Source organism: Paramacrobiotus metropolitanus, unplaced genomic scaffold, assembly GCF_019649055.1.
Source record: "Paramacrobiotus metropolitanus isolate TYO unplaced genomic scaffold, Prichtersi_v1.0 Parri_scaffold0000136, whole genome shotgun sequence".
Lineage (NCBI taxonomy): Eukaryota > Metazoa > Tardigrada > Eutardigrada > Parachela > Macrobiotidae > Paramacrobiotus > Paramacrobiotus metropolitanus.
In genome coordinates this window covers 159,270-231,358 of record NW_026570356.1, presented here as the reverse complement: position 1 = coordinate 231,358, position 72,089 = coordinate 159,270, and the positions used below count along the sequence as shown (strand labels likewise).

Below are 72,089 nucleotides of genomic sequence, written 5' to 3'. Positions count from 1 at the left end.
AAAAAAAATAATTCGTTTGAATAGTAAAAATAGTAAAAACATCGCGATGACAAACATCTAAGCCAGAACTACACAGGAAATCAATACATTATCGTAAAAAATTGAAAATTGATGGGAAACAAATCACGCTAACTGTGCACCGGTTCGTGTGACCGGCTTCAAAGATGCCTATAGCCTTATACTCGCCTCTAAACTGACTGAAATATGGTAGAATTCGAAGAATCCTAGGAAATTAATAAACAATAGCCAAATTTCAACGATTACTATACTCGTACCTTTGTCCCATGCGTCCATCTGGTCTCATCGCTTTTGCCACACACCTCGAAGATAGTGGCACGCCAACAGTATACAGTGCAAACTAATAGGGGTACCAGCATCTCCGGCTTAGCGCGTGCATGCGTATCTTTGCCATACATGTCATCCTGGTCTCGCGGCATACCCCGGCGACTCTGGCTCACCAGTTAGAAAGCAGTACAAACTGGGTAACCTGAGTCTCCGAGGTAGGTCAGCAGTGCATTATGCGAGCGGGAGTTCAACAGTAGAAATGGAGTTAATTATTATACTTATTGGAAATATTCTGGATAATTTATTACTGCTGACAAAAACTCTCGGTAACACAGACAACCGGCTAGCAGCTGAATGCACGGTGCAGAAAATCACAAGACGAGGTACAACTGATCTTTCTGTCCGATAGCTCTGTTAAAGAGACCCGTTTAATTGATTGAGTGCGGTTTGGCAGGAGTGTGGGCCGTAAGAGCCGGTACTGAAAATCGCTTTCATAATCCACAAAGTTTTATTGATGGCCTGTCTATTTGGATTTTCGGTATAAAATTTCCAGTATCCTGCGCGGTCACGTGGAACCCTGTACAATGCCACGCGAACGACACTCGACTGGAAAATTTGCGCTTACCAATAATACCACCGGCAGACGCTGGTGACCTTTGACCCTACGACGCTTGTGACTAACCGGGGCTGCAGTAATAATTTTGCACGTGTGCTGCAAATTGTTAGCGATCGTTTGTCATGCACCAGCCGCCATCCGCACTGTTGCTGTTTGAAAACTGAATAAATATTGTATTTTTAGAAAAATATGAAATAGTTTGGTGACCGCGAAGTTTTGGTCGAATTTACTAATAACAAAATAATATTTGCTATGCAAATCATATTTGCTGTTAAATACTAATAGACAAAAAAGGCTCGCACAATACGTACTCAACGCGGTGTTTCGCCACGACGACCAGAAAACGAGTTCATGGCCACGCACTTTGTACTCCAGACTCACAAGTGCAAAGGCCTGATTATGTGACCATCGGCGCTACATTGTAACGAAGCGCGCAATCTGCGAAGGCCGCAAATAACAACTGCGATCGTCGGCAGATTATTAGAATTCCGTTGAACCAGTAATTAACAGAGCCTTAAAACCAGTAAACAAATAACTACTTTTGATAAGTGCTTGTTTTTGATTTTAAATTTGTTGTTTTGTTTTAATTTGTGCTGTGATTGGCACACCAAGAGTCGGCCCGCCAACCAACCAGCGTGGTTCAAATTTAAAAACTTTTTTTAGGAAGGCTTTGCACTACTGTATATGCCAAACACCGACTTTATCGCATCAAGCGGGCATACTAATAAATTCTCAAAAATCTTTGACTGGCTGATAAGTCAGCACATTGGTATATGGAAATGTTGCATGCGAATGAAAACAATGAAATAAATTCGAAATTGGTAGATACTAATTCGAAATTTTTAATTAGTATCTACCAGCGCAGGCTTGTTGTTCTGTTAACTGGCTATTGCCCGAATAAAGATATGAAGTAGATATTTAGAAAATCAAGAGCCAATATTGTAAAGAGACGGAGTCCCTTTTCTTGTGAAACTGATCGGCCATGGTTACAGGGCGACCTTCAGTGAATGGAGCCGCTTGGACTTGACAACTCATCTACGTTTTCATCGATTTTAAGTCCTCGTCGAGGCTAAAGATCAATGGAGACGGCAGTCTCGTTATCAAGACCAAGCACTTCTTGCATATTCGGACAAAGCGACAGCAGCCTGCTGCTTATAAACACAGAAAATAATGTACATACGGTGCATGTTAAATTTTACAACGGCGCTTCTGTACCGGAATGAAGCGATAACGGTGGGGTTGAAATGTGGTTGCAATTAATAGGTTTGGCCATAGACCAGCGGACATTCGATTGGTCGAGTAAATGAATTTTTATATGAAGTTATTTAGGGCGGCGTATGGACAATTAACGTACGATAGGATATAGCACAGAGTACAGACCGGCTTTCAAGACTACAGTTATACAGGCTTGTTTCAAGACTACAGACTTGTTTTCAAAATGTCTGAAAGACACCGCTGAATCAGATTCAAATCTGACCAGGCACCACTGGCATTTGCTAAATTAAAATTTGCTGTTGTCCATTCAGATGCTTTAATACCAGCCGCTGCGCCTGTACTGGTACAAACTACAAAGTATAAAGTAACTGTCGGTGATTTACCTATACCGTGTTCTTCAAATTCGTCGTGGCCATGAACAGCGGGCAAAGCAGGAAGTACACATATGTCTGTGGGAATTAGGTACTTTTTGCTCAACGTATGCATGTTCCGTCTTCATCTGATAAGTGTTCGCTGACTAATCTTTCTCCAAGTTATCAGCTAATTAGAAGTCATAGTTCTGATAATTCCAAGTTTGCCATAAGCCAGACTTCCGGCTTTTGCCGATGTTCCATTCCGCCCTGTTTTTTTGTCGATAACTTCAACATTAGATGATCGACACGGAAACGTGGAGACTGATGTGGGCGGGAATACAAAATGAAATTAATTGAAATATGGATTTTCGGATTCGATTTCGAAAATAAATATTGGTAACCGTTTGAGGCGACAGTAATGGAATAACAAAACAGAGCCAATATACGCTACCGATGCTGTTAAGAAATTTAAATAAACCATAATAAAAGTTCAGGCGCGCGTGCACACCAGCTGGAAAAACACAGTACGAAAAGGTGTCAATCCGATACTAGCGTCGTTATCCTCTTCTCCAATTATTTTTAATGTTTTAAATGTATTCTAATTTCTAAAGCTGCAATATGAGTAACCGAATTATCTCAGTTTAATTAACGCATCGAGCAGGATATTTTAATAGTCATGGTCAACTGAAAAACAAGAGATCATGCTTACGTGTATGAAATCAGGCAGAGACAAAGCGAATACCGCTTTTTTAAATGATATTGTCCGCGACATATATGTAACTGAGAATTTCGGCACGAATATTAACAGCATAATTACATTATCCGCAGGAACCCCACCTTAGGCGTTGACACGTCGCTGTACGTAGGTTAGGTATAAGCTCCGCATTTCCAAGAGCTAGGGGTGATATCCCACGTAAATAGGACTGCTATGTTCCGCTATGCCTTTCGAGTGCTTACATGTACATTTTCATGCTGTGCATGAAACCCCTCCAAAGGCATACTGGAAACAAAAGCGAAGGGTACGTATTCACCAGGCGAAGCTCATTTAGGGGCCCTTCGCGCGATGCGTACAGTGTAGCGATTCGCGAAAAATATAACATATTAAAAAAATCTGCCAACGATTGCAGTTCCATGGACGTAACTGTGAGGACTGCGCGGTGGAATACCCTGCAGCTGTATAGTGCAGCAGAAGTGGATACAAATTAGTGAAAATCATCAGTTGACTTTGGTATGCAAGGTTCGTGGCCGGGTACGCGTTTCCTGATACCGGCGGGTACGGCGAGCGCGCGTTAGCTGCTACTGGCATTATCAGAGAGCACATATTTCGCCGCCAAAAAATTGCAGCAGCAAGAGCAAGGAGGGCGTGCGAAATTAGAAAACCGTCTGCGTTCCGTTGTACGGTTGTGCAGCAGTACAGTACATGCAGTCTGATGCAGATACAGTTTTGTACAAGCCCGTTCAAAGTGTACAACTAGGACATGACCTTTCAGATAAGTAATTAAAACAGCTTCTAGACAGGAGATGTCACAGCAAACCAGCGAAATTCTGGCGAAATATTAAATTCGCCAGCGGATCTGCAGCGAAATGCAACAAGACAGTGCGGCATCTGTGCACCACATAAACAGCGGCTACATTACGCATACACGCTATGGCATTACTAATTCGTATTAACACATCTGCATTCTGCCGTATGCTAAATGAGCACTAAGAAAACAATGCACTGCAGATGTCCCGATACGGGCACTTAACCTAATGCCAGAGAACCAGGAACTTGGTAATTTTAGCGGGGATCCGGAGTCTCTGAAGTATATGATTGGCTTACGTGATGAATAAACGTTCTCCTACTTTAAACACAACGGAGTATACTACCGAATCTCATCAGTGATCTTTATTGTACACGCTTAAGATAGATATTGAATCGCTCAATCACAACTTCAGCCTAGCGCTGATCTATTTGTTTTGTTTATTTAACCAGCTTAGCGTCTATACCATGTTGTAAACAAACGTTCAAGATTAGCTGTCCCAAAAGGGCAGCCCTTTTCACGAATTCTTCGAGGTTTCATAATTATAAGCAGCCTTATGAATGTTCATTCAGCATGTAACATAAAAGCAAGAAACTTTACAGATAGACAAAAAGACAAATCAATACACCGATTCTCGCACAAAGACGGTGGAGGGCCAAATAAATAAGCAAAGAAAGCAGACGCTTTTAACCAAAAATAATTACGTTAAGATAGTCCACAACGATTGCCTAAACATTTGTTTCGCCGGTCAGCGCTACTATACATACAGAGTAGTATAGATACTTGAGTGACCGCATTTTACATAACATATGTATGCAGTTATAAACAATTTTATAATTCGCCCAAAACTACCTCTTCGTATTCAGAATGTTGGTTAAAGACGCCACTGAATTTGATTATTTTATGATGCACCGTTGCGATTTGATAAATTATAGCAACGTTGATAAAATTATTGCAATGTGCATTATCCTGTGTGGATTCCGACGGGTACACACGTATTCATATATGAATTATGAACGTACTTTTTGTAGCTGGTAGATGTGTAGCGATTGTGTTTATATCGTCGTTGGCATGAAGAGCGACCAAAGCAGCAAGTACTGTATGTGAGTGCGTGTGTGGAAGAAAACACTTTTCTGCACGGGGAGCATCTTGTAGTTTTGCTGATTGATCTCCTCCATATCCTTCAATAAAAAATTCGTACTTCTGAAAATTCTGTGTTTGAGAAAAAATGAGACATACGCCGCACCAGACATACCCAGTTTCTCTTCGAATATTCAGATTTTGGTATAAATAAAAAATTAAATAAATGGCATGAGTATATGGTAAAACGGGTGGGAAGACGATTGCCAGCACATGATTCTTTGGCTAGGTAATTACCTAATGTTCATATTCGTCCTCATACTCATAATGTGCTTGGCGTGGGACGGTATGTGCTTGGCGGTATGTGCTTGGCGTGGGACGTCACCTGTGTCGATACCGTCGCCCTGTCTCACTCAAAATCTACGTCAGCTTCTGCTGGATCCGCCGCAACGCAGGCCGAAGATAAAAAAGTGCGACTGTACTTGTATCTGTTGGGAAGATACATCTTCGCACCATTAGCCTTCGAAACTGTCGGACCGTGGGGAAAGTCGGCCATCGCTCTAATTAAAGAATTGGTAAGCGACTCCAGGTCCAAACAGGTGAATCTCGTTCCCATGAGTTCCTGCGTCAGCGAATATCGTTGGAAATATCCGCGAGGCAACGCCACTTGTGTACTTGGAACAATGGAAGGAGCGGCAGCATTAAATGAGATTGCGTTGCTGTGAACTTGTGACTAACTGTTTTCGATATGTAATGTACTCGTATTTACTCATAATCCTACATTCCTACTCATATTCAGCAAGTCATCATAATGCATATCATAATCATAATCATACTTCGTTCCTACCGGTCATCATATTTCTGCTCATAAGCATAACTCATACCCGTACCACTACTCATACCAGTGCTCAGTGTTTTCATCGCGACTTTTCGCTGATATTATTCATGCCGAAATGCATGTTACAGGCTGAGCGCGGATAAATATAGGGCAGACACAGTCTGGATGGGAAGAAGCCGCTCTGGAATCGCGACACAGTACCGGTTCCAGTGCGGCCAGTGCCAGTCAACCGGTGTTTAATAATCTACTACTCCTTTACGAACTGAAAACCAAATTCCAGTCTCCTTTTGTGATAAAAAACGTTTTGGCCGTTGTTCCGGAAGTGCATGATATATTAAGCTAACCGTCATCGCCGGGATGGATGCCGCGGTCGCTTCACCGTCATCTATGATGCCCAGTAGTCCAGCGCGGATGCTCAATAGACATTCTCCGCGACCAAATGGGAGGTGGGCTTATTTCGGAGGAGGGCATTGTAGTGGGGGTAGGTGCAAATTCGATAATCACGGTATACTGAACACACAGTCATACCGGTAAGCCTTTTCCGATAATAACAGTTTAGCAGTAGTGGCTCATATTAAATCGTACGAAGCATTGCATTGACTGCAGCATAGGACATCGTTAATTTTTTAGTTTTGTTTGGACCCTCACTGTTGACTATGGCAGATGAAACATTTTTTTAAGAATGCTAAATTGTTAGTCCGTCATTCTGCAAAAAATTTTTTCTGAGTGCGTGGGGGGGTGGGGGGCGGCTGGTGATACGTCATTCACCCAATGCACCCAATATACCGGGTGACGTAACAATGCACCCAATATACCGGGTGACGTAACAAAATGGCGCTCTCGTTTATCGGAGTGCACTAGCCCCGCCCGACGTCCGATTGATTTCACATTAAATAAATCTTCTCGAAAGAGAAATGTTTAAGACATAGAATTACTGAATTATACTAGGCGTAAACAAAGATTTAACTTTTTCGTAATTTATTTTAATAAAATAGGTGGATTTTGACGGTGTTTCAGAACCGAAAATTTGGATTCCCCCATTAGTGAACTGAAAAATTGCCATTATTCAGCTTAGTAGGTCAATATTTGTCGCTTTGGTATTTCAGATAGAGGAATTGTTCCTTGTTTATTAACTTAAAGAGAAGCGGTATTTTGGTCATCGCGTTCGGTCCAAAAATTGGAGAGCTGGAGCGCCGCACGTTTAATTTTCGTGAAGTCCCCCACCAGCATTTTCAAATACAATTTCTCACCGACGCTGCAATAGTGGACCTAAATCAAACTTGCAATATCTTAGCTACGCAAGACATCAAAATTAGCCTACTTTGTTGCAGCCTGTTGTGCAGCCTGTCAGGCACCAAAAAAATGTTAGTGAAAATGCTAAAAAATAAAAAAATATAAAAAAATAATAAAAAATCGGCATTTTTTTAAAAAGTGAGTCCAGTGCATCGCTACTCCATTGCGAGCACAAAATTCTAGAGTTCAAACGCTGGGTCACAGTAGGCTTCTGCACGATTTCAGTTGGCACAGCTTTTCGCGAGCGTGTCACAACTTTTCAAAAAAACTTTTTTTGTACCTTCAGTAGCTAACAAAACTTGTCATATAATGCATCTAAAACCTTTGCTGTACGACAACTGGTTCACAAACAAAAAAATGAGACCGCCATTTTGTTGGGCCACCCGGTAGTGTTACTGCAATTACATATATGAATTGCGGCGTACCGATACTGCCGGACCGTGCAGAGTTATGGCTCGCACAAAGTTCTGTTATTTTGTTGTCTTCTGTTACCGATTGTTGCGGCTGAGGTCTGCTGGCTAATACGAACAGCAACGCAGACATTGGGCTACTAATTAAATCCACGGCACAATTTATAAGAAGACAATCCACTGATCTTTGTGTCCGTTACTGAAAGAAGACTCTTTGGATTCACTGCTAGTAGTTTATAATTTTATTGTATACTGAATATGGTTCGAATTCTACGTAATGTGAGGAGAGAAGCGGCTCATATACAGCGACAAAGTCTTTCAAGGATTTTCAACACTTTGCGCCGTGGTGCAGTGGTACTGCCTACGCGGATCTAACGACGTAGCCGGGGTTCGATTCCCCTCTAATGCTAGATCCAGAATGGATCCAGGGACAGAGACAGAAACAGAATCTATCCTGCGGAAGTGAGCAATACGATCTGGATTGCGAACTATGCGAAATCACAAAACGTCGCACCGTAAATTGCTGACGTTTTAATATTGAAAAGTCTGGAGAACAGAAAATCAATACTGATCGGCGCAGCTCGATCGTAAAGCGTAGAGCCAATTCAACAGTGTGCATCACTGTGCAGCACGTGCTATGCCGCGCCCACTAACAAAACGTAAGCCAATCAGAGGCGAGACACAACACAGACACGTAATCCAGTGGCGTAGCGTTGCGGACGTGAACGCTAGTGAACCCCCGCTCACATGCCTCTGGGGGGATGCCGAGCTCCTGTGAGGCTGGACACACTCCCAAATCCACGAAAACGACGGTCGCCAGTGTCTGTGCGTGCTCAAAAACATCAAATTCTCTTATTCCATTTTATCACATCAATTCCATAAAGGCACAATTCCATTTAATACGATGTGAATAAAGAGATCCAATTATAAAAATACTATCATAAAACAGATCAACAGTTAAACAGATCAACAAAAGTATTAATCAAATGTAGACTAGGATCCTCCATTTCTGACTCGTAAAGGTCACAGGTCCTGTCCACCGTTTTCCGCACATTGGCCCATTCCGCTCTGTTGAGCAATTCCGCGCATCCGTAGTGCGACTTCATCACAATCCGCTTGAGAATCAGGTGCGTATCAAGTACGACTTAGGAATACTGCTTCGTCTTTGGAATAAGGTGCGTATCAATTGTACGACTTCAAAATGGGATCCATAAAGGTCATGGAGGGACGTCAATGAAGACAAGCGTCGTTCGCTTCCTCCCTGGTAAAGGTCATCCCGTATGAAGATGATCCGTTGAGATGTGCGACTCGTTTTGGGTTAATGGTCCCAAAGGTCATGCGACTTGAATTCCGATACGATGACTCTCCTGGGCGGTAATGATCCCAAAGGTCATCCAACTTTTCTTCAAACTTTCATCAACGGTCATGGAGGAACTTAGCCAATTTTCTGCGGCTTTCAAGCACTTCTTTGCTTGCCTCCCTGGTAAAGACTTGATTTGACCTTTCCGTCGCACATCCAACTTCAACATGCCTCGAGCGGCCAGAGTGCCGGCAAAGTTTACCGTAGCATCTCTGATGGGGCCGGCTAGTTACCGCATTAAGTTTACCCCATGAAAATCCACATAACATCTTTCAATCTTGTTCGCCGCTTGTGGCCCACGTCGGTACGAGAAATCCGGCTTGGTTACCGTGGTTTTTCTCGTTGAATTTTAACACTGAATCGCTTGAAAAGAGTGCCGGCATAGTTTACCGTAACAACCCTAATGAGGCCGGCTGGTTGCCGCATTAAGTTAACCTCATCAATATTCCACCTGTTGTCTTTCTCTTTTTCGCCGCTTGTGGCCCACTTTCGTCTTCAAGAGATCCGGCTTGGTTACTGTAGTTTCTCTTGTGCATTTATAACACTGAGTCGCTTAGAGAGGAGAGCCGGCTAACTGCCGTAGCAACTCCCTTGGGGCCGGCTTTATAGACCGAATCAATTTCAACCCCAATAATAATCCACATGGTTTCTTTATCCTTTCTAATTCTGTGCTATAAACGCTGAAAACAACAAAATACACGCGTACAGTTTCAATGATATGTTACGTGACCTTTATACTTAACCCTCGTAGTCACTTCTAGTGACCTTTTCAGTACTTTAACGTGATGACCTTTCACGTTTCATTATTAAGCTCATTCTCACATGGTGACCTTTCACGCTTTTGACGTTTCCACCAATTCAAGTGCTCCGTCGATATTCAAACATTCAACAGCTTTTCTGGACCATTCCCCGTCTTTTCTGATATTCAATTTTTACGTTTCGAAATCGACAGCCATGCAGTCCAAAAGGTCAGTCAATGTCACTGCGTTTGTTCCGCTGATATTGTCAATTGCTGCATCCGTTATGGCGACTCTCCACGCTTTACATCTCCCGTTCGAAGGCACTACTGATTTCTCGCCATGTCCTGTTGTTATCATCCAGTGGTGCTTCGGACATGTAGGTCGGTATGTATTTCGCTTGTGTACCACTGGTTTCCGGTTTCTGGGGGGGATAATGCCGAGTCCGTTGGGTCCGTTTCCTCTGTCTCGACAATCTTCAGCTTCGCCAACGAACCGGACGATGACTGAGCCGATTTCGGTTCACCGGTCTTCTTTTCTTGTGGCAAAGTCTCGTGACCTTCCGATATCTCGGTCGCCAGTGGAATCTCTTGAGCTTTCGGTTTCTACGTCGCTGAAGGCTCTTTCAACAGTGTAAACAACGATCTTTTGAACCACCTGTCGCGCGGAGTCCGCTTCTGAATCCACTGCCGCTTTTCCCATGGGGAGCACGGCCTTTTCTTTCCTCCCTTCTTTCAAGGTCTCGTGACCTTTCGGTTGTTCTGTAGACAAGGAATTCTCTTGACTTTTAGGTTGCGCTTCCTTTTCCACGGTTCCAGACGTCTTTTGACCTTTAGGCTGTTCGAATTTTTCTGTGAAAGTCCCGTGACCTTCAGGCGGTCTGCCACTTGACCTTTCACTTGACACTTGGTTCATTTGATATTTGACCTTTAAGTTCATTTGCGCTTAACCTTTGGATCATTGGTCACTTTACCTTTTTAGTCTTCAGTTATTTGACCTTTCGGCTTCTTCAAATGTCTGACCTTTGCCATAACAACCTCGTCTGGAGTCTCATGACCTTTGTTCCCGCGTTTTTCCGAATCCTCTTGACCTTTTCTTTTTAGTTTGAATTCCAGTTGGAGTCTAGTGACCTTTCGAATGATCGTTCACTTCTTCCGTTTGTTCTTCCGTCGATTTCACAACCTTTCGACTGGGCGACAATTTCTGATGACCTTTCGTCCCGAATAACCTTTATGAAGACCGTCCTGACGAATTTGAGGACCTTTCGACTTTTCTGATGATTCCGAATTATGTGACCTTTTCGTTGTTCACTTCTACCGCATGATTCAGTCTAAGTCTGATGACCTTTCAAATTGATGATCTTTCTGGCTAGCAACGAAAACAATAACGATTGGCCGCTTTGCGTCGTGTGACCTTTATGCCTTCCCAACTCCTATTTTTAATGAAGTGGACCCCATTATTCATATTCATGAGGGTTATTTGTTTTCGCGTCCTTTAGTTATCCGATCCAGGAGTTCTTTCTCGGCTGCGTCCTCAGGTTCGCCTTTCTGGGTTAGCAGTTCCGTAGGAGTTGGTTTCTTCTTCTTCTGCTTGACCTTTCGCTCATTGATTGCTTTCGCTATATCGCGGCCCAATTGTTCTGCCTTTGTTTTGACCGCCTCTATTGCCTCTTTTCGCTTTTTTATGAGGTCATTTTCATTGTCGGTAGCAGTGCGTGGTTCGAAAAAGGATTGTTGCAAGTCCTTTTTGGAAGTACGCTCTGGTACTTTGGAACTCGGTTCGGTATCTTTTTCCAGTGACCTTTCTGCCAAGTTTCCAGCTTCTGCGTTCAGCTTAACTGTAACTGCAGTTTCAAAATCTTTGTCCTCTTTCCTTTTTCTTCCTCTCTTCTGTTTCGGTTTATCTCCGCTTGTATCCGGTAGCAGAGGGCGTGGTTCGAAAAATGGTTTCTGTTGTGTGACTGAGTCATTTTTCGGACTTCGTTCTAGTTCACTTTCCTTCCCGTTAACATTCTCCATTTCAGGTAGCAGAGGTGGCTCGAAAAAAGGCTCTGTCCGGGAGGTGCGCTCTGCTACCTCGGGGCGTGGTTCAACGAGTTGCTCCACATCGTTTCGGGTACACTTTGGTACATTTGCATCGGGTAGCGGCGGATGCCACGGCTTTAACCGATCAATCGAAACCACTTTTTGATCCGCTTCCTTCTTCGGATTCTGCTCAATAACCTCTGCCTCGTTTGTTCGCGGGAAACTAAGAATCTTCCACACTTTATCGTATTTCGATTTAAAGTCCGATTGGTTTTCCTTCTTCCCTGTTTCGTATCCTTTGGTAATCGTATCAGTACAAAATCTCCCACTTTGAAGTTCGGTTCTGACTTCTTATTGTAAATTTCCGCATTCTTCTCATAAGCATCTTTATTATTGCATTTCGCCACTTCTTCGGCAAAGGTCAAGTTCTTTTTCATGGTCTCCACCCATTCGTCTGGAGTCCCGTAATCATCGAGTATATTCGTTTTTGTGACCACATCTTCCGGCATTGTCATTTCTCTGCCGTGTAGCATATAGTATGCTGAATATCCCGTTGTGGTGTGCACGACTCTATTCATCGCCGAAATAACGTATGGGAGATACTTGTTAAACTTTCGTTCATTTCCCGCTTTCAGGTACTGTGCCAAGCCATCCGCAATCGTTTGCATCTGTCTTTCAACTTGGCCTTGACCTTCCGGATGATATGCCGTTCCGAATGTGTGTTTTATCTTAAACACATTGGTGACCTTTGCCAATACTTCAGCTGTGAAGTGTCGTCCGCGATCCGAATGCAGGATGTGCGGTGCTCCGTGTACCAATATCACGTGCTTCACGAACACTTTTGCGAACTCTTTAGCCGTTGCCGTCTTCATTGGTACCGCAATCACATATTTCGTCAGCTGGTCAATAAACACCGCTATGTACTTATATCCGCGTTTCTTCGTTGGTAACAATGGTCCCTTCAGGTCGGCGTAGACTCGGAAAAACGGGTGTCCCACTTTAATCTCCTGCAGTTTTCCGGGCGGGCATTTCCTCGGTGTTTTACGAAACTGACATCCTTGGCAGGCGAGTATGTAATTCTTCACATCTGTACTCATCCTCTTCCAGTAATATCGAAGTCGAATCGCTGTCAATGTCTTCTCAAATCCCAAATGTCCTGCTGCTTTCTCGTCGTGCAATGCGTGGATTATCGCTCTTTGATTGACAACGGTACCACATATGACCTTTCAAGTCTCCCATTTTTGTCCTTTACTCGGTATAATATACCGTTCCATAACTGGTAGTGCACTTCAAATTTCGATCTTGTTTCCGCATCTGGTAGATGTTCCAACTCGTCTATTATCATTGCCAGATGGGGATCTTTCAGCTGTTTATTTCGCAGTTGCAAGCTTGAGTCATCTACCTCTTCCTCGTCACCTTGCAGGTTGACGATGCGGACTGTCGCTGTGCTGAGTTCGTTCCAATCTTTGATGACCTTGCAGCGTGGTAACGGTTTGTACCTCTTTTTCATCTGTTTGGGGAATCTCAGCAACTTAATCGGGCACTCATTTAACGCTTGTGCCACCTTATCCGTTTCCCAAAGGTCATCTTTATTCTCTGGTCCAACACCTAGTCCCGTGACCTTTTGGTTCTGTATTGCGGATTCCGCATCAAGTCCGGTGACCTTTAAGTCACTAACGGTGGGCAACCAGCTTTTAACTCGGTTCACTTTTGCTTCGTTTTCAGCCGACTCGTTCGCCGTAGCTGAAGTGACCTTTAATCGCTTCTCTCTCTGTTCCACTATCTGCAGGAACAGCTGTCCAATTTCAATTGCTGGTTCTTTTGTGTCAAATTCCTTCTTGTAGTCCTCGAAATTTGGAATCTCATCAAATTCCTCCTCTTGGCACGTCGGACCTTCAATTGGTGCTCTTGATAACGCGTCTGCGTTGTCGCAGTATTTTCCGGGTTTATATTCAATTTTAAACTGGTGGCCTTGTAATGCCATTGCCCATCTTGTCAGGCGTGGATTCATTCCCACTTTATTCGTCTGTGACCTCAACAAGTTGGTCAGCGCCTGATGATCCGTCCTTACGGTAAATTCTGCATAATCAATATACGGCTTGAATTTCCTGACAGCGAACACTACTGCCAGACATTCCCATTCCGTTACGCCGTAATTTTTCTCGGCTCCATGCAGGACGCGGCTCGCATATGCGATCGGATGTCCATCTTGTGACAGTACTGCTCCAATTCCTTCCTTGCTCGCGTCGCATTCAATGACGGTCGGTTTTGCTGGGTCAAACTTTGCCAGTACTGGACCTTCACACAAAAGCTTTTTCAGACTGTTAAACTCTACGTGCACTGCTGTCCAGTCCTTTTTCACGTGTTTATCTTGTCTCAGCAACTCATACAAGTGGCATGTCTTCTGTGCGTATCCCATTATGAACTTGCGATAATAATTTGCTAGTCCAAGGAATGACATTAACTGCCTTTCTGTTTGAGGTCGTTTGAATTCTGAGACCACGGTGACCTTTTCCGGATCCATTCGAATTCCATCTTCGCTGAGTATGTGACCCAGAAATCCCATTTGTCTCATCCCGAATTCACACTTAGTTGGTTTGATGGTGAATCCCGCTTCAACCAGGCTCATTAAGACATTTCTCAAATTCTGCATGAAAATTTCCCAAGTTTTTCCAGCAAAGATAACGTCATCAATGTACCCGAAAACGCATCCTTTTCTTTTCGCTTTCGAGAGTACTTTATCCATACACAATTGAAATGTTGCTGGTCCGTTGCATACGCCAAATGGCATTCTTTTAAATCGGTACATTCCATCTTGCGTAACAAAGGTCGTCTTGTTGATTGACGCTGGATCCATTGGGATCTGCCAGAATCCACTTTGTAGATCCATTTTCCCGTAATATTTGTTGCCTGCGGACGCGTCGAGCAACTCATCCGGATTCGGTAGTGGGTAGTTATTCTTTCTCGTCAGCTTGTTAAGCATGATGTAATTGACACAAAATCTGGTTCCCATTGTTCCGTCGTCATTTTTCTTTATTGCCAATACGACTGGGAAGCTCCATTCAGCATCTGACGGTTCAATTACGTCTTGTGCCAACATCTCTTCGATATGCTTTGTTATGAACTCACGACCTGTCCAACTCGTTCTGGCCGGGTTGCATTTAACTGGTTTCGCGTCTCCCGTATCGATTACATGGGTGACCCCTTTCACATCTCCATAGGGTTTCTTTGATGTGGGTAAGACCTTCCAGAATTCCCAGAACGCGTTATACACGTCGTTTTTCTGCTCTTGGGTAAGGTCAGGTCCCAATTTCAAGTTTTCGATTATCTTTTTCATTTCAGCTTTCGTTGTATCGTTTACCTCAGGGTCTTCGAGTACGTTCTTTACTGTCCCTGCGTTGACCTTTACATTCTCCATATGTTCATACGGCTCAACATAGCCGAGAAGCTGATTTTTCTTCACGATTCGGTATTTGCTACTATGATTCGCAATGACGATTTCAAAGTATTTTCCTCTGTGGTCCGTAACTCCTGCCAACGGTTGCACTTCGGTTTCCACTTGTGGGACCGGTGTAAACATCAACTTGTTTTGAGCCGGTGCATATTTTCCCATCTTGACCTTTACCCTTGTGCAGTTTGACGGTTTCAATTTAATTCTTTGATCACTGTAGACTTTAATCACGTCTTTCGACATTCTGGTTTTTTCCACTTTCAATCTTCTGACTTTAATATCCTTTTATTTTTCTTCATCCACTTCGTCGTCTTCATCCAAATCCAGTAAGTCCTCTTGTTCTGAAAGGTCACTTACACCTGAATCTTCCGAAGTCGTCGAGTTATCACTTGAACTCGTCCACTCGGAGTCCGAGTTACTGCTCTCATATTCCTGTGCAGTAGCTTGACCTTTGTCAGCCTTTTCGAGTGGTCGCCCATCAACTCCTTCATCTTCTGATGAAAGGTCACTTTCGTTTTCGCGCGAATCGCTAAGTTTTTTCGCTTTGGAATTTTTGGGCAGGGGTTTGTCCCCTTCCTTTGTTTTTCGACCATTTCGTGCGGCGACTCTCGGGTGACTCTTTGCTACTCGAATTCTCGTTGGTGACCTTTCTGATTGATCGGAGTTTGACCTTTCTTCTTCTGACTTTGACTTTTCCAATTCGTCGATTTCTTCGAGGCTCAATAGTGGTTCCTTAATCTCTTCGATTGGTTCACTTTCGCCGTTCTCGGGTGACCTTTCGTCAGCTTTTGCCTCAGGTACTGGGTTTTGCTGCTCATTTGATATTCGTTCAACTTCTTCTTTAAACCTCTTCCACATTTCGGTTCTGTCCGTTAACATCTGTGCAATGTCGAAGGCCGACTTTGAACTTTCTCCCGTTTCGTTTGATCCTCCTTCAACTATCTCTTCAACTGTTACTTTTTTCTCTGTTTCTTTTACCGTCTCTTTATCAGTTTCGTCCTGTTGGACCTTCTCATAACCTTTAGGTCGTTTGGGACCGACGAAAATGCAGTTTGCCATCAGTTCTTCGGTGACCCACTCATCATCGTGAATCGTTTCATACATGCACCACGTATCACCACCTCGTTCTGGGTAGTCCACTCCATCTGGATCTGGTGCAAAGGTCACCTTTTTCTTTTGCGTTATTCCCGGTAACCTTCTTTTCCGGGTTGCTTGTAATTCTCGCATCTCTTTTAAGTCAAATCTGGGGATCTCTTCTTCAAATTTATTCCAATATTTTTGGAATACTTCTTCGTTCCCCTCTTTTAACGCGTTGTAATATACTTCGAGTGATTCGTAGACAGGGGTACCAAGTCCTGCCGGAAAGATGATCGTTCTCCCTTCACCTTTGTACATGTGGTTCACACGGAAGTCCCAGAAGAGGTCAACTCTCGCTTCTTCCCACATCTCTCCTTCCTCGTTCATCTCTTCTATCTCTCTTTCGAATCTCCTTTCGGTTGCTACCGGATCAAGAGGATCCTGGATTCCTTTCTCGACACGTTGTAACCAGTGATTTGGCCATCTTTCTCTCCCGATAATGAAGCTCTTCACGCATGACAACCAAGTCCGGTATCTGTTACAGTGATACCGCTCAATGTGTGGCTTCCACATTTCGTTTGTCCGCATGATCCTTTTTACTTCCTTTTGGGCATGACCTTTAAGGTCTGCTATTGCGGCATTACATTTCGGCCATTGTAAAAGGTCATCTTGGGAGGCGTTTTCGCAACATTCTGCACATTCCCATTGTGGTTGTATTCTGCACGGGTCCTCAAAGTAGCCGTGATGACAACTCCTGGCTCGTTCGTCTGAAGTTAATGTCCGTTGACTCGCTTGCGGTTTAACCTTTTCCTGTGCTGTGGTATCTTCCTCACATTCGATTGGAGTCACGCTTTTGTCCTCAGAGGATATTTCGATGACCTCTGGTTCTTTTTGTGTTCGGTGACTATTCAACTGTTCGAGCGCCTTGTTACGAATTTCACTTGTTAACATCTGTTCCTCTTCGGCTATTCGTTTCAATACCCGTAACCTTTGACTCTTTTTATCCTTCCATACTTTAGCCGTCTTTATTCCCAGTGCCTCTGGTACTGAGATAGGCCTTGCCCACTCCATGCCACGCACGAGCGATTGTTTCGCTGCGGCTGCCGCTTCTTTCTGTGTGGCAATTATCTCTTCAAGCGTTGGTGACCTTTCGTCATTGATAGCAGAGTGTGGTTCGAAAAAGGGTTCCTTTTGAGGGTCACGTTCTGTTACTTTTTCTTTGGCTTTATCTGGTGAACTTTCATTTTGGGTAGCAGATCTTGGTTCGAAGAACTTCGGAGTACGCTCTGGTACTCTTATCGCAGGTGACCTTTCAAATTTCTTTCCCAGTGCCTCTGGTACTGAGATAACTTTTTCAACACATTCTTTTTCTGTGGCTCCTTGTTCACAGTCATCTGCGATCATACTTCTCCCGTCCGGGAGAAATATGATCGCCTCATCCATGTCTGGCACAAGCGGTTCCTTTTTCCTTTCGTTGACTTTTTTGACATTTACGCTTTCGCTTTTCTTCTCCGGTGCCTCTGGTACCGGGATTGTCCGTTGGCTGATCTCGTTCTGCTGCACTCTCGGCATTCCCGGTGCCTCTGGTACTGGGATGACCTTTTCTCTTCCCTTTTGTGTCAGCATTTTCAGGTTTAATGTATTTTCAATCTCCTGCTGGATCACTTTCAACTGTTCAAATGTTGACAATTCTTTTTGCGCCAGCTTTTTCTTTTCGTTTCCCGGTGCCTCTGGTACTGGGATTAGCGTTTTATTAACCGTTTGAGCATTTACCGTCTGTTTTACGAATTCGGTGACCTTTCCGACTTGAACTTTGGCGACTGGTTTGGGGTCATCTTCTTTTTCTTCTTCCCCTTCGTTATCCATTAGTACGAACTTCTTCTCTAAGAAGTCGAATCCCAATAACACTTGTACGTCGTCACACTTCGGTCGGACGTAGAAGGAATGTTCGCTAGTCTTTTTCCTTAAGGTCACTGGTGCTACACAGTAGTGCGTCACCATGAATCCTGACGTTCCACTAATTCCATTTATTCTCACCAGTCTATCTGGTGGTAGTGGGAGCATGTGAAGGCCATTCTTCTCGCAAAACGGTTTGCTGATCAGCGACGTCTCAGCGCCGGTGTCCAACATTGCGTTGACCTTTATGTCTCCCACTTTCACTTCGTGTGTGTAAGCTTCGATTCTTTTAGGCAATTTTCCGTTTTGAATCTTCAGTGTGTGAATCTTACATTTCACGGGGATGAGCGATACTGGTCCCGGATCCATATCGGGAAGCACTTGTCCTTTTGCTGGAGTGCTATGACCTTTCAGTATTTCGCTCAACTTATCAATCCTGTGTGGAACGTCAGTTCGAACATCGTAATATTTTCGCGGCTTTTCTTTATTTGTTTGCTTCTCTGTAGCCATTTTACCACTGATGACCTTTTCCACATTCTGCACTTGCTCATTTGCTTTTGTGCTATCCACATGACCTTTAGTCACTTCATTTATCGTCTGATGGATCAGTTCCTCTTTACGGTTTTCATTTCGTTTATCTCGCGGCTTCTCAATGACTTCGCTTGTTATTTGGTCGGCTCGCTTCAATTCATCTTCTTCACTATCTCTCATCTCATCTGGTGACCTTTCATATGTAACCATATCATATCCCTTTTCAGTCATCCATTCGATCACCTTTGCAGACACTTCATTGTTCGTTTTCGTCAGGTCGATTTGTGAAGACATTCCGTCTGTTCGGGCTGGTGACTTGTCATTGGCATCCTTTTGCAGTGCTTGTGATAAGTCCCGTGACCTTTCGACTGCGCTACTCTGTTGCGTTTGCGCCATCTCGTTTGACCTACCTCTTTGTTCGTTTTGCGCTAAGTCCTGTGACCTTTCGTTGCGCTTCATGACAAATCCGCCGTTTGTCAGCTTTTGTATGGGGACTTTTTCACCATAATTCGGCGGTTTATCCTGTGGCGGAGCATTACGTGAATAATTCCAGTCAGCGAATGTCTTCTTATATTCCTCTGCATTGAATGCTGGGACTGGGTTCGGTGACCCTTGGGCTGGTTTCCCGGTAACCAACTCTTCTAATCTTTTCCTCTCATGTTGCGTTCGCAATTCTTGCCTGTCCCAGTAATCTTCTTGTGACATTCCTGCTTTCTGCTTCGCTTTTGGCGTTACTGATATCCACATCCCGTGATTCCCGTTCGGTCTGTAGGCCACTTTTCGCCAGATTTCCTTCCGCTTCAACGTTACTGCATCCACAAGTGAGTCGTCGGAGTTTTGTTGTGCCGGTTCCCTATTCTTTTGCTGCGCTGTTCGCAGTGTCAAGTCTGTTTCTTGACCTTTTAACACGGTGCTTTCACCGTGACTTTTAGCGTACGCACTTGCTCCTTGACCTTTCACTTGAACTTTTCCAACAGAAGATGACCTTTCATCTTTACTGTTAGTGATATTCTGCTCTATCCATTTTTGCCTTATCAGCTTCTCTTCCTCGTCCTCGGAACAATTCCAGAACTTAGGCTTTATCTCGCCGTGACAGTCGCAACATGGCTCATTCGTTTTGTCGTTTTCTGCCAAATACTTTCGGAATTTCGCATGTTGCTCATTTTCCTCTTGCGCCGTAACGTTTTGCGGTTTCTTCTGATTCAGCAGAGCTTGTTGAATTTTCGCATTTCGTTGTGCGCGTCGTTGCGCTAGCACTTCTTCGCTGCAGTACGGTGACCTTTCATTTTGCTGCACTTTTTGCTGTGTCGCGCTACCGTCACGACAATTTCCACTCGCAGTACCATTCTGCGGTGACCTTTGGTCCCGTTGCGCGTTTCCACTCGTAGTACCGTTCTGCGGTGACCTTTTATCCACTTGAACGTTTCCACTCGCAGTGCCATTCTGCGGTGACCTTTGATTTTGTGACAGTATCCTTATAACCGTTCCATTTCCTTTTTGCGATGACGGCATCCATATAGCCGTTTCTCTTTGCTGTGGCGGCATCCATCTAGCCGTTTCCTCTTGCGCTGACGGCATCCGTATAGCCGTTGCAGTGGTCACATTCACTGCAGTACCATTCTGCAGTGGTGACCTTTCCGTTCCCTTTTTATCCGGTGGTTTAGGGTCGGGTCGATCAGTAGGCTCACCGGTGCCTACTGATCTTGCCCGTTTCCCTGAACCGGAACTCCACCTTGTTGCGCGCCCTGCACGTTCCCTTGTACATTTCCTTGCACGTTCCCTTGCGCTTGCTCGTTTACCGGGCCACCTCCGTTATTCTGGCCACCACCCTGTTGGTAGTTGCCTTGGCCGCCGCCATTGCCGCCACCTCTAAAGTTTCCGCGGCCAAAGCCTCTGCCTCTTCCTCTGAAGCCGCCGCGGCCGAAGCCACCACGGCCGTAGCCGCCATTCTGGCCAACGCCATTTCCATTTCCATAGTTGCCGTTTCCGTTCCCTTGTTGATTTTGGAAGTTTCCCTTAACCTGGTACCATTGCGCGATCAGATCATATCCATTTGCCACCGCTTGACGCCAGCCGCCCGTAGCGCGAAGGCGTTGCCACTCTCGGAAGGCAAACAGATTCGGATTCTGTTCCGGTGGTGTGTTTTAACGAACTTGCACCCCTGTGTCTGATGATTGCCATACATACAGTATTGGCACATCTGTACGCCGTTTGCAACCCATCCGTCAATCTTTTGGAACTTGAACTCAGTTCGTGACCCTTGGTTCTGCAGGTAGTTCTGGTTTCCTCTATTTGGCTGAATGTAGCCTTGACCTTGACCCTGATTCTGGAAGTTCCCTTGACCTCCATTCCAATTTCCATTTCCGTATCCGTTTCCACTGAAATTTCCGTTACCCACTCCTTGTTGTGGTAGCCCGACATTCGGAGGGGCCACGTTCTGTGGTACCGGTGGAGCCACATTCTGAGGTACCGGTCTCACCTGAGCCGCCGCTTGTATCGCCGCTACCATTGCGTATGTTATCGGTTGCCCCGTCTGACTGTCGATAAAGGTCACCTTTTCCGTGACCTCTCTGACCGGGGTTTCCACGCGGTATTCCACTGGCTGTTGGACTGGTGCAGCTGCCATCCTTTGTTGTGGTACATTTTCAACTTGGCCTTGGCGGATGGTCACGTATTCCTGGTTACGTTGAATTTCAGGCGCCTTATATTTTTCTTCGCCAGTAGCCCAATGTCTGAAGAAGTCCTTTACATCAGTTGGCGTTCTGCACTTTTGTGTACGCAATGCTTTGTAGAGTTCGTTATCCACTCTGCATCCTTCAATTAGGAAGCCGACTGCTTGATTCTGCATGATTCTTTTTGCCTTGAAGCGCATCATCGCCTGGTAATACTGGTCAAGCGATTCCTTTCCGAGTTCAAATTTCCTTGCGTAGGCCTCACGTAAGCCTAGGACTTCTTCATCTCGATCACCGTATTCGTCTTTGAATTTGTCCATCCACTCCGTTACTGAGTATTCAATTCCGTCTTCTGATGCAATATCCTTTTCTCCTTCAAACCAGGTTTTAGCGGGACCTTTCACCGCGCTGGCTATCTCGATCATGATTTGATCGTCGGTAAGCTGGTAGGTTTTCTGCGTTTCTTTTACCAATCTTGTCCAACCATTTACGGTGTCGCGGCTGCCATCAAAGGTCACGAGTGTGTTTTTCCGAGCCATCGAGTTGAGCGCTTTTGTCAGTTGTGCTGCTGTCGTTTCTGCTCTCGGATCATCCTCTTCTTCGCTACCGTCATCGTCATTTTGGTTTCGTTTCACCTTCTCATAACGGGATTTCCTTTGACGCTCCTGTCGGCTGGAGGGTCTGTCCCGTCGTCCATCGTCAACGAACACATTTGTTTCGATGTGCGGAGGAAATTGTGAGGGGTCACCTCGGCTCATATGCGGGTAACTTTCCGAAGGTGGCTCTTTGTCGTCTTTGACCTTTTCGCCATCTCTTTCATTTTTGACACTTCTTTTACCGGTGCCAGTTCGTAGCGGCATCTCGAAGTGAAAGCTTTTGCCCGTGCCCGTTTCATGCGCCTTGCTGTAACTGGGCGGCGGTGATTCCACTGTCGCTGCTCTGACTCCGTGTTGTAGGAGCTGTTCATCTTTATGCTTGTTGGACATTTGAAGGGCTTTATTCTCATCTTCGAGACGCTTAATCCTTAAATCGGATTGTTCTTTTTCGTTCTTCAAGTTCTGGTTCTCTTGGTTGAACCAGAACTTGAAGTGTGCTGACATGTGCTGATGTGTGCTGATGTAATTGAAGCGTTTTGTCTTGGATGACTTTTTCGGTATCATTTTCCACTTTCCTGATGTGTTCCGCTGACTGGGTCACATCTCTTTCCAATTTCATATATTCCTCAGCTGCTGCTTTCAACTGGTCTTTTGTTTGGGTGACATCATCTTCCTTCGTCATTACCGTTTGGGTCATATCGATCAGCTCCGTGTTGAGTCTGATGATCTCCTGTGTCTTCTGATGTACCGTCTGTTGCCATTCTTTATCTTTCAGTTCAAGTGCGGTGACCTTTATGTCAAGGAGATATGCCTCGTGTTCCCATCTCAGCCCTTGTTCCGAAATCGTCTTGGCAGCCTCCTTTAGTTCCTTAATCTCATCGGTGACCTTTTTGTTATCCTCTTTCAACACCTTATTCTCCTCCATCACCTGCTTGATTTCGGTACTCAACCGTACACCTTCAGTGGCTGTGAGCTCCCTCAGGTCCTTAGCCACTTTGACAGCGTCATCGGCTCTCCTCTGATGATCCTGTGATTCTTTTTGAAGGGTTCCGATGTTCTCGTCTCGTAACTTCAATTCGTTTCTCAACTTAAACACCTCGTTGGTGTTTGTCAACAATCGTTGAGTAGCGTCGACGAGTTTAGCCGCATATTCGTCTCTCTTATCTTCCGCTTCAGTGACGTTAAGTTTCAATGAGTCACATTCATCCTTCAATTCTGCCAAGTGCCGTGACCTTTCCGCTGTTTCCTCGGACATACTCTCGTTAAGGTCACTGACTGCAAGATGACCTTCCATTTCTCTGTCATCTACCATTTTCAAGTACTCCTCGGCGAGTTATTTTTGACGCTCGTATTCAATCTTCCATTCATCTGCTGCGCTTTCCAAGTCAGCCTTTTGTTGCTCCAGCTCATAGATACGAGCATCCAGAGATCCTATCCGATTTTGATATTCCTGTTTCCTCTTCGTCACCAGGCCTTCCTTGGCTTCGAGTTCTTCTTCCAACTCCTTCACGCGTCTCTTCAGCGTTGACGTGGGACTGTTAGGTGACGGTGGTCGTACGTTGATGACCTTTCCTGTTTGTGTCCGTTCGATGAGGTGCTCCGGTATCTCTTTGAAAGGTGTCATCCCTTCAGCACGGTCAGCTTGTCTCATTGCGGATTGAAAGGACATATTCATCGTTGTTTCATCGTCCGTGAAATACGATTTATTTGATTCGTCTGAGACCATTGGAGTTGCCCAAAGGTCATCGCCTGCGGTCTTATCGTTCAATGAAAGGTCATCCAGTCCCATTTCAACCAGTTCCATTTTGGTGACCTTTGTCTCTTCAACTTCCATTTGAGTCAGGTTCACATTTTAATCCCGCTCGTGCATTCCGCTAACGGTAGCATCCAGCTGTGATGCTCCCACTACTTCCGCTCCTCTTTCTGTGGATTTTTCCTCCCCAGTGACCTTTGTCTGGTTCATCGGGTGACTTCCCGCCGCAGACGCGGGAGTATGCTTCTGGTCGTCACTCGAACTTTCTTAGTTGGCGACCGCCTCGAGCGCCTTCTGATAAGTGCTATCAAAGCCTCGCGAATCTTTCTTCTCGAATGCCTTAGGCGCTCGAGTGTTCCGCTCATGTCCGACTGGACGTGAGTACGTGTGAAAATCCCTTTCGTATGGGTTTGGTGCACCTTGCTGTGAGCTGCGGGAGCTTTTGCTTCCCTGACTGCTGTTAGATGTCGGTTCTTCTTTGTCTTTATCCATGTTGATCGGATAACTTGCACGCTCCTGTCAATTGTTCTCACAAACACGTTATTGTATGGTTCATTCAATTGTCCTAAAGGTCACTTTCGTTCTGTGAAATTTTCTAAGTCGCCTGTTAAAGGTCACTTTTCGGTTGAAAAGTTCCGACTAAGTCCCGTCTAAAGGTCACTTTTTCAACAAAAAGTTCGAGAGATTTGCCCTAAAGGTCACTCTTCAGACAAAACTTCGAAACATTCAATTCAATTTCACTTCGATAAAGGTCACCGTTCGTCGATTTCAGACCTTAAAGGTCATTAAAATAGGTCAATTAAGTCGATTTCAACTTTTTAGTAAAGGTCACTTTCCAAACTCAAAGGTCAACTTCTGATCTTAAAGGTCACTTTCCGCCTCAACTTAACTCAAAAGGTCACTTCCCAACTCATTTCAAGTTAAAAGGTCACTTTCCAGCTCAATTCGAGTTAAAGGTCAATTTCCGGCTCCATTCTTTCAAAGGTCACTTTCTAGCTCAATTTTGATCAAAGGTCACTTTTCCTTTGTCTCAACTCAAAAGGTCACTTTCCGTCTCAATTACCTCATTTCAGATCAAATTTCCCATTACAGCTAAAGTTCAACGGAAAATCCCCATTCAGGTTGTTTACGTCGTTCTGATTGGTCGGCTAGCTCAAAATGTTCAGTTCAACTTTCGACCAATCACAGCTCAGGTAACTGACCAATCACGTTAGACCATTTAAATTTTATATTAGCCTGACGTCACGGTCAACGGCCAGACATGCGTGCCGCGTGCAGAACTCCGCCTACTTTTATGCTCAGCTCAGTACGGACCAATAGAAATTGCCAAATTTACCAACTGGCCAATCCCGTAATTAATAACGGTTTTTCTACCTGTTAACCGTCCGTCCGTTCCACGGGGAGAATGATCCAGATGCTCCAATTCTTCTTCCAACTCCGCTCCCGCGTCGCCGCTGTTCCGTAGCGTGCCTCGCGCTATTAGTCGGTTACTGTGCCGGCTGTGCCGTAGCAACAGTAATGGTGCTCTACTGCCAGTTTGGAGGAGTCTGATCTGGCAAAATCCGTGCGCCCCTTTCGGCGCTTCGTCGCTTGTGACCCACGGCTTAGGATTCGCTGAATCCTTGCCGAGTACCAGTGACACCAGTGTAGGCCTTCGCTGAAGACTCTACACCGAGGAACACTGGCGACTGAACTCTTGTACTCTTGCACAGCTGAGGAAACAGCACGGTTCTTCGCTGAAGATACCGTACCGAAAACCAAAGCTGGAAATCCACGTCCGATGAGGCAGTTTCACCGCTTGTGGTGTGCGCTTTGCTGTCACACAGACCTGTGCCTTACTGGTCACGGATAACACGTCAATAACAGGCCAGATATGCCTGACACCAATCAAATCAAATCAGAGAACCGCTGTCGGCTCTGCTACCATCTAATGCTAGATCCAGAATGGATCCAGGGACAGAGACAGAAACAGAATCTATCCTGCGGAAGTGAGCAATACGATCTGGATTGCGAACTATGCGAAATCACAAAACGTCGCACCGTAAATTGCTGACTTTTTAATATTGAAAAGTCTGGAGAACAGAAAATCAATACTGATCGGCGCAGCTCGATCGTAAAGCGTAGAGCCAATTCAACAGTGTGCATCACTGTGCAGCACGTGCTATGCCGCGCCCACTAACAAAACGTAAGCCAATCAAAGGCGAGACACAACACAGACACGTAATCCAGTGGCGTAACGTTGCGGACGTGAACGCTAGTGAACCCCCGCTCACACCCCCATCGGCGCCTTTTTCAGCCGTTTCTCGGTTTCCCTCGGATTGCGCCCTGATTAGAGTAAGAAGAAAACGGATGTCACCATAAAACAGATTTAAAAGGCCTGTCGCGGATGCCCATTATTCTGGCTAGGGCAGATACGGAAATGTACTCGGCATCCGGTCGTGTGACGCGCTCAGTTAAGTGGAAACTGACTGTAAAATTGTGCGAAGGGCCTGATTCACCATGATCAGGTGTACCTGTATTAATGTGTGGCAACTTGTAACAGGTTTTAACGAGGTTTTATACACCGCAGTTTTGATTATACCGGTAACACTGCGCTGCTGTGCACCATGTAGTTAGTGTACAGAGATATGACACACTACAGATATGACACACTACACGGTGTACACCAAAACTAATCAAAGTCTAATTTAAACGTTTGACAGCAACTTTAAATCTGGTATCCTAATACCGGATGCTTGATACTGCGCCCGAAGGCAAATGTGCAACGATTTTTTATACTTAAGTCGTCAGCATTTCTTTGTTAACCAACGCAGTCAGAGACTGAAAAAGTGTTAGTGCTATAAAATACGCCGTAGCTTGCAGGAAAGTTGGTCGGAACTGTTAAATCTTCGTTACTAATTAAACGGTTGCCGGCATTGTGCTTTAATCCGACACCTGAAGGTCTATATTATGCATAATGTCCTTGCCTCTCCCAAGATTTACTGTTATCAACATGGGTTATTACGGCGGTTTCGACCGTTACCACTGGGAGTGTCTGCAAAACAGCAAGTACATGGAAGACCCCGGTTACGTTATTGCCATATCTGAAATTAAAATGACAAAACCGCAACTTGAAAATGCTGTGAAAACCATGGTAGAAAAGTGCCATACGTTTTATCAACCATCTTATCTTGGAAAAGGACGTCAGCCCCAATATGGACTGCTGCTTTTGGTGGATAAGTGTTTCGAAGTGAGAGATGATTTTCACGCCGGTCAGGAAACATTAAACAGCAAAGAGGAAGAGCAAGAAAATACCGAAGAGCTTGCTGCCGAAGCCGAAAAGGAAGTAAAGGAAAAGGGAGAGGAGGAGCCAGCCGAAGAGGAAGTGGAGGATAAGGTAAAAAGCAGGTTACTTTTCCAGTACATAACGCTCGTTGTGGAAGCAGAAAAGCCTTGGGCGTGCTTATTTTCCTACCGGAAATCGGACTACACCACTTACCGAGTTACCAGATTCGCCGACTTTTTAAAGAAATTTTGTAATGATTACAACAAGGACAATTGCAATTTAGCGATTTTTGGGGATTTCAACATCCTCCGCAAAATAACATCAGACGTAAAAAACTGGGGCTGCTTTGAGTATAACAACAAGCAGTACGGCGGAAAGGTGGCCAGATTAATACACAAGGCTGTTAAAGGGGCGGGTGTGGAGGACACCATTTTTACACCCACTAAAGTCGGCGCAAGAGACGCACCAGACTACTTTGGTATGAGGCATCATGACAAATATTTTGATGCACGATTGGAGGAGTTGAAATTTGAAGGGTACCATGGTCCCGTATCAGACCACCTAGTGATTTGCCAGTTCCCGCTGGAGCAGACCGAACAGCTCAAACCTTGTGAACATGAACAGTGCGATAAAGAACTATACGAAGGAATTTTATTTTGGAAAAGCGAGTTAAGGAGCCATATACAAAGTCACCGTCACATTGGAACACATACAGCTATTTGCGATGTATGTTTGTGCTATTACAATCCTTCTTCTCAAACCGGTGGCATCCATCGAAGGTTCCACCAGCCGTCTTGGCGAATAAATGTTGAAAGAAGGAACAATTTACGATTGCGCAAAAACTCGGATTTTCATTTAAGCTGTCAATTTCTTGACCACACCAGCGGGAATCGTTGTTGTACCACCGCGAAAACTAAGTTAGAGATTCAACTGCATCAACAAGACGTCCATGGAAAAACAACATGGAATGAGTATGAATGCACCGCAACGTCCGTGGAAGACTATGAATCAGGGGATGATATAGATTCGCAGCCTGATGATCTGTGTCTTGTCCATGATCCTTCGAAAAAAATATTCAAGAGTGCAGATGAGCGGGACACACACTTAGAACACCACAAACCCATTGATACGCGCCGGCAGGAAGGGAAACGGACACAGTGCCTTCGCTGTCTGCTGTTTTACAAGGTGGTAAAAGGTATCCATGCAAAAAGTTGCCATACAAAATATAAAAATGAAGCAGATGAAGACTTCCGTGCAACTGAAGCAGAATTAGAAAGATGTCAAAATGGTATGAAAAACGCTGGCCACATATTTATGGAAAGTAGTTATAGTGGCGACGGATACAACGTGCAGTAGTCCGCACCGCCTCTGTGAAAACAGCCACTTGGATGTTGCTGTGTACCTTGCCTGTGGCTGCGACGTCGATGTGCTGATAATACAAAGTTTGTAAAAGGAACGATTGAGTTGTACGGATTGTACAACTCAATTGTTCATTATATCAGCGCATTCCTTATTGTTTTGTAGTTTCACACATTTTCTGATTTCGGGGTTACATTCTAATGTTTTCTTATGACTTTTTGTGTTTTCTTCTGGTTTCTTATGCTTTTTTATGTTTTCTTACGCTTTCTTTGGTTCGATTTCGGTTATTTTCAAAGTACGGTATTTTCCAGGGCAGTAGTTTATATGATTACCGTTTCAGTTTCATGGAGGATCATCGATTCTGACAATTCGTCTTTTTTCGGTTAACGCCTTACTCGTGGTTAGTTATATGAGAACAATTTGTCATGCGCAAACATTAATAAAACGCATTGCCAAGTAAAACTTGGCAAATAAATAAATGTTTCGCAAACATGTTTCGAAACTGTACAGTACAAAAAAATTCTACTTTCTTCAACTCTCGGGGAATAATTCATGCCGGTTCATGATGCTGTGGGAGGTCACCGCCACAATATGCACTTATGCAGAGTAGTCAATGGCAGAGTTATCTGCTGAATAGTGAATACGGTATGAAGTGTTGGATTTGATAACGCTGGTGACGGTTTATAAAAGGCCAAAGATTGACCTAAAAAGCAGCATTCCCGTATAGGTCCATCATTTAAAAAAAACTGGTATTACCAACCTAGCCGGAGTGTTACCATTTTCACGAAATTACGCCTAGCAATGCTAACCGAATGGCTGTAAATGCCCGGTCTAAATTCAGAAAAGACCTAATTTTATTTTGTAGAAAAGAAAATTAAATGTTTGAAAAATAATTATATCTGCAAAGGTCAACAGGGCTAGGTCATACAGTAATTACGTCAATGCAATACATACAATTCTGTACAGCACTCAGTGCTGTACAGAATTGTACAGCACTGAGCTGTCATTTTCCCCAATAATACTTTAATTTTGCTGGAGGTTCACGACTGCTGTGCAAAATTCCCAGATGTCAAATACCGACGTAAATGGAGCACGCAGGCGGTGGCACATACAACCTTCAAAAGTTTCTAAATTTTCAAAAATTTGTTGTCGGCTGAAATTGATACGTAAGCGTATGCGTTCATCGAAATTTTGTAGAGGAATTAGGATAAAATTTATTAATACTTAACGAATCACGGAGTGAAAATTGCAAACAAGAAATGCCGAGTCTGTGTGGTAACATGGTCGGCTATACCTTCCCAAGGTCACCAGCAGTAAACGGGAGTGGCTCGTACTCGACAACCGACCATCATTGCAATAGACCTTCGTTCCTGGCCGAGGATTCGAAAATCCATTGCAAAGACGGTCCTCGTTGTCTTTACCACACACATGCTGCATATTGAGTCAGAATCCAAAGCGGGTTGCGGTGTAAGTACGGAAAATATTGTCCTAACGGTGCATTTTTAATTTACGCAGCAGCTGTTGTACTGTATTCCGGAGAAAAAGCAAATTGGCTAGCGATGAAGCTGCTGTAACTGATAATTTTTGGATAAAGACTGGCAGACATGTGATCTGTATTGGCAGATATATATTAGATAAGTATTGGCAGATTGGCAGATATAAATGAGCCTCTGCTTAGTTGAATGTATAGGCGCCGCTCAATCTTATTCCGATCTCAAGATGCACCCATGGGAGCTGAATAAACAACGAAATTTTCTCATGTTCTTTCCGCTGTGGTGATATCAGTGGTTGCGCATGCACACGTACATCAGTACATGTACATACTTCTAGATATTTAGTGTGTAACGTGTGAGCAAGCCTGTGATTTATTTCTTGCGTAAATTAAGGTACACCGAGAAAATAAAATTTATTGATTACGCCAAGCTCCGCACCACACTCTTTACACGTTATGTGCATTTAGCTCGGCTCGTCAAATATTGACATAACAGCTGTCACTGCATAAATATTTATCGTAAAATCGAAGAATTTACCAAACGGATCCACTCCAAGTTATTATAATAGTTCACTGTAGAAATTAAAATCTATCGTTGCGTTAATTGTTAGTGTAGTGGCTGCTCTCCATGCTCCAGTTAGCGTGTAATATACATTTCCTGGACTATGCTATTACGCAAGAAATTAACCACCCATCTCGTACATCATCGCAGACATCAACAGCGGCCATGTTATCAATATTTAACCAAGCCGAACAAACTTAAGTTTATTAGGCTTCGCGAAATATTGATACCAAGACCATTTTGGAAAGAGCCGAAAAGCACATAATGGCAAGCAGTGATGACAAAGTAGAATAAAGCAAGCAAAACTAGAGGAATTATGCATCATCGAAGGAATCTGCGGAAGTGCAGAGGATGACAAAGTCCAGTTGTGGTTAACTAGATTAGTCATTTACAGGAAATGGTATAACGTAACAGGATACAGGAAATTTTTTTCGTAAACGTGCATTTTCGAAGATAAGGAAATGTGCATACCCAGCGCTTAACCGAAGTGACAAATTAAGCACAATCAAAAAGAATAACTAACGTAATAAGTACGGAGTGAATGAAAACTAAGACTATACAGCATTCAGCTAATGTTTAAATTCACGGAAAGATGTAGCTAATACCGTTTTTTATCAATATTTCTCGTGTTCGCAGCGTCCTTGAGCGTGGCGGTCTTTCCCTGCCCACATCCGGGAGCGGAGGGGCTAGTACAGCCGGTTGATCCACTGCACACTGTTGCGACAGAAGCCATTGCGCTGGCCGGGGGGATTCCTGTGCAACCGTGGCTCGGAATGAATGGTATCCAAATTGTCCTTCTTCCCAGAGAAGGCGTCCCGGAGAAAATGCATTGTCGAGTCGAAAACCATTGCGACCTCTTTAATGCAATATCCATGGGACGAAGGTAAGCGCAGAACGGTAAAAATATGTCTATACCGAGTTCAAGTGCCGTGTCGGTTTCCTCAGACTTGCACGTTGTCCGCAGCGTAAACTCACATTAAAGACGGGAAGTCGATATGCGTGGCTCAGGTGTACACTCTGCAGTTAGGAAATCTGGTGGGCAGAACCAACGGAAATAGGACCGCTATGTTCCAATATGCATTCGGGCATTTCTGTGGGCTATGCATAAAAATGACCCAAAGCATATTGGAAGCAAAAACGGACATCAGGGTACTTATTCTTCAGGCGCAATTCGAATACGATGAATAGTTCGTTGTGCTAATACTTTGCAGCGATCGAGGGAAAACTGCCAGCGTGGCGACTCGACCGGTTTGAAAAATGTAGCATACTAGGTGGAACAACCAGCTACTGAAGCAGTGAAAACACGATGTCAGTACGCTATTTAGAAGGTTAAGTGTCGACCAAAGATGATAAAGGTTATCACTTAACGGCGCCACTGGAAACACCAACACCGCAAAAGTAAACAGTCGCACTAACGGACTGTACTTGCACCTAACCATCGGGGGACGATATCCATCTTACACTGCATAAAAAGGTGCCGGAAAATAGGTTCACGGCCACGAACTTTGCGCACCAAACTTAAAGTGCAAGTAGCTGATTCTGTAGCCATCAGCGCTACAATGTAACGAAGCGCGCAATCCTCTCAGCTGCGTGCCTGCCGTCGTTGTCAGGTTATTTTGCGGCAGGTTCAGCGAACCGTGACAGGTTCTTATATGCGGTGTATGACGGGTATCCGTCGTAGCATATATGAAACTGTAGTTTCGTTTTTGGTCTTCAAAGTCCGTGTGTAAACAAAAAAAAATTTCTGGCGCCCGTAGAGTGCGGAATGTCCCGGCAAGTTGTAAGGAGCGGTCAGACCTAACAGCGATGTGTGACGTGTGTTGTGTTCTGGTCGAGTAACAATGCGTGACGAGCAAGCCAATGCACCCATATCCCCCGTCTAAATCTGTAGCCGACGCTGCTAAGTGTTGATTGATTGATTGATTGATTGTTTATATGAGTAGCCAAGCCGGGTACATTTCGGCATTATCACATATCCTTATTCACGAAGAACATCAAATATGCTATGGCTAGTCAAGTCACCACACTCGGTTAAAGAACAGTAATACGTACACTACAGATGTAACACGTCACAGAATTGCCGTAGCTTAAACGGGCATAAAGCGCGCCATGCACAAGGCACAGAGCCACGGAACAACAAGATCAGTATCTTTCTAAATCGCATCCGTATCAAAGTTCAGTCAGAGAGGGCCCTTCGTACGTCCACCGGGTCCAACACACCGTTGGCGTACAATTCCGATTCGAAGTGGTGAGTTGATCCAAGTAGAATCCGTATTAACCACAGGCATCGATGAAACGTACACGCCACTCCGTACGGTCAGCGCTGGTGCTGACTAACCACTTCGCACACAGGCCTGACGGGCCGTGCACTCGCATCCTGAACTCAGTGGTCACCCATCTAAGTCCAAACCGCGCTCGATGTAGGCTATCTTTCAAAACCCGAAGGCTTATCCATTTAGCTACACGGAGTGTGGCTAAATGGATAAGCCTTCGGGTTTTGCTAACTCGACATTTCCTTTCCAGCTCCATAATATTTACTTTTCCTATTGATATTTATTATTTATACGATACTCCTAAATTATTTAAATTTATGCTTGTTTTTCCGAAACCTGCCGCTATCCAATCACGAGATTGGGTCACGCAGTGTGTCATTAAACCAGCAATCAACTTCATAGACTTTTAGATTTTGAAGTTGCATGATGGAAACTGCGGTCTTGGTTTTTAGAATCAAATAATTTGGCACAAATAATCCAAACACAAATTGCCGACATGAATACAGAAAATTAATACAGGAGAAATATATTTTCTACATTTTCTGTATTTATGTTGGCAGTCTGCTTTCGCATTATCTGTGCCAGTTTGCATGATCCTGAGAAAGAACTTTTAGGCAAATAGTAAACAGGAAATAAACATTAAACATTTTTAATGCAGTTCACATGAATGTAACGAACGTATTCCTCTCCGCTGCCTAACTGCTACCGTTTTGTAATTATGACGTTAAACCAGCAGTTAACCGCCTGATATGTCATAAATTAAATAAAATTTCATCTCTTGACGAAGGCTTATTGTAGCAACTCGCTGCGCTCGGCGCAAAATATTTTTATAATAATTAGTTGCCTTTAATTGCTCGATATCTATATTACAGAGCTGCCCCATTGTCGCCACACCCGGCGTCCTAACCAGGTGTAAAACGCGCGCATGTTTACATTAAGAAAAACCTCAATTTCTTGGAGAAAGGAAAAGTATTTGAAAAATAATTTTATCTGCAAAGGTCAACAGGGCTGGGTGAAACCATAATTACATGAATATACTTACTAATTTGTACAGTACTGTCATTTTCCGCATTAATCTTTTGATTTTACTGGAGGTGCACGAATGATGTGCACGAATGATGTGCATTGTGCACCTCCAAGATGCCAAGTACCGACGTAACTGAGAGGCACGCAGCTAGGCCGGGGCACATACCACGGCTGACAGTTTTAAAATTTTCAAAAATTTGTTATCGGCTTTAATTAATACGTAAGGGTGTGCGTTCATCAACATTTTGTAGAGTTCTACAAAATGTTGATGAACGCACACTTAACTAACGCACTTAACAAAAACGAGTTGCTTCCATTGCTCATGTCACAGCTTCTGAAAGAACGGACAAGGAAGACAATGCAGGGAGAATTGATATTACATATTATAGTAGACAAATTTAAGCACTACAAAAACTCTGTTTTGACGCACCGCACAATTCGTCACTTCGCCTACGCGCTAAAATATGTACATTTCATTCTCTTCGAAAATGCATGTTCAACGGATTTTCCTTTACATGACTAATTTGATTAATCACATGGACTTTGTCATCCCCTATCCCTGCACTTCCGCTATTTTCCTGAATTGTTCATAATTATGTATCCGATTTTGCATGCTTTATATTACTTGGGCATCGTTACTTGCCATTCTGCTATTCCTGGCTTCTCCTATAATGGACTTGCTATCAACACTTCGCCAAAGTTTATTGGGTTTTGTGAAATGCCGTTATTGACTGTCATGCTCAGCTGCACTTTCAGACGCTTCGTATGGTGTGCATATAAAATGAACAAAAGCATGTTTGAAACAAAAACTTATACCACGCTATTTTTGGCCAGCCGCAATTCGTACTGAAGCCGCCAGGGTGTGTATAACATTTAGCTGGTTTGGTGTAAACAAGAACTTCGTACTTAAATGCATTTATGTACAAAATTTAAAGAAGAACGGTCAATAATGAGACTCTTGGTACACCAGGATGCACTACAAATTCTTAGAATTTTTTTATTGCCATAACTACCGAACCAGATGTTGCGCGCACAAACGGTTTTCACGCCAATATATACAAATTATCAGGTTACGAATGTCATACAAAAAACAAAATGTGTTTGCGAGTGCGCGGAAGTGGAAAATACGGACACCACGGCCTGTTCTACGGATCCTCTGCCGGTAGACACCCATGACATGGCAGAATGAACAGCATCATGCATCGTGCCTATCTTGCGTTTCAGCTGGGATACCGTCCGGACTTTGGCCTCCATTACACTTACTCCCTACTCCAATGGGTAATGGCTTGTAAACATGACTAAACGAGTATACGGCGACAATGCTTCATGCAAGCTCAAGCCAAGGAAGCGACCGCGACGGTTTCGTGGCAGGGCCTAAAATAGTCAAAAGTCAATGATGGACACCCCTGGAGGGGGGATGATCTCCCTCCCCCCGGGGTGAGGGTGTGAAGTCCATTGTTTGACCTTTAGGCAAATTTAAATATACTTTGCTGATTAGAATTATCGCGTATTTCTTATTTTGGCAGCTAATTCGGCCGGGTAATAGATTTATTGATTCACACAGCGGAAGTATACGAAATAATGCTGATGTCGAAGTAATAAAATCTCTAAAAAATTGCTAAGGTCGAAAAGCGGGTGAATTTGGGTGCAGAGGACATCGTAGGGCGTGCCCAGCGTCCCAAAGATAATGCATGATGGAGTCGAAATGGATTTCGATCTATCTTGCATTATCCACGGAACGCCTTCTCCCGCAAGAAGGACAAATCGGACACCAATCGGTCCCAAGCGCAGTTCAGCGGTAAAAAGAGCGGCCAGCGTAACGGTGTCAGTCCCGTCGATATAAAGAAAACAAATCAACGTTTGTGTTCTGCTTAGCCTTTTGATTTTCCGTACATCGAAGGGATTCGGGTGTATAACTGGGTGGCTTGTCCGCTTCCGGAGACGGCAAGTCGAGGACCACCGTGCCATGCTCTGCGCATTGGGGGGACACGAGGATTGAGACTATCGGCAAATTCGGCGATCTTGACTACATTTGACAGTTTATCGGTGCAAATATTTTGTAATGCTCAAAAATTGTATCACACCTTGAAAGTAATGATCGCACCGGTAAAACATGGAAACCGAACGAATCTACTTACCGCTTCGCGCAATAAACGGCACCATTGTGTACAGAAGTGAATAGTAAATAAAAACTGATGCAGATACCATCTTTCGAAACCTGCTGTTTTACGGGAGACCACAAGATGTGCTGATTTGCTGAACCGTACCAGTTTATTATTGGCAGTACAGTACTCGTATTCTGCAGTAGTACATAAGAACTGCAGTATAAATATCGCCATTTGCAGTTCACTACAGGCCTACGGCAGTTTATTATTACTTACTACTGACAAGTGAGAGTGGTTTTACGAGTATGATTAACATCGCCCGATGTTTTGCTGCACACGCTGTAAAATGGTAGCAGCAGTGGCGCCGTTAAATGCACTATACCTTTATCATCACTGTACATCTAAAATATCCTCCTAATCAGCGCGCAAGCATTGGGTCCTTCCGCCTTTAGCGGCTGGTTGGCCGAACCCACAATGCTACATTTTCGAAGCTTCGAGCTGTAAGCCACGGCTATCATTTTCTTCCGAACGGCGCACAATTTACACATTATGGCGAGGGCTTCAATATGAACTGCGTCTGGAGGAAAGTTGGTCTGGAATTTTGTTTTTGTTCAGATACGCTTTTATGGATTTTTGTGCACAGCATAACGATTCCCGAAGGAGTATCTGTACATACCCGCCAATGACGCTGATTGTTGCAACTTGCCACTAATAATAATGAAAAATCAGGCTGATGCTTGTTTTCTGCAGGTCTTTAGACTTTTACTGTATAATATTTTTTGAAATCCACCTGATCAAAGCGTATCCTGTTTCGAAGCGTTACCCTAACTCAGCTGCTTGCATTTGCGCTATTTACCGTTCATTCAACGCTTATAAATATAAGTTTTAAATGAAAGGTAAACAGCGAAAGGATAACGGGTCGGCCTACTTTACCTTTGCCGCCCCTTTGCCTTTGCCGTTTCACTTTGCCTTTCACAACTTTACCTTTGCCTTTGCCGCCGTCAAAACCTTTGCCGTTTCAGTTACCGTCAAAAAATGCCGTTCAGAAAGCCTTTGCCGTTAATTAACCGTTAAAAACAAATTACCGTCGGCACTTTACCGTTCTTCTGTTTAGTTGTATTATATATATATATATATATATATATTGTATATGACGGCAAATGGTTTGCGGCGGCTGCAGAAAACGTAAAACGTACGCCAAAATATTTCAAAATGGCCTTTTGTTCTGAGCAGTGCAGCTAACTGCTGAGACCAGGTATTTTAACAAGCAAGGTGTTCGCAAGAGCGCTGCGATGTACCGTAACTCCGCCGTGTTTACGGTAACCGTTAATTTATTTCTGCTTTACCCATCACAATTGTTACGTCATAATCCTACTGTAACCCGAGAAGGCATATTCCAGCCAACTAACTAACTTACAATGGAATAAGTTCTGTACCGGTAGAATGCCTCCTAAACAAATATTATTAGTTTTGCTGCATGATGTATTATTGTAATACTAATGTACAGATTCTGCAAATTGTTGCGCAAATTTATAATGTTCGCAGTTTTCACGCAGATACACGAATTTGCTACCATGTACCGGGCCACTTCCCGTAAGCTGGCAGTAGGTACATCTTTATGTTGTCACTGTTTCGATGTTTTTGCATTAGAACACTTCGCAATAAGATTGTGTACACCAGCACAGTGAGTCACCAGGCGCGCGGTAGGTTGATAAACAACGTTTGGCGGAAATCACCTTTAGCATTATAAAACCTTCATATTCAAACAAAGTCAATGCCAGCCCCTCCAATCTCCACTGCAGCTTCACGATGACTTCCGAAATCAATGGAGACCGTCAGGTTGGGACCCCACAGGACTTCCGGTTGGTTGCCCTCGTCCATGACCACCCAGATGTCGTCATAATCGCGACTTTGACGGTCGAGATTGGAGTTGGCCACACACCGTCCGCATTCGCTGACCAGGAAACCGGTGATTTTCGCTCCCATGCGTGTTTTATATCGTAGTATCACGGCTTTGTAGCGCAGCCGTCGGTCATCAATGACGATGGGCGCCGGCACCGGAATTTCGACGGCACCGGTACGACTGCCTTGGCCCCGATGTATCACCGCCCCGTTTCCCGAAACTCTATGGACCAACTGTTCTCAAAGGATTGCCTGAGAGCGTTCCCGTGCACCCACGATGCGTATTTTAGAACCATTGCTGAAGAAATCAAGAGTGAAGCTGTGTACGAAGATAAGTGATTTCTTCAATGCGTGCACGCAAATTAAGCTATTTCGTGGGTGTATCTGCACAAACAATCAAGGAAGAGCTTCTATCCATGAGCCGCATGAGGGTATCTCACCGCCAGCCACTTGCATTCATTGAGATAATGAGATACTGTAGGATATCATCCTGTGCCATTTTATAGCCAAGACGTTTTTACTCCAGGAAAAATTACGACAGGAGCATATTAAAGTGAATGCAACTATCTGTACACCGCTTGTGCAGTTGAGCAGTTTAGTAGAAACATATTTAAGTAATGGGTACTCTGTAGTTATTGCAGAGCTGCAAACTGAATTTGTCCTACCTTGTTTTAAAAATCGCAGAGGCGATGAAGAAGACCAATGGATGATCCTTTTGTTCTGAACAATCAGACTTACAATTTCCGCTTGATTACTGTACTGTGTTCACTGTTCACTCTGCTCACATTCGTACCGCTCATAAGGCATACCCCCTATATACTTTTGCTTAACCCAACTGCCCAAGTTGGAAAGACGCGAAGTGCTTGCGCTGATTAGAAGGATGATTAAAGATGTTTAAAGATGATAAAAGTTAAGTTACTTTAAAATAAACGGCGCCACTGGAAACCCTAACGCTGTTTGAGTTTACAGCTGCACTAACAGACCGTACAGCTTTAAACACCGGGCAATAGCCTCTATATTATGCCTGCTAAATAAAGCAAATGCCGGAAAACAAGTTCACGGCCACAAACCTTGCACATCGTACTGAACAGTTGAACCCAAAGTGCGGTTGGCGAATCCTGCGACCATCGGCGCTACATTGTAATGAATGTTATCCTCGAAGTTATTACCGATCTGCCACCGGTGCTATTTATTGCATCAAACTAGCAATTAAGCGAATAATAATGCCATAAACTGAATTGTTGTCTGTAATTAAATGTATTTAATTGCTCGATATCTGCACTATTGCTGCAGACCGCCCCAGCAGCGCCACACCCGGCATCTCACCAGGGCGAATACGCCGCGTCCAAATTCAGAAAAACTTTATTTTTTGCAGACAGCTGGGCAGCAAAAAAAATACTTTAACTGCCAAAATCAACAGGACGTGGTCTAAGTATGAATGAATGAGTATGCTCCAGGTACCTATTACATACTTGGTGCATACTCCTTTACGGTACCTTGAGTACGGTCCTATTTATCCGCAATATGTTTCTGATTTTCTGGCACAACACGAGCTGTGCAAAGCCAATATCAAATAGTAAATACTGACGTAACCGAAACACGAGGGCGGTGGCGCACCACCGCATGCCATCATGGTCGATTTTCAATTATTCATTGAGATCAAAACTTGCTAATAGAGCATATTCATACATGCCAATTTCGCAAAACGTTTTAGGAAGTATTTGGAATTAGCAAAATTTAGAAATATGAAGATATAGTTAGTTAAGTCACAGAGTCGAAATCGTAAGGCGTGCCACGGGGTTCGAGTCCGCCTGGGAACATGGTCGGCCATACCTTCCGTAGGCCGTCGGTAGCGAACAGAAGTCGCTCATACACGACAACCGTCCATGGTAGCAATGGACTTCCGGTCCTCGCCGAGGATTTAAAACCCATTGAAACCACACACATGCTTCATATTCGGTCAGAACTCTAAGCGTGTTGCCGGTATAAATACGGAAATATTGCCCTAACGGGGCATTTTCAATTTTCGCAACGGCCGGTCTATTCCCAAAAGAAAAGCAAATTCGCTGGCGATGCAACTGCAACTGATAATTTTTAGACGAAGGCTGGCAGACATCTATATATAGACATCTATATATCTGTATATAGGCAGGTGTAAATTAATCAACGAGCCTCTGCTTATTTCAATGTAAAGGCGCCGCTAAATCTGATTCTGAACTGACGATGCACCCATTCGAGCTGATTAAACAACGAAATTTTGTCATGTTCTTTCCGCTGTGGTAATACCAGCGGGTGTGCATGCACAGTACATCAGTACATGTACTTTTATAAATTTAGTGTGTAACGTGTGAGCAAGCTTGTGATTTATTTCTTGCGGAAATTAAAGTACACCGAGAAAAAATGATTTACTGATTACGCCAAACTCCACCACACGCTCTTTACACAACATGTGCACTTAGCGTGACTGGTGCTCGTCAAATATTGATATCGCAGACGTCAGAGTATACATATGTATTTATCATAGAATCAAAGAATTCACCAAACGAATCTACTCGTATTTATCATAATAATTCACTGCAGAAATAAAATTTATTTGCGTTATTCGTACTAGATTCGTACAACAGTGGTTGCTTTCCACGCGCCATCATAGCTATACTTCAGCCTACTTGTACTGTAGCCGCTAGATGAAATGGCACCACAGAGTCTGGTGTACGAAAAACAGCGCACGCGCTGCTCGACGTTCTACGTAACGTGTGCGCTGTCCGGCAGGGGGCGAGCGGTGCCATTTCATCTAGCGGCTACAGTACTACCTGTACAGAGTACTGTACCTTTACGCGAGTAATTAATCACCCAGCTTGTACATCATCACAGATATCAGCCGCGGTCATGTTATCAATACCTGACCAAGCCGACTAAACTTAGTTTATTTGGTTTGGCGAAGTATTGATACCAAGACCATTATTAAAGGAAGAGCCGGAAAGTACAGAATGGCAAGCAATCATGGCGAAGTGGAATAAAACAAGCAAACTAAAGGAATTATAAATATCGAAGGAAATTTGCGGAAGTGCAGAGAATGCCGAAGTCCAGTTGGGTTTCACTAGATTAGTCATTGGCAGGAAATTCCATTACGTAACATTTTTCGTAAATATGCATTTTTGAGGACATGAAATCTACATACCTAGCGCTTAACCGAAGTGACTAATTAAGCAAAAACAATAATATGATAATTAAAAAAACGAATGAAAATTAAGATTATACAGCAAACGTCTAAATTCACGCAGAGTTGCAAATACCGTTTCTTATCAATATTTCTGGTTTCCGACAACGTTATCGGTTGTGGTGGGCTTTGCCTGACCACCTCCGGGAGCAGACTAGCCCTTGCTGAAGCCGTTGCTGGCCGAGCGATTTTCGGCGCAACCGCGTGTCGGGCCGAATGGTATCCAATCTGTTCTTCTTCCGGGAGAATGGTGTCTCGCGGAGAACGCATTACCGAGTCGACAACGATTGCGGCTCAATAATGCATTACCCACGATGGGTACCCAAATAGTATCTTTTGGCGTGTATCGAGCATGATGCTCAGTCCGCGCCAAACGATATTATTTATGGTTCGTCTGCTTCTCGAGCTGGTCGATTATTTCCTAGATACCATAGTAGAGCTATGCATAAAAGATGCATAAAGAGCGCAGAACGGAAAGAATATAACGCGCCCAAGTGCCTTCCTAATACTTGAACGTGGTTCGCAACGTTAACGCATGTTTGACACTGAGGAAAAGTGCCGGTGTACGTGGCGACTCGGCTTGAAAAAATGTTGCATACCGGGTTGACCAACCAATGACTGAAACTGGAAAAGCACGATGTTCATGCGCTGATTACAAGGAAAATTGTAGATAATTACTGGCGATAAAGGTTAGCATTTAACGGCGCCACTGCAAGCATTACCACTGCAAAAGAAACAGTGGTAATAACGGACTATACTTACAGCTAACCATCGGACGGCGACATCCTGCTTACAACTAAAACTACACAAAGTGATGCGGGAAAACAGGACCACGGCCACCAACCAGTTACATTTTTGACTTTGATGTGCAACTGCGCATCGAGGTCAAAACCGTTACTGGCGGATTCTGTGATCATCAGCGCTACAGTGTAACGAAGCGCGCAATCCTGTCAGCTCCGTAGCTGCCATCGTTGGCAGATTAGTACATTAAACCAGCAAGTTTCAATAAAGACCTATCGCGCGTAGCACCCAACCGTACAAAACTAATACCAATAAGTACTTGATCGAATGCCAGTGGCGAACACCCGCTGCACTTCGCACTCGATAATGACAGCCTCAGGTTTTCACGCCGCCGGCAACGACTGTTCGTACGATCTGCGTGGCGTCCACATATTCTTAAGGCCTCCTCGTTAATAATGTGGTTGGCGGTGCGGCGATCCGATATGTCAGATACGCCTTCAAGCACTCTGCATGCAAGGTGGCCGTTGGCATGTTTGATACAAAAACCGGATCCCAGACCAGCCGTTCGCCCGGCGCAGTTTGTACAGAAGGCGCCATGATGTGCATACTTAGCCGATCGGGAAAAATGCCACGCATGACGACTTGGCCTTAACAATGTATTTGTAGCATACTGGGTGGGCCAACCAGCTACGTATGTGGGAAAAACTTGATGTTCGTGCACTAATAAGAAGAACAATTTAGATGTACAATGACGATAAAGGCCAATATTTAACGGTGCCAGTAAAACACCGACGCACCAGTCATGATTTTACTTTACAGAATGTACGGCCGAACACCGGGCGATGCTCATTAGGGGCCATCCATAAATTACGTAATGCCAAAATTCACGGTTTGGAATACTCTTCTCCCCCTGGTAACTAGCTATATAGATTCGCTTCGAATTTGTGACCCACCCTAAGTACAGGTAAAGATAGGGCGATAGCTTCCATCTTATACTACACAAAAAGGCGCAGGAAAACACAAGCAAACGGCCATGAACCTTGCGCATCACGCACAAAGGGGAAATGGTTGATTCCGTTACCAATCGGCTCCACAATGTAGCGAAGCGCGCACTCCTCTCAGTTACCACCTTTGGCAGATTATTACAGAGAACCAGCAATTAACTACATAAAAAACAAGAAACTACATAATAATTATGCGCAATCGACCGAAGCGAAGTGAAAGTCCTCTATGGTCAAGATAACAGGAATTTTTGTCGGTCATGTCGGTCACGCACTAATCTGTCCGTCGGTCACGCTGCTCACGCACTAAGTTATACAGTGAAACCCCTCGCAACGTACACCCTTTTATAACGTTCACCACTTTATTAGGTGCGTACAGCTGGGAATCGGACTATCCGGCATGTTATAACACAGGGGCAGTTCTCTTTATAACGTTCACCCCTCTACAAGTACAACGTACACCTATCATGGAACGGCAGACCATATTTACGGTGCATTCACTTACCTCCATTATATAATTTCTGGATGGTCCCTTATAAACCACTGCCGTACGTAGGTCGGTATGTAGGTCGGTATGTGTGTACGTAGGTCGGTATGTGTGTACGTAGGTCGGTATGTGTGATCACCGTTCTGTAACACTATAATTATATGAGTATGTAATACGGTAATAGTCTTACGCGGTCGGATTACTCATATACCCAGTGGTATAAAAACCGTTAACATAAATTGTATATATTATTCTAGGGATCCTCAAATCCTGGATCTCCTAGATCAAGAGCCTGTATCGCGATCGAGGGACATTAGCAGTGCATCATTTCTCATGTCAGCGCTCATTCAGCGGTTTTTAGACGGCATATCCATGCGTCTTAATAATAGTACTTAATATCATTGCACAATTTGCACTTAATACACAGTGATCATTACTGTCACTGCGTATACTGTATTATATATTAAAAAATAAAATCCGTGTTTTTACAAATAATCCGATTTTTTGCGCTATTGCGATGTACCGTTAATATTTCGACAAAATATGTTAAACTCGTAAATATTCATTGAAAATCAAAATAACTTACCATGGACCACAAGATATGCGGAGGCGAAGCCGAGGCTGTTTCTTGTAATATATAATTACCGTAATTATCGAATTTGAAGCCCCCCCCCAAAATACAAGCCCCCCCGTAATTAGAGCCCACCCCTAAGGTCGTTTGAAAGTTATAAGCCCCCCCCCCCCCGAAATAGAGGCCCATGGGCTTAATAAATACCGTAAAGCCCATATTAAAAAATGCCAAAAAGCTGGTTTGAAAAATTGAAGCCCCCACCTAAATACAAGCCCATGCCCGTAATTGGAGCCCACCCCGTGGGTCATTTGATTTATTTGTAACCCTGGGCTTCTAATTCGATAATTACGGTATACGTAATGTGGCCACTGTTTGTGTATCGCTTGTTTTGTTGGGTTTTGTGTCAGTACGGTTCTGGCTCAATAGGCATTCTAATAACCGAGACTGTGAACTGCAATAACAATCAACGGCACTGCTAGTCTGCTTTTATCGGCCAGCGACAAATGAATATTATGCCAAATACCAAACACAGTTGTTTATTGAAAGTTGCAACTAATGATGTTAGTATTATTACTCGCATGAGTCGCATCATCTACATTAAATTTTGTATAATGTACAGCACACTTTATATACATTGTTTTTGGCACGATAGCTGCTGATACTTGATAATTTTTTAGGCGACTTTGATTGTACCGGCTGTACGTGCAGATTTAAAACGGGATTGTCCATACGTGTATATAGGGGGAAATCAGTCATATTTTACACTTCCCTGTACTTGTACTGCTGTAGTCATTCGTATAGATTTTCACGTCATGGCTGTCACGCACCGGAAGCCTCTAAAGTTTATTTTTCTAAAACGTTTAACTTTGAGGTCTTCGTGAGACAAGCCGGAAAAAGATTTTTGCTCGGACACAGGGCAATTTGAAAAAATAACTCATACGCATTTCGAGATACGCGTGATAAAGTGACTCTATGCGGCTCGCAGGCAGTGGAAATTATGCAAATATTAACACCTAGTTGTTAGTAAGTTAACACAATTTGGATTTGATTGATACCGGATCTCCAAATATCGGCTTGCTTTCAAAACTTGGACACATGCACAATTTGCAGTATCAAAAGCTGTTAAATTCATAACAATTTTAGAAATGGACAACTCCGTACGCGGCAAATTTTGGATTGTAATATTTTTTCACTTGTATCCGTAGTATCCCCCTGACTTTCCAGAAAATTGGTTTGGCAAACATCCAACCATAAGCATAAATTGCCCAGAACGTCAACACGTTTTAAAAAAATCCCGCAGAATGAGCACCAGTTTCGGGGCCGGTTTTGAAAGTTCCGTACTCCCACTTAAAATATTCCTACTTGAAATGCACAGAATATGACTAAGTAGCTTCTAGCGATCATTTTGAAATTAGAGTAAACTACCACAACGGCAAAATTTAAGCGATTCCTCCATCTTTGATCAATTTTTTCGCGTGTTCAGGTGCATTCTTGGTAGATAGAGAGACAGATAATAGTTGGAGCAAACCCAAATAATACGACACTGTATAATTACATCTGGCGTACTGATGTTGTCAAACCGTGCCGCGCACGGAGTTTTGTTAAGTGATTATTAATTTATAACTGCAGATTTATACTAGCGGCATCGCAGACAATGGGCTATAAAGAAAAAAGAAGGCTTTGTGTAGGTCAATTCTACACTCGAGAACGGAATCATTGATTATCTGATATCAGTCGAAACATTTGAAAAATTTCGGGTTTACGCGATACAGTGCTAATATTTGTTCTAATTTTTCGCATCACAAAATCAGACCCGCGCGATAAGAAGCTGTAACAATACAATGGCGAAAGTGCCAGTCCGACGCCATCATCGAAACTCCAACGTACTCCGTTTTCAGCTTCCCGCGTTCGCGGCCAATCTTTCGTTGCTAAATCCGTCATGCATACACCCCGTAAAATCGTAAACAGTATGGCGTGGCGCGTCTTAATATGAATTGTGGCATAACCGCTGAATTTGCGATTTTCGTGTTGTATTGATTTGTGGTAAATATCCGAACAGGCTTGCGCTTACCGTCACCAAACCAGAACCAGAGAAACCTGGAATATGCCTGTCCTGATTGTGAGGGCCCTGCTGCTCACGCATCCCGGCCGTTTTTATTGTCGACGATTATGAAGAAACCTAGTCATACTGTACGTCATTCAGTCATTAGCCTATTTCAGATTGCACGGTTTGTGTTAGTTTCGGCTCCGGTTCCATGTGGAACCTTCGGTTCCGGGTTGTTTTACGTCCGCTCGCGACGTTAGCAGCTGTAACCTAGCGTCGTGCGGTAACGCGTAAAAACTATCTGCCTTACGCGGATGCTTGCAACGGCTCAGACACATGAGTGAATGGCAGGCCAGCGTATGCTGCCCGTGGATCTTTTTTGAGCACTCAGACCGCCGACCGTTAGCAGGGTGGTCACGTCCTCGCGCGCACTCGACTCGATTAATTTTTTCGTTGCTGTACGTGACCAAAGTGCAGCCGCACAAAGATCTGAAGCAGTTCTCATCCTGCCAACGTACTGATTATCTGACGCCGTTCGAGTCTATGAACGGAGCCTCTACCGTATGCAATCTGAAATAGGCTATTGACAAAAGCGCAATGCTTTACGGCATTGATTCGAGTGTTACCGGCATGACCGCATGTAATATTAAAGTGCGTGCAGCATCTACAGATACAAAGTGCCAGGTTCAATTAAGTATCAGAAATTACAGATACGATGAAACATATTTTTATGCAGTAATTTTGTAGCCTAATTCTCGGCAGCATTTGTCCGCGTAAATAACTAATCATTTTATTGGCATCAGCCTGCATGCATAACAATGCGCCTGCGCCGATTTACACTAACTAAAAATGATCAAATTTAAATATTGGAAAAACAACCAAAATCGTTACTTACTGTCTTTGGTAATTTTAGGACGCATGTTAAGTGTACGCAAAACAGCCGCTGCATTTCCCCTTACTACCGCGGCACCGCCAGACTTAAACGTTATCTTAGAAAGGCTGTAGATCGAGATTACTTAATTGAACATCCGCGTAAATTACTTACTTGAACATTTGGGGTAATTTCATAATTTTATTAATTACTTTTATTGTGTAACACTGATAAACGGCAACCAATTGGACCACCGATAAATGTCACACAGGATTTTCAATTATTCTCATTATTTAGAAACCTGTAGTCTGCTAGCAACCTTAGGAAAATGAAATGCTCTGTTCTTAACCGATCGATTGTCCACGAATCCTACTGGATAAGTTTGTAAGTCTTTCCTTGAGAATCAATAACTGTTTCGATCAGTTGCGGCTTTCTCTTGCGCCATGGAATGTAGGGACCATTGGGAATGGAGTCAGCTGGCTCGCCGGTGCATGGATCCGCTAAAGCACATTATTATTCCGCTCAGCAAAAATAAAATTTCAAAACACTATTCCGCGTTTGCGGCTATTAAAACAGAAATTGTTAGAATACTATTATTGTTATTGTCAATTTGTCAGTGTAGGTCGCTATTGGCGCTGTTTCCTTTCTGACGCATACATGACTAATACACCAGACCAGCAATCTAAAATTTCCGTGTTCATGGGACAAAATCGGTCCCGGCTGACAAAATCGCTTTTTTCAGTCTACACTCGAAATACCCGATTAACTCGTAGGTGCAACATTCGTCGCTTTGACTCTGGGTTGCCCAATTAATATAAACGGATCTTAACTTGGAAACTTTTTAAAAATATTGTACGTATTACAACTTTATGTTATTTGGAAAGTTGCTGAAGTTTGAAACCTTTAATAAATACACATTAACACTTCGGAAACGTCTAGCAAAGTATCCACTATCCCGATCCTTTTGTCCGGAGCTCGCTGGTTGCAGGGTATCGGTTATTAAACTACAGAATGAACATTAATGGTTACAAATTCACAACCAAATTGTGTACTCACAATGCCAGCGATCAGGTTCTGTCAGGTGTATGTCTCGCTGAAGCTCCGCACCGGTGTTGGTCACCGGATCCAGATATAAATTATACGGGTAAACGTCGCGGAGGGATTGATTATTCACCCAAGCCCAGTTGTGCGCAAAGCAACACTGCGTCATCACTAGGCTGTCACGAGCGGTTCCGGGTTTGCAGTTGGCGCAGCTGGGAAATCCGTCCTGGGGACACAGCGGCAGCGAACTGGCCATCAGCTCGCTGTAGTTACCGAGTACTTGCAGGGCATGGCGATATGAAAGACCAACATTTGTACTTAACGTTTCCAGAGCAATCGCCAGTTCTTCGTTGCTGATGTCGAGCTCCCACGGCAAAGGAATCTTAGCATACCATAGATCCGAAGACTGGTTTGGCAACGCTACGGACACATTGCTGTAGGGTATATCGTCGCCACTGATAGTCCACAGCAACCAAAAACCGGTTACACAGAGCAACAGCCTACCGTACATGCTTTGTATTTAGTACAACCATCAAAATGAACTTATATAAAGTGAAAGGTACAGGCTTGATACCGGCTTGCTGCGCACTTTTATACCGTCATGTTCTAGAATTCGAGTGAAGTCGAAGCTGTGGTCAGCATATGCTTTAAACCCGCCGCACCGTTTTCAGACAGCACTTCACCCTATGCAGTTTTGTCGCACATAATCCCCGGGATTTTCTGATAATACGACCAACGTCTAGGGTTTTCTCTGGTGATGTGTTCGTAAACATCAAGTTTTTGCAGCTGATGGCAAGTTTAGGTTGATTCGAGATACTAATTTGAAGTGGACAATTCGCGATACGCCCAACTTTCCTGAAGCCGGAAAATATGCTGAAAGTGCGAAAATAATAGTGCATCATGACAAACAGCGTTCAACTAACAGATAGGTTTTCGCGCAATTAAAAAATTGCTGTGCTTGAGCAATCCTTAGAACACTTATCATATGCCCGTTTTGCCACTCAAGTGGGTGGCGGAATGTGAGGTTTGCCAGGAACTGGCACCGTAAATCCAGGTATAACAAATTTCCGGTATTCAGTAAAAATCAATATTGGATTTTAAAATGTTTCTTTTACTCAGAAAATCAGATTTTGCCTAACTTTTCAATAGCTTGTCAATACCGCCGCCTTCGCAAATGCCTAACAGTTTTCACTGGAGTAACCAGTTTTCTACGTGTAAGGTGTGTGTGCGTGTGTTGATATATAAACCTAATCTGTGAAATTGGTTTTATACAATTCTGATAAATACGACGACGAACGGTACCCAGAAAATCCGTTCATTCTGATGGACCCAGTTTTGATCTCAGGAATTAAAGATGCCGACAGAGGCCAATGAATGGTGTCATGTCGCCTTCGTAAATTTTCATTGGAGATTATTGTTTTTTAACAGAATGAGCTGCAATTACAGATGCACATATTTCATTAACAAAATGGGGAGAAAAAATTGGTTAGAAACATACGTAGATCGATGCATTTTCTGAACCGCAAAACATTTTGTAATATTAGCGTTCATGCCGCATGTTCTCTAATTTTAGTGAACGCTGGAAAATCGGTAATGCCGTTTCTTCACCAAACACTTTTGCTGCATTTCGAAGTTAAAGCCGTAAATTTGAATTATGCAAACATCCGAAAGGCTGTTACTACACTGCACAAGAAATTACAGCTACAGCCGCATTGTTTAATGAGAAAAAGAAATTTCTTTCAGCTACAAGATAGGTTGTAAGTGTAACACGACGTATTATAGGAGAAATGCCAACCAGCGTTAGTATTGTTGTAGGATAACTTCCGCCCGCAGTCCACACTGAGCACCTCTGGGTTCAAATCATTTACCGGGTTTAAAACAGCAGGTGAATAGTAGTTGCCTACAACAAATACTTCGCCCTCCGCTTTTCGAGATGCGAGATGTGGCGTCTGTTTGAGAAAATTCCGGAGCCAAACAAACGAACAGTCGCAGTGCAGACGTCGCACCTTCTGGATATCCTCGATGCTCATTGGCCGATTGACGGTCCCGGTGGGGTCATATTTTTCGTACAATTCCGTTTTGTACAACATATATCTGATCCTTTCCTCCAAAACTAAGCTCTCCAGTTTAGGCAAGTCCATAAACGTGTAACGCTCCAGCGAATCGAACATGGACGACTCAAAGCAAATCATTCGTACTTCCGGCATGCGGGAAAAATCTCTCTTTTTAACCTTCAAAGTTTTTCCATGCTGCACTTTGAAACGCAGCAACCTGGGCAACGTACCGGCTTCGTACACCTTGAAGGTTGTGGCTGACGTATTAGAGACGACGGTGAGCTCCACGATTTGTTGTCGAATAGGATGGATAACGTCGGAATCTATCGGGTGACTCGCGTCGCTTGTTTCTGTTAGCAGGATTGTCACAGCCCGGTTCGACTGATGCGAGGGATGCTTCGCGTCAACTGCCGCATGTCTGAGCGATTTGCGAGTCGACACTCGAGTTCCAGGTAGGTTCTGGACGAGGCGTAGTATTTGTAGTAAGGATCTTGTTCGGTTACGTTACAGGCGTCGTCGAGCACGATGCCAAGTCTGCAAGCACTTCTTTCGCCTAAGGTGGAGTAAATAAAACATTCTTCTTTCGTCAACAAATCTGTGCGGAAAGGAAAAGAAGGCGTGGTGGTCGGCAGTCTGGTAGTTCCCACATAGTCGTGGGTCGAATTACTGCAGTCTTGTTCGAGATCCGTGCCGGAACCTGTGCATTAGTGCGATAGGTTATTATCGTATTTAGGAATTACTGGTTCAGGATGTGGAGCGTTTTCCATTCCTGCGTAAGTCAGGGGAAACGCTTTAAAATACTTACCCAGCACGGCTGCTGTTAGAGAAAACAATAAAATTATGCGCATTTTTAGATACTCCATCCGTGAACTAATAATAAACCTAGCATTGACTGAATCAGGCTTCTGTAGAATTGCATGTAATCGAAAATCATTCAAATGCTGGAAAAATGATCCATCTATGAAGGCGCATTTCTAAAAGCGAAACACAGCAACCTTTTTGATGCTCGCGTTTGCTGAGCTGTCAGAAAATGTTATAATAATTCAGACGGTTTCGCGCAGCAAATGTCTGAGCTTACAGTAATAAGACTTTCCACAATGCGCTGCCTAAATAAGCAGCAGGCAACGCACATTGATCTTTGTGCTTGCTTTGAAAATTTTCTGACATCAGATAAGGGAACGTTTACCACAAATTTAAGTTGGGAAATTCACCTCGGAAAGCGGACGTTATTTGTTTCGCGTACAAGCGTGTACAAAATAATAAGTCCCGCCTGTACATGTACGTCTGCACCATTAACCCTTAATACAGTTAGGCGTAAACGGATCGGAATATGTCAGGTTATGATAAGTTAATTATATCACTTCTTAGTTCTTAGAGCAATGTTTGATCTTTTCGCGCTATCCGTAGTACTTTCGTACTACAGAGGGTGATTTCGCAATATGCTTCCACTCTGTTCATAAATTTATTATAATCTCCGCCGCATTGACTTTATTCTAATATTTGCTCTATCTGAAAGCCCTTCTTCTCTGCCATCAACTCCACACAATAACGCCAGGAAAGAAGTATTCGACGTATCAGGGTAATTTAAATTATAGAGAATGATCGGCGCGCGACTGTTAACAAACCGCGAATCGACGCTGCATACTCGTGATACAAAATTCTTTTAAAAATCCCGTTCATTCCAAAATTCATGGATGTTAAGTCCGGTAAGTTGCTCGGCCACATGCCCTTCGGAATGTTTCGGATGCCGCTAGAAGCTAGCCGCTGGCAGATTTTTTTGGAAGTATATGCGGGAGCGGAGTCCTGATGAAGTGCCACCTTCCTTTCTTCGCCTGGATAGACACGGGGGAAGTCTTTTTGCACCAATGGCTCCAACACGCTTTGAATGCAGAGATCGGCGGTTATTTTGGGAGTGGGAGGAATGAACCGGATCGCTGTTAGGCCACGATAAGAAATTCCGGCGATAAACATAACACCTAGTGGTTTTTTAAATCTGCAAAATTTTATCCAATTTTCGGGATTTTTGTATCCTTTAAACTCGTAGCAGATCTTTCTTCGCTTGCCCGTATAATCAAGATGGACTCATGCTTCGTCGATTAGAATGATTTGGAGTATATTTCGCTGGTTCAGAAATTTGGCAAATCGGGAACCACGAGAAGCACGCTGTTTTGCCTGCTTATTTGATAGGGCCTGTACTTTGACACTTTTACGTACTTTCGCTTCAAGATCCTGAAGAATAATCTTCGATATCGTGTACTGGGATGTCCTAAATTTCTTTGCCAACTGTCTCTGAGACGGTGGATTCGGTGTTGAGATAACCCCCTTGACTTCGGCGATGAGGGACTTTGTGGGAACTTTGGGTAGGCACTGATTTTCTAGGCGTGTTGCAGGCGAACCCTTTCCTTCACTCTCGGGTCCTTAAAATTTCAAGATCTTATTTACCGTAGTATGAGAAATAGCGATCCCTTTGCTCATCAGACACTCGGCGATTTTTCTGTGGCTCTTACAAATTGTTGATAGAGCCGGCACTCGGCACCTTGTTCTTAAATCGGTTTTTCGTGCCATGTTTATCGCTCGAACTAAACAAATCATTTTGAAAAATTAGGCACACTTATTCCCACAAGACTGGTTAGCAAACAGATTAAAAGAATAGAAAGGGAAATTTTCGGGAATTTTTTCCCGTGCTGGAAGCATATTGCGAAATCACCCTCTGTAGATTAGCATTCCAGACGGCGAAACAAGCTGGGGCAAATACGTTTTATTTTATGCTTTGCATCATAAACAGAGCTAGAAAAAATGCGTGTTATTAACATGAACCCGCGAAATGTCGAGATAGGACACCATTCGTGAAATTACTGGAACTTATGGTAGCAGGCCAAACTTCGATGGAGGTTCTTCTAAGCCGACGGATGGCTATGCCGGTTTTAGAGGCATGTTAGACGACAGTTTAAAAACTGTATCTTTCAGGAAAAGGTCAACGGTATATTCCAGCTTGTTTTTACTTTTTCTCACGCGTTACATCGCCCAGCGATCAGTATGATTATTACGTACCAGGCACCAGACCGTATACAGTAGCGCATTCTCATCGAGCGGCTAAATAATCCTAGATAACTTTTATAGACAGAATGTAGACATATAAGTCTAATTATGTAAATATGGCTACTTCTGAAGTATATGACAAATTAGGATGCAATCGGTCAGCACGTAACGGAAAAGCAAGCCGAATCAAAATACTATTATCGTGGTAGGACCTTGTGGTACCCTGTGGCGCCGGTGGTACCTGTGTACAATTTTTAAGAGAGTGTCTGCCCATGCATAGAGGCACTGCTTTGAGCACTGGTAGAAGGGGCATTGGTACGAAAGAAAAGACACACCGCTGTTACAAGCCGTCAGTGCAGAAAGCTTTTGTGCCCCTCCCTTTTCTAATACGAATGTGGCGTTGACCAAAGGACGGACATCACATTTTCCATAATCGCTGAACATAGAAGACCTTCACTACGCTTCGGTCGATCAATAATATGTATTATATGTATTATCCGTTTTGTCGTCACAAATTACGCAAATTAGTTCGTTTTCTTTCCGGGTGGCGCCGCTTTATAAGCCGGTGAAACTTGCTGTTATTAATTTTTTTCTACTTGGGATAGTGCAGCACTGCGGACATGTCATGCGAAATTTGCGAATAAACTGTATAGAGCGTGTAAGAATTGAGCTGTCGGTCTTTAAATTTTTTCTCATTGCATACTTCTATCCCGAACTAAAACACATCTTTTTTCTTTCGTTATGATAATTACTGAGAAATAAAGCAATTTGATTGTAGCCAGATAAGTTAAATATTAGCTTCAGATGCTTTTAAGAAAATGCCCTGGATTGGTGAGCTGGTGTTGACGGTTTCGTCGATTGCCGACTCGTATGCGGTACGCAAGTGTTTCACGCGGCCATGTCCAACTATGCATTTATTGATAATTTTTATTCTAAAAGGGGTTAATGGAACAACACACAAGCACCGCCTTAAAGCCAAATAAACGAATAAGCGGGCAGTAGGCACATACCGTAAAACCCGATATTAACGCCCTGGGCCTTTATTTTTTCGAGAGCTTCGGGAGGGGGCGTTTAAAACCGCAGGGGGCGTTTATTACGGGGGGGGGGGGTCTAATATTTCAAATGAATAACGCGCGTATGATATCAGAGTTTTAACGAGATTTATATTTGTGGATATCAAAGGAATAAATTAGAAACCAACACATTTGCTAGAAAATCATGGTTTAACGGGTGTTTTTAAATGGAATTTACCTAACTTAAGAAGATGTACCATTTAGACTGTAACGACAACGCTCTAAAGATGCGCGCCGCCGCAACTTATTAGGCGCCCCGGGGCGATAATTTTGGGGGGGCTTTTATTATTTCGAGAGCTTTGGGAGGGGGCGTTTAAAACCGCACGGGGCGTTAATTTCGGGGGGGGGGGGGCGTTAATATAGGGTTTTACGGTATTTATACTGTAAATGCTACGATGTTGTTCACATTGATCGGAAATGACAATAAGATTTCGAACACCTCCCCAATCAGCCACCAGGCGCGCGATTTGTTGTTAAGCGACGCTTTGGCGGAAATTACCTTCTACATTAAAACAATTTATATTCAAATAAAGTCAATGCCAGCCCCGCCAATTTCCACTGCATCTTCACTGTGAGTCCCGAAATCGATAGACACCGTCAGATTGGGGCCCCACAAGACTTCCGGTTGGTTGTTCTGGTCCATGACCTCCCAGATGTCGTCATAATCATATCTTTGACGGTCGAGACTGGATTAGGACACACTTCGGCCACATTCGTAGACGTGCAAACCGATGATTTTCGCTCCCGTGCGCGTTCGGTATCGCAGTATCACAGCCTTGTAGCGCAGCCGTGGGTCGTCAATGACAACGGGTGCCGGCACCGGAATTTCGACGACGCCGGTACGACTGCCTTGGCGCCGGCGTATTACCGCCCCACTTCTCGAGAACTCTATGGACCACTTGTTCCCACAGGATTGCCTAAGAATGTTCCCGTGCACCCACGAGGCGTATTTCAGGGCCATTGCTGCTGAAAGCGAGAGCGAAGCTGCTAACGAAGAAACAATTATTTCTTAAACGTGGGCAGGCCAAGCAGACATTTCTTTAGTGTATCTACCGTCTACGCATATACAATTAACGTAAAGAAGAGTTTCTCTCACAGAGGTAATGCTCATTCCACCGGCAGTCCCATGCATTTATTGAGGTAGAATATCACCTTGTGCCATTTTACAGCCAATACGTTTTTACAGCAGGAAAAAGTGCGGCAGCAGCATGATAAAAATTATCGCATCTGCACTGCTTGTACAGTTATGGTACACTCGTAGTTACTGCAAGGTTATAAACTGAATTGTCCCACCTTGTGCAGAAAAACCGCCAAGACGACAAAATAGACCAGCGGATATACCGTTTGTTCGAAAAAAACACACTTATAATTGCTGCTGAAGCACAGTGTTTACTATGCTTACATTCGTATTGCCGGCAGATCATGTGACCATTAGCGTTACAATGTAACGAACGCAATCCTATCAGTTCTCTGACAGCCGTGAAATATTACATTAAACCAGCAATAAACTGCATAGTAAAGCCAAAAGTTGAATAACAATGTACTTAAATTAATTGTCTTTAATTGTTCGATATGTGTATTACTGAGTTAGACTGCCTCCTTTTCGCCGCGCCGCACCTAGCGTTTAACCAAGGCGAATAAGCCGGGTCAAAGTTCCTAAAAGCTTCTTTGTTGTAGAAAAGAAAAATGTCTGAAAAATAAAAACTGATTTTATCTGCAAAGGTCAACAGGGGTGCGCCAACCAATAATCACATGAACAGAACATTCCATTCAATATACTGTAGAATTTGTAATTTTTCGCCGAAGTATTTTCATTTTAATGAAGCTGCAGGAGCTGTGCACCTCTCAGATGGCAAGACCGAAGTAGCTGATGGTCAGAGGCGGTGGCAAATGCCACCACTTTAATTATAAATTTGAAAATTCGCCATCGAAGGGAATTGATATCTAAGGAAGTGCTTACTGTAGTGTGAAAGGACTGGAAACCAACCGTTTAACGTCAGCCCATGGCAGCTTCCCTTCAGTGTATGGGAGAGTTGACAGATGCGCCTTGTTGGCAGTTTTCTTAACAGAATTCTTTTCCCTCCTAATAATTTCTAGCCCCCGAAATCTGGGTTTCTGTGTTCAGTACAATCTGTTAAAATATCAGGAAGCTTTTGATAGGAGACTTGAGAATATCTTTTAAAGGGGACAACAGATTCTGTGGGACTATGGAAAGCTTTAGCACAGCAGTGCTTCCTGAATGAGACAGTAATCACGTAGTGCACCGTCCCAGTCCTTTCAGCTACAGCAAGTTCTTGATATGAGCATAAAAATTTTACACAAGAATCAGGAAGCATTTAACAAATACTTAACGACTCAAGGAGACAAAAACGAGAGCAGGCGTGCCTTGGGCGCCCGAGACCTTCTCCTGGGAACCTGGTCGGCCATACCTGCTGTAGGACACCGGCAGTGAATGGAAGCCGGTCGTACCCTACAACCGACCAATGGTTCCAAATGAATTTTAATCCTCGCCGGCGGAACTGCAAATAAACTGCAACGGCGGTCCTCGTTGTCATCTAAATCGGAATCTGATCATACGATGCGCGCTGATAATAAATGAAATTTTAGTGTTGTTCTTTCCGCTGTGTAAATACAAACGGTTGCGCATGCAACATTTAGTGTGTACTTCTAGAGTAGACATTTTGTGTGCAGCGTCCCTGTGCACAAGCCGGCGAATTATTTCTTGCAAAAGTACGGCACATCGAGGATTACAGATTCCTGGGTTACGCCCAGCTCCATACCACGGCGCGCCACGCCCCACTCTTTAAGCGTTACGTTTATTTAAGGCATGGCTGGTGCACAACAAATATCGATATCACGTATACAGTACATATTCAACACATGTGCGTGAAGGGTGTTAGATCTATCGATTCGCACAGTGCAGGTATACGAAAATCAGGTATACGTGCGAGTATTCGAAAGGGTCATGTCGAAGTTTGCCTCGTAAAGTTGTAAACTTTGTGGCGTTGCGCGTCTTTATATGGATTGCTGCGTAATCGCTAAATTTGCGTTTTTCGTAATTCTGTGCTGATTCGTGGCAAATATCCGGACATTCTTGTGCTTACCTTCACCAAACCAGAACCAAAAAACCCTGGAACATGCATGTCCTCATTGCTCACGCATTTCGGCCCTCTTTATTGCCGATGATTATAAAGAAAACGCAGTCATGCTGTATTTCATTTACGAAGCGCAGGGCTTTACTATATTTATACGAGTATTACCGGCATGGCTCCATGCAGCAATGAGCAGTATTAAAGTGCAGCGTCTATCCGTTTGGTTGAGTATCACCGTTCACCATTTACGATACATATAATTTACGATACATACGTCTGCAATAATTTCGTGTTCTTCGATGAAGTATTTTCCCGCTAAGATTAAATTACTTGAACATTTGCGGTATTTCATATCAGACATACTTTAATAAGCACTTCCATTGCGTATCATTAGTACAGTGTAGTCTGTAGCCTATTGCACCACCGATAAACGTCACACAGTAGGATTTCCAATTTCTTAGCAACTGAAATCTGCTAGCAACCGTAGGAAACTGAAATGCTCTATTCTTTACCGAGCGAATGTCAAGGAATGCGGAAGTAGTCCGAAAGTTTTGCCTTAAAACTAGTGACTGCGTCCTCCGGTTGTCTCTTGCGCCATGGAACGTAGGGACCGTCGGGAATAGAGTCAGCTGGCTCACCCGTGCATGGATCCGCTAACACACAATTTTATTTTCCGCAGCGAAAGCAATATTGCATTTAACCACTGTTCCGCGTTTACGTTTTCGCAAACGGGAAGTGTTAAAATATAATGTTCGGCGATAAGGCCGCTTTTTCCTTACTGTCAGATGCAAGACTATTAAGCTGATACACCAGCTGTCAAAAATTTTAATGTTCATGGGACAAAATCGGTCACAACCTCACAGGTAAAATGGTTTTTCTCACTCTACCTACACACGGAATACCCGGTCTTGGTTCCACATTCGTCGCATTGACTCTATGTTCCTCAATTAAAATTGCACGGATATTTATAGAAAGAATTTAATGCTTTGTAGAAATATTGTATTACAAATTAAATGTTTTTCGGAAAAGTTTGTGAAGTTCAAAACCTGTGATAAATACGCATTAATACTCTGGAAGCACCTAGCAAAGTATCCACTATCCCGCTCAGTTATTCCGGAATTCGCTGGTTGCAGGGTATCAGTTATTGAATTACCAGAATGAAAATTAATGGTTAAAAATTAAAAAAAAATTGTTTACTCACCAGACCAGAGATCAGCTTCTTTTAGGTAGTGAGCCCGCTGAAGCTCCGCACCGGTGTCGTTCAGCGCAGGCAGGTATAAATTGTACGGGTAAACGTCGCGGAGTGGTTTCTTATTGACCCAAGCCCATTTGTGCGCAAAGCAGCACTGCGTCATCGTTAGGTTGTCGCGGGCTGTTCCGGGTTTGCAGTTGTCGCAGCTGGGAAACCCGTCTCCGGGACAAAGCGGCAGCGAGCTGTCCATCAAAGTACTGTAGTTACTGATGACTTGCAGGGCATCCCGATATGAAAGATCAACGTTTTTAGTCAACGTTTCCAGAGCAGTCGCCAGTTCTTCGTTGCTGATAACGAGCGGCCATGGCGCATAAAGCTTGACGGCATTAATTTCCGTAAGGTGTTGCAGTACAAAGGAAGTGTTGATATAAGGTATATCACCGCCGCTGATGGTACACAGCAACCCAAAACCGGTTACACAGAGCAACGTAGTACCGTACATGTTTTATGTGCATTACAATATTCAAAGTGAAATTGCATATTAAGCGGAAGTTGTAAGTTTGATACCAGTTTCCTGAACACTTTTATACTGCCATGTTCGAGTGAAATCGAAGCTGTGGTCAGCATACGCTTCAAACCCGCCGCGCCGTTTTCGGACAACACTTCATCTTGTGCAGTTATGTCGCACACAATCCCCGGGATTTTCTGATAATACACCCAACATCGAGGGTTTTCTCTGTTGGTGGATTCGCTGAAATGAATAGGAAAACATCAAATATTTGCAACTGACTGCAAGTTTTAGGCTGATTCTACCTACTAATTTGAAGTGGACGCTTCGCGAAACGCCCAACTTTCCTGAAACCGGAAACTATGGTGAAAATGATAAAGCGGTATCACAATACCTCGTGACAAACAGCGTTTATTTCTAGTAAAAGCTTGGTTTTCAGCAAAAAAATTACAGTGTCTGAGCAATCCTTAAAACACTTATCCATAAGCCCGTTTTGCCACTCAAGTGGGTGGCGGAATGTAAGGGTTGCTAGGAACTGCCATCATAAATCCGGGCATATCAAATTTCTTGTATTCAGGAACAATAAATAATGGGTTTTAAAATTTTCTTTTACTCAGGCTATCAGAATTTTCTGAAACTTTACTAACATGTCAATTTTTTTAATTTTTAACACCACCCAATTCGCAAATGTCTTACAGTTTCCACTGGTGTAGCCAGATTTTTTATGTGTAACGTGTGTTAATCTGTGACTGTGATTTTGTGGAATTCTGATAATTACGACGACGAACACGTATCCAGAAAATCCGTTCATTCTGGCAAACCAAATGTCGATCTCAACACCACCAGACGACCATTGACTGGTGTCATGTCGCCTTCGTAAATTTTCTTTAAATGTTAATGTTGCTTTGTAGAAAGAGCGGCAGCCAGCAGTTGCAGCATGTTTGACCAATAAAACGGGTAGAAAAAGAAGGTTAGAAACATGCACATGTCGATGCAGTGTCTGAACCGCAAAAACGTTCTATGATATTCTTATCGTAATTCTAAAGAAATACCGCGCAACGAGCCACAGAGACGACTCTGTACATGCATTTCGGTTTGGTCACAACGATGCATGGAGACGCACGTTCATGCCGCATGTTCCCTAATTTTAGTAACGCTGGAAAACCGGTAGCGCGCTCAATGAGGAAAAGGGTCAGCGACAAGAGAAGTTGTAACAGGACGTATTGTAGGGGAAATTCCAGCCATCTACTATATTGTTGTACGATAAATCCGCCCGCAGTCCACACTGAGCACCTCCAGAAGTTGTGGCAAATTTCAGAAGGTTTATGTTATTTTAGCAAAACTACTTCCGCATCGAAAAGCGTTTTAACGGATATTGCTTACAAAATGACGATCGGGTGTGCATTAACCTTTCTTGGAGCGTACTTTCTCGACTCTGTGACAAGCACCACATCAAAAAAATACAAACGACTGCACTGAACCACAAACGATGAATCCGCCCATCCTTGTCATCCAGGACAGCGCCGGGCAGAACTACACCGGCGAGGAGCACTTGTAGAATTACAACATTCCCGAATTAAGCCTGGCCGTTATTATCAACCGCACCGTCGCCTGGGCCCCAGCTTTTGGATTGGCCGACGCCGCCGCCACGCGGCCGGTCACCACCGACACCCTCTTCCAAGCGGCCTCCATGAGCAAACCCATGGCGGCGCTTGCCGCGCTGCATTTCGTGGAAACCGGTCAATTATCGCTGGACAACGACATCAACGGGTACCTGAAAGCTTATTGGTTGGTTTAGGATATTAGCTACACGACAACCAAGAAGTTTAACCTCCGCCGATTAACGTCGCACGCTACGGGACTTAAAGTCCACGGATTTTACGGGTTGCCACACGGCGACCCCGTTCCGACGGTCGTCCAGGCTCTTCAGGGCACGAACCCACCAGCGAACTCCCCGAGGGTAGAGTCCTTGGCGGTCCCAGGGACAAAATGGCACTATTCAGGTGGTGGTTACACAGTAATGCAGAAAGCCATGGTCGACCGGGTTGCAGTGCCGTTCCCGATTAATTACGAACGAAGAGGTCTTCGGGAAATTTGGAATGACGAGGAGTACGTACGACCAACGGCCCTGGAAGCCGAAGCCGCTGCCGGGTACCGTGAAAACAAAATGGAAGTTGTCGGTAAGTGGCATACCTCCCCGGAGGTGGCGGCCGCCGGAATGTGGAGCACCCCGTCGGACTTTACACGCTACATCATCGAGGTGCAGAATTCGCTTCATGGAACGTCAAGCAAAGTCATTTCCGCGGCGATGACAAGAGAGATGTTGACACTGGGACCTGGGATCCTCGGTAACGCCACAGATATTTTTGAGCATGGAGGTGCGAATGAGGTGCCTTTATGGCGTCGGCGGTAGCCGGCAACGGGTACGTCATTATGACCAACTCGGATGATGGTGGAAAGGTCATCCCGGAAGTGGCGGAGAGTATCAATCGATTGATTGGGGCCAACTGGCCGCGACCGCCGGATGCCGAAAATGGAGAACGTCCGGTGCTCGGTGCAGGCGTGGGGATGATTTTTGTTATGACGTAGTGATCACTCTTATCGTTAATGCAACTTCAACAATAAATATTCGATATCATGAGACCGTCGCTACTGAATTGAGAACCTTACCTTATCAGCCATTTTGCTCTGGTGGCTTGGAAACTTTGAGACGTGTTATTTGTGCAGCGTGGAAAACGTTGTTTACCTAAAACCGTGCGTGAAAGCCAGCTACGCTATTATGAGTTATTGCACTGGGGAACGGTACCGGTAAATTAAAGTGTTAAGTGAACAAATAATTTGCTGTGTTTGCGTAATTGTATACTGCTTTTGCTTGCGGTGCGCGTTGCGTGCACATCTAATATCGCTGCATTTATTCAAAGCTTTTATGCAGCTCACGTTTTTGATGTATTTAGTGCATACAGTTCAACTGTCCAACAGTACGTTATTGTTTGCATAGTTTGCAGTCACCATTTCAGCCCTTATGGTCACACTCTTCGCCGATGGCGACTGCAGTACAGAGAGACAGTTCAAGCTGTTTGAATCTCCTCCTTCTATAGTATTTAATTTAAAACTGGTAATTGTACGCTACAAAATTCACGCATACCGTAGCTGAAGCTGTGATTGGCAGTTTGGCAATCACCATTTCAATAAAGATGAAGTTATGAGCTGCGCAGTCAGCGTCAACACCTGTAGAACAATTGCCGATCCGAGTGTAAACACGGTCTGGTTTTGCCGGGAGCGCTTCCAGCATACATGGAACAAATTCCACTAGCGTTAAGCACAGCACGAAACGATAAGTATGAATAATATAAACTGAATTCGCCACCGACGGTATTAAACGTCACCTGAAAGGTATTAATTAGTTACAGTAGGCGTAAACGACATTGACGGGCAACATAAAGAAAACAGACGCAATTTGCCAATGGGCATGGACTTTACACAAGCCCAGACGCATATACTGTAGGTTTTTTTTGTCAATCGAACATTTAGGTTGGAGACTTGGAGCGGCAATAGCTTGCGCAAAACCACGCGATCTTCTTGACTGCGCCATTTTCTTTATCCGTGAGGAGCGATGCTGGGCTCGATGAGCTGGATACGTTCATACCGTCGACGCACACGTATGCGCTGTTGGCTCAAATCAACGCGCGACCGTACTAGTTTAAACACTAATTTTCACTCAGTCTTTTCCAGTTTAGTTTTCTTGTTTGCCCTTGTTAATCGCGCAGGAGCGAAAGCTCCACGGATAATCTTCCGAGACGACTTCGACGGGGTCGCACTGGACCTAACGCACTGGAATTCCGCCAACACCAAGTCAAATGTCAATGGAGAGCGGCAATACTACCGGTCGGATAACGTCCAGGTGTCCAGTGGGACACTGCGTCTCATTAGCCGGCGGGAGGCGTACGGCGGTTGCAATTTCACTTCAGGGCTGGTGGATACCCGCGATAAGTTTAGCTTTCTCTACGGTGAGATTGAGTGGCGGGCACGCGTTGCCGCCGATGGTGGCATCCAGCCACAGTTGTGGCTGCAGAATCCGCAGTGCCACGACGGGGTACCCTGCAATGGTTACGGGCCACCGTCTTTTAGTCCCAGGATGGACGGCGATCTTAAGCCATCACACAGCCCCAGAGCGGTTGTCAATATACATAATTTGTCTCGCACGGTGAGAGAGAAAATGGCGGATCCAAAACAAGACCTTTCGAACGATTTCCACATGTACAAGATAGTCTGGTCGCCGAATGCGCTGCAGTGGCTTGTGGACGGAAAGCAGGTTCACTCTGTATTAGGCCAGGATAAGGTCCCCGCGGTGGCGCAGCAGGTGGTAATGAATGTCGCCGTTAAAGAAGATTCTGCCGATGATCCCGGCAGCCTTACTCGCTTTCCCACTGAGTTCCTCATCGACTACGTGGTGGTACGCCAGTACGATATCCTTATATTGTCATCGGTCACCAGTGCGCCAATCACTCAGGTAGCCACACCGGAGCCAACGGAGCCACCGGGGCTAGTCATCGGCCTTGGAAGCCTAGGAGGAACGCTAGTCGTTACCGCTATCGGCGTTCTTATTCTTTTTATGTGTTGGAAGCAGCGCCGGCGCCTGAAGCGCGGCAACATGCGCAAGCGCACCGACACCCTGCCGAAAACCAATTGTCACCGGGGGCAACTCGTTGATGCAGACAATGAGGAGGTCATACCGGCTATCCAACAATATATCCACTTGTTGGAGATCCCTTTAGCTAATATACAAGTTTGTAAGCCGAATTCATGGAATCGAAACATGTTTTTTGTCGCTCTGAGGCTGTTTTCTGAGTGCGCCCTGCTTCAGCCATTTTTGCTCATACGGTAACTACTTCTTTTGCATCGAGAGCAGCGCATGCAGCGGTATGCTGCAATACGATAATATCGCGGGCAAAATATTTTCAAGCGACACTCAACGTGTGACACTTCTCTGATTCCATAAACCACTATTTTCATTTTCGGTTGCATTGCCACTCGTTCGATGCAACAAGTGCGGTTAACAACCAAGCGTTTGAAGTTTATTACAAGTCACCGTGACACTATGTGTCTGTTGGTAGGGGCTATTGTTGGAAAGGGCAAGCATGGTATTGTCCGGAAAGGCGTGGCCACGGGGCTGCGTGGTCAGCCGCTGCCGACCCTGGTGGCCATTAAGACGGCGCGTAATACTACCAGCCCAGAGCAGCAACGACAAATTATCACAGAAATGAAGGTTCTGACGCAAGCCGGCCGACATCTCAATATAATCAACCTCCTCGGTGCTGTCGTTAAAGGTAAAAAGTAGCAGTACAAAGCATGATCAAGTTATATTTCCACCACAGGCAGCCGCACCCGCAAGCAGTGCATTGTAGTGTCTCAATCAAACGCTTGAGCATGCACACGCTGGTAGACATATAATTTGCAATAAATTGTAGCAGTGTCGCTTGGTTTATTTTACTGTGCAACATACGGCATCTCTACGACCCATTGATTGTACATTGATCCGACGATAGATTTCTGGTAGAACGGACTGGCATGTTTTCGGTGCCCAGTACCATGAAACTGTTGCTCCTTGTACCTTTTGCATTCCCAGGCGAAACACATTTGCTATTGGAATATGCGGAACACGGGTCTCTTTTGAAATATCTGCGGTTTCACCGGAGGACCGTTGCCCACAACTTCCCGAACGTAGTTCCGGTACTGCGTAACGACGAAGCGGAAGGAGGCCGCCAGCAGCAGTTTACTGTCAGCGAGATTCCGATGCCAGTCCTGCGTGCTGAAGTCGTGGACGGAGGAGTTTTATCAGTGCAAAACTTGATGGGCTTCGTCTTCCAGATCAGCCGCGGTATGGCCTACCTTAACAGCCGCTCTATCATCCATTGCGATCTGGCCGCGCGCAACATCCTGGTCTGCCACGATGGAGTGGTCAAGATCGCCGATTTCGGCATGGCCCGGCAGGCGACAGAATATACCCTCCTTGCAGAACGCGTAAGGACTATTCGTGGCAGACCACACGCAGGACTGGCATCGGAATCTCGCCGCCAGCAGCAGTTTACTGTCAGCGAGATTCCGATGCCAGTCCTGCGTGCTGAAGTCGTGGACGGAGGAGTTTTATCAGTGCAAAACTTGATGGGCTTCGTCTTCCAGATCAGCCGCGGTATGGCCTACCTTAACAGCCGCTCTATCATCCATTGCGATCTGGCCGCGCGCAACATCCTGGTCTGCCACGATGGAGTGGTCAAGATCGCCGATTTCGGCATGGCCCGGCAGGCGACAGAATATACCCTCCTTGCAGAACGCGTAAGGACTATTCGTGGCAGACCACACGCAGGACTGGCATCGGAATCTCGCCGCCAGCAGCAGTTTACTGTCAGCGAGATTCCGATGCCAGTCCTGCGTGCTGAAGTCGTGGACGGAGGAGTTTTATCGGTGCAAAACTTGATGGGCTTCGTCTTCCAGATCAGCCGCGGTATGGCCTACCTTAACAGCCGCTCTATCATCCATTGCGATCTGGCCGCGCGCAACATCCTGGTCTGCCACGATGGAGTGGTCAAGATCGCCGATTTCGGCATGGCCCGGCAGGCGACAGAATATACCCTCCTTGCAGAACGCGTAAGGACTATTCGTGGACGTCTATCGTAACCTAAGAAAAGCGATGATAATAAGCCAAGGAAAACTGAGTAATAAAGGTAATTTCAGGGAGCGCTGCCGTTGCGCTGGATGGCGCCGGAGTCGATCGAGCAGCGGACGTTCTCACAGAAGTCGGATGTGTGGTCCTTCGGCGTCCTGACCTGGGAGATTTTCAGTCTGAGCGAAGCGCCTTACACCTGTGACGGCCTAAATTTCCGCAATGGTACCGAGCTGCTCACCGCGCTGATGGCCGGTGTCCACTTGGAACACCCGCCAGTTTGTCCTAACGCCGTGTATGTGGGCAGGCGCAGTTAGTTAACCGACACGTAATGCGACACTGTATTTTTGATAGATACGACATGATGTTGCAATGCTGGCGCCTACCGCCAGCAGACAGACAGGCCGGTCTTCAGCCAGCTCCAGCGAGTACTGACGGACCTCGTTGGTATCGACTCCGCCCATACCTATCTTGTACTTGACGAGCCTTACCAGCGGTTTAACATGTTGCACCAGGATCTTCTGAATGCAGTCGCGGATAAGTCAGACTGAGACTACGTACCCATCGATTGTGTCAACTGTGCCGTCTGCCGTATACATATATCGTTAGAGGAAATTACATAAGCTTAAAAGGAGCATTTAGCAGCCACTGTCTTTGTTCAGTGCTATCCCTCCATTTGACAGTTTTTTGCTGTTATTGATTTATCGGGAAAACTGGTCATTTATCGTTTTATACCTGCATTCCTTGTCATCAACTTTGGCTGTCAGCGCACAAAATGCATTTTCAAAAATTAAGATCACAGGAGTATAAAGGAAACTGCAAAATATTCAAAAAGAAAACGGATGATGTAACTGGCGTCGCCAGTCCCGTCGTTTTCTTCGATTTCATGGAGATCGGCCATTGCATAGGCGCAAAACCAATTTAGGTGTAGAATTAACAGTGACCAGCAGAGTTTCCAGGCAGCACACCAAAGGAGCGACCAACAACCGGTTTTGTAAAACGTATAGTGAACGTGGCGCGTCTGGATGTTGAGAAACACCGATGTACGGTAAAATGCTATCGTTAAGAAAAGGTTAACAATGAGTCGAAAGTTTCTATCCGTAAAAAGGGTTGTGCAGCTTTTGAAAAGATCAGAGATAGAGAACCGATATCACGGCTGCCCCTATTTGGCCTAAGTCTGCGGAAGGGTAAACTGGCAATTTACTGACCAGTATCTTGCTGATTGACAACTTGCTATTGACCGCCAAAATGTATACAAGGCAAACGGCATCTCTTTCCCCTCGCTTTAGTACTGTTTATCTCTTTCCCCTGGTGCATCGCTGCCGTGTGTGAACGGGCACGTGGCGCTTTGATTCAGCCTTTTCACAGGCGGCACAACGCTCTTATCTGCCGTTTGCTTTGTACCTGGCAATTTCGTGAAATAACTACTCGATGATTGATAAACTGCTGAATAAATATATGTAAAAAACCGACATTTTGCACGTAACATTCGGAAGAAAAACACACCAAACCAAAAAGAAACAAGAAAACATAAGTAAATGTAAGATAGAATGAGAAAGCATAAGCCTTTGCTAAGAAAACAGCATGAAACCTAAAATGACCAAGAGAGAAACACTAAGAAAACTAAGGAAAAAGGAACCGAGCGGTCGGCTAACGAAATAGTTTTCCAAAAACTGGGGCAGCAAAATTTTATAAAAGCGAAGTGTTGGTAAGTAATACGTCGGTCAGCTAGTTTTGTTAATCATCGCTATACTGGTCAGCAAATTCTCGGCAAGCAAAACATAGGTCAGGGAAATGACGTGCCACCGCGCGGGGTCATCTTCACCTTTATTATAGTGCTTGAATATATCTATAATATTCAACGGGAGCAACTGTATCAGCTGACTCTGGAGATGCTTCCCATTGAAGTAAATCTGTAACTCTGTCAGGTAACACGAATGAATAATCATGCAGCATGATATCGATCATCGCAGCCTAATACACCGTACATTGTGTATTGTACAAGCGCACTGTACAACACAAATTTATACAACATGCATGTACATACCGGTACAGTATTATGTGTACGGTAATCGCAAGCTTTTGTATATTGCATTTGCATACAAACTGCGACAGTGCTGCATGGTCGGCTTTGGCACAGCAGGCATCAGCACATCTCAGCTAGAGCCCTGCACGAGCCGAGCAGCTCGGCTCGGCTCACGAGCGCTCGCCGCTCGCGAGCGCTTCGAGCGAGCAGACGCCGTTTTGCGTTTTTGCGAACGAGCTGAGCATCAGGAAAAAATTAGCGAGCGAGCCGAACGAGCAGGACAGTCGGATGCGAGCGATCCCGAGCTGACCGCCTCATATTGTGCGATCCGAAGAAACTTCTACAAGAAATTGCGTAAAAAGAGCTCCAAAAGCCTTAATCCACCGCCAGCTTCGCGCTTCGCGCGAGCACGTTTTCACTGTGGACTGTGGTTTTTGTTAACACGATGCTAGCGACAGTTCGGTAGCTAACATAAGAGTACAGAGACAACCTTAAGAATCTTTCTGTGGTATCATTCAAAGTGCTTGTTACACAAGGGTCAGAGATGAAATTTGATTTCGAAACCAGGAAATTCTGTTGGTAAAAAACGAAACCACCATAAAAAAAAAGTGCCTGGGTGGAGGTTAAGTAGAAAACCATAGACCAGCCACCAAAGTGCTCCTAGCAAAAATCAAATTTAGTAAAAGCTAGTCGCCTACAACAAATTTTTTAAATTTTGGTCTATGTGAAATTTTTTTGTCGAGCTTACGAGCGAGCCGATTTTTGACCATAACAAATACGAGCGAGTTGAACGAGCTGGAACAAAGAAAAATTGAAAAACGAGCGAGTTGAGCGAGCAGAGGTTTGAGCGCGAGCGAGCTGAGCGAGCAGGAAATTGTGAAAAACTCAAATGAGCGAGTCGAGCAGCACTTTTGCTGCTCGTGCAGGGCTCTAATCTCAGCGGCATAAAAATGAATGCTATCGATTTGTTCTAACGCATGCTTGACGTTTGAACGATGTGGGACTCCGTTTTCCACTTTTGCGGCAGCCACCAAACCGATGTTCACACTTTCCGATCCCACGTGCTGCGCAAAAAAGCCACGGCGTACTTCTTGCCTTCGTTATTTTGTTATTTCGAAATCCAGTTGTGCGTTATTGTATCTGCCGTAATGATTAATTTATACGTTAAACGGGAAAATTATTAACCGAGTAATTTAAGTTGTAGCATGGGGATTGCAGTGCCGCTAATCTGTTCAAATACGTCCAATCGCACCCATAGCCCATATACTATCAAGCACGTTCTGACTCCTTTCTAACTGGGCGCAAAGTACGAAGCGCGTGCGTCCGTACGTAGAGAATGTAGCTGTTCGCATTCTCAGCGGGGAAATGCGGACGACCGACGAGTGCAGCTTTGGATCTCCGCTGTTGCAAAAATTATGCGTCATGCACACCCGTAATGACGAAACAAAACTGGAAAAAGTTTATCCACCAAAAATAATCCTTCCTCTTTTTTTGGTGAGAGGCGTGCGTGTACCGATAGCGTTGGTTGGAAGGCTGAAGAAATGAGCATTTTTCGGTCTTCCTGTCCATGCTATCGTCAACATGCTAGCGATCAGTTTCTGGCCTTTCTCTAACATTGCAACAAAGGCTGCGAAATGCTGCCAAAGAATGAATCTTCAAACTAAACGAAAAATCAACTAGTTGCCCTTATTTTTATCGTACCGCGCTTCTAGTGATGCTTTGACCAGTTGCACCGGATCCATCTGTTGAAAAATATTGTTTTATGATTTTAAGACGATTGAACCAATGCACCATTTGATCAGTCAACGGTTGAACCCTGTTTGCCCAGCCGTAAAACAGGTGTGCCTTTCTTCCAAATTTTAGAAGGACGATATTTCATCATGTAATGTGGACACGGACGAGAGCGAGTTGTTGCTTTAAAGTATGATTCTAAAATGATGATACGGCAGTTCTCGCCGCTAACGAAAAAGAAGATTATTCGATAGCGGCTGGCATTTCCGTACCATGTTCTTATTGATGATCATTGAGGACAGTTCAGACAGCCTTCGACAGTTCGAAAGCAGTTTGGCTGACAGTCTGACAGTTTGGCTGGTGAAATATCGAAAACGGGCGGCCATCGACATTTATGCGTACCGCGTAATTAAGAAGATTATTAACCAGGGAAACGCGCTGATTGAATCCTTTGCAGACTGCAGCACTATTGCCGAATTTCAACAATACAATATGCACCAAACCAAGCACGACATCATAAGACAATCATCTCATAATTGAACCGTATGTGTATCAAAACTGATGGAAAACTATAATACGCGTCGAAGCAGCAGATTAACTAACATTAACTATCACATGTCATTGCCTTGGGCAGCTGCTTGCGTTTGCGCCTTTGCGGCAGAGAAGGACAGTTGCCGGTGCAGGCCGGGCACTCGGGCGGAAAACTGGAGTGGCGTTGATCGCCCGGCTACCAGTCGTAATCGAGTGTCGTACTCCGTTTCATTCAGCGTCGACATAATATCATCCAGAACTGCCGTCGTGATGGCTGTGGGCCGGCACGGAGGCAGCGGACAGGGATGCACCAGTGACGTTCCTTTCCATTACCAACGGGCGTGGCGGTCCTCTGCGAAAACCACAAGAGTTGTAAATATGTGTACGTATACGCCGGCTAGCATTAAAGGAAGGTATTTCCACGCGGCGACGCGCTGTCGGGAGTGAGCATTGTGGCCTCAGTATGGAATGCATCTACATGCAAACGAAAACAACAAGAAGCGTTTAGATCGCTGGTAGGAAATCAGCACCGCTCAAATGGGCTGCAGTTAACTGCGCGTTTCCTGGCCCGCTGGACAATACTTGTCATGTCTGGTCACGGTAAAGTGCAGTTTCAGCGAAGACGGAAGCGTCAGTCGGTGGTGTCGATGCTCCACTTTAATCTGATGCCACATTTCTTTACGCAACCGCTGTTATAATCGACCGAAGCATAGCGAAGGTCCTCTATGTTCAACGTTTATAAAAAAAGTGGTGTTCGTCGGTCACCGCCACCTAATGCACATATGCGTGGGTTTACTATCAAACGCACATATGCGCGTTTGCCTTCTATACTCAAGGCCGCAAGCAAAATATGGTGTCCGTCGGTCACTGCTGCTTAATGCACATATGCGCGCTGGCCGTGCATGTAAAAGTAAAGCCGCGCATATGTGCATTAAGCGGCAGTGACCGACGGACACCACTTTTTTCAAAAACGCTGAACATAGAGGACCTTCGCTACCGGCTTCGGTCGATAAATAAAAATACAATTAATCTATAATATATAAACCTCTAATATATAAATCTATAGTATAAAAATCTATAATATATAAATCTATAATATATAAATCTATGATATACAAATCTATAATATATAAATCTATAACATATAAATCTATAATGTACAATCTATAATAAAATAAATATATAAATGCATGTGGGAGCACGCGCTGAATATCTGGATGAAGGTCAGTAAAATTGTGGCCTTCGTTTTAGGTCTGAATGAAGAGATTGTGTTGGCGCTCAAACTTCGAAGAAGCGGCGGCAGGTCCAAGAAAGGCCGCTTGCATGGTTTGCGCAGCGATACGCAATGCGTGTGCAAGAGCACTGTGCGGGAAAATAACAGCAACAATTTGACTGGCTAAATCCGGAAACCGGCTAATACCACGTAGAGATCACGAGATGGGTGCTACTTTGTTGACAGTGTTTTTGCAATTGCTTGCTTTTGAGAGTTTGTTTATTTGTGAGTTATTTATTAAACTTCACTCTTTGTACTTTATTGAACTTTAATTTTTTTGCTTCCCAAGTAAATATTGTTAACATAAATCATGACAATTTAGATTTCAAATTTAAAACTTCACCAGTCTAGCTGTAACTGTAAAGAACCCTTGAATCATCTGAATGTTATTTCGAATTATAATTTTAAATTTGCATTCGTCTACCAAGTGTCGGCCCCGCTAGCACGCTAACAGAATTATGATTGGCTTTGTTTGGTGACGTCATTTGACAGGGCCCGCGCCTAAGTTTTGTGTACGCAAGGCGACATATGCCCGTAACGTTTATCCTACGTCAAATTTTATCGCCAGCAGTAGCTGGGTTTCCAGCCATTTCTTCAGCTATGCTAACAGCTCGCCACGGTCCCACTAATAGAAGCTCGCTGGTAATTTCTTAATATGAATCATACTTATCGTACTTACGTGCTGTTGCCGATCATCAAGGTTCCTCGCGATCTGCTGCACATTCATCTTCGGCACGCGGCATATCTCCGCATCCGGGCATAAAAATACTGATTCTAATATCAAACAGGAATATAATTTCCTAGCAAAACCGGGAATTTATATTCCTGTCTGATATTAGAATTTAAGGTTTGAAATATAAAAATATTAAAGTAAGATTACTGCGCAGCAACATTTTTTAGGCACTAAGTGCCATATTCGGTATGGATCGTAAGAAGAGACTGCGAGTACATAGCCGAAATTAGAAGCGGTCCTCGTACATTGGCGTAAATTTTTACGGCCGCGCGCACTAGCTGATTTCCGTCCAATGAGAGTGTGTACACTCGGAATCACGCGGAAACGTTAGAAATGCCTGACTCTTTCATTTCGCTACTTTCACTTTGCAAAAACGAAGCATCCATACATTGAATATTTTAGTACCTTGTCCGAAGGAACTGAATGGTATCGGTTAGGGAAGTCTATTCCTGCGTCTTGAAACCCCGTAAACCCGTATTTCTTTTACAGCCAGTAACTTCGCATTCGGA

At 44.3% G+C, this 72,089-nt stretch overlaps 3 protein-coding genes, 1 long non-coding RNA gene and 1 pseudogene across 4 annotated transcripts; 1 reads left to right on the top strand and 4 right to left on the bottom strand.

Annotated features, from left to right (window-relative positions):
• Positions 1-20,717: 20,717 nt before the first annotated feature.
• LOC129599041 (uncharacterized) lies at positions 20,718-22,526 on the bottom strand. Its single transcript, XM_055497173.1, has one exon. The coding sequence runs from the start codon at positions 22,519-22,521 to the stop codon at positions 20,728-20,730; it is 1,794 nt and encodes a 597-aa protein (XP_055353148.1). The 5' UTR covers positions 22,522-22,526; the 3' UTR covers positions 20,718-20,727.
• Positions 22,527-46,969: 24,443 nt separating this feature from the next.
• On the bottom strand, positions 46,970-48,024 carry LOC129599048 (uncharacterized). Its single transcript, XM_055497179.1, has 2 exons — positions 47,683-48,024; positions 46,970-47,126 (listed from the first exon to the last, which is right to left on the bottom strand). The coding sequence occupies exons 1-2, from the start codon at positions 47,921-47,923 to the stop codon at positions 46,996-46,998; spliced, it is 372 nt and encodes a 123-aa protein (XP_055353154.1). The 5' UTR covers positions 47,924-48,024; the 3' UTR covers positions 46,970-46,995.
• Positions 48,025-49,256: 1,232 nt separating this feature from the next.
• On the bottom strand, positions 49,257-50,801 carry LOC129599042 (uncharacterized). Its single transcript, XR_008691857.1, has 2 exons — positions 50,527-50,801; positions 49,257-50,418 (listed from the first exon to the last, which is right to left on the bottom strand). It is a non-coding gene; the product is annotated as an uncharacterized LOC129599042 (long non-coding RNA).
• Positions 50,802-51,305: 504 nt separating this feature from the next.
• On the bottom strand, positions 51,306-54,794 carry LOC129599055 (uncharacterized; annotated as a pseudogene).
• A 7,376-nt stretch (positions 54,795-62,170) lies between these two features.
• On the top strand, positions 62,171-65,603 carry LOC129599053 (uncharacterized). Its single transcript, XM_055497184.1, has 5 exons — positions 62,171-63,415; positions 63,740-63,952; positions 64,252-64,958; positions 65,118-65,270; positions 65,358-65,603. The coding sequence occupies exons 1-5, from the start codon at positions 62,239-62,241 to the stop codon at positions 65,601-65,603; spliced, it is 2,496 nt and encodes an 831-aa protein (XP_055353159.1). The 5' UTR covers positions 62,171-62,238.
• Positions 65,604-72,089: the final 6,486 nt, after the last annotated feature.

Excerpts from the sequence above, each read along its gene's own strand:
- LOC129599041 (XM_055497173.1), bottom strand. The coding sequence starts at position 22,521 with ATGATACCGAAAAAGTCATCCAAGACAAAACGCTTCAATTACATCAGC.
- LOC129599048 (XM_055497179.1), bottom strand. The coding sequence starts at position 47,923 with ATGGCCAGTTCGCTGCCGCTGTGTCCCCAGGACGGATTTCCCAGCTGC. Across the intron at positions 47,127-47,682 it reads AGAACCTGATCGCTGGCATT|CGGATCCATGCACCGGCGAG; the intron begins GTGAGTACACAA and ends AATGTGCTTTAG.
- LOC129599053 (XM_055497184.1), top strand. The coding sequence starts at position 62,239 with ATGCTGGGCTCGATGAGCTGGATACGTTCATACCGTCGACGCACACGT. Across the intron at positions 63,953-64,251 it reads CCTCGGTGCTGTCGTTAAAG|GCGAAACACATTTGCTATTG; the intron begins GTAAAAAGTAGC and ends TTGCATTCCCAG. Across the intron at positions 65,271-65,357 it reads ATACCCTCCTTGCAGAACGC|GGAGCGCTGCCGTTGCGCTG; the intron begins GTAAGGACTATT and ends AGGTAATTTCAG.